This window comes from Heteronotia binoei, chromosome 15 (genome assembly GCF_032191835.1).
Source record: "Heteronotia binoei isolate CCM8104 ecotype False Entrance Well chromosome 15, APGP_CSIRO_Hbin_v1, whole genome shotgun sequence".
Lineage (NCBI taxonomy): Eukaryota > Metazoa > Chordata > Lepidosauria > Squamata > Gekkonidae > Heteronotia > Heteronotia binoei.
In genome coordinates this window covers 12,004,002-12,076,090 of record NC_083237.1, presented here as the reverse complement: position 1 = coordinate 12,076,090, position 72,089 = coordinate 12,004,002, and the positions used below count along the sequence as shown (strand labels likewise).

The following is a 72,089-nucleotide window of genomic DNA, read 5'->3' as shown; positions in this document are numbered from 1 at the left end:
TAAAGGAAAACTCTTAGATATTTGCCTGAGGAAATCAGAGACTGGAGAGGTTGAATATGATTTGCTTGGGGGATGTCGAGCAAAATCAGTGGGTGGTGAGATAGGCAGAAAGACAGAGAAAATGACATTGGAATAAAGGGACCTATAGCTGGGATTACGGGGAAAGCTAGTTGTATCTGTATGTGGGAAGAGACATTTTTGAATCTGTGGAAATCAGAGAAACAAAAAATCTAATAATCTACATGAACAAAAAACAATATTCAAACAGTTTTGAAATATTAAACACTCACAATTCTTTGATGGAACTGGTGGAGAACAAGTGATATAACATCTCAGAATAAATAAATGTCTGTGAGAGCCACTGTATGTCATATTATCCAACCATTTTTCTAAAGTACACATTCTATCTACCTTTCAACTCTATACTTTCGGCCATTAAAATTTAGTTTCATGCTTGGTGGACTCACCAAGTGCTTTTTCTCCCCCCTAAAATGGCCACCGTGAGGAAACTTTATTTGAAATCAACTTTTCCTTAAAATCTTGTTTCCATGCAGTCTCCCTCTCTGACTCCGAAGAAGTCACTCAGGCACCAACCTCACAGACTCTCTGGGAGGGAGACCTCTTCACTATGACCTGCAGCTTCTCCTCTGCCTTTCGGACTTTCTTCTGGTACCACCAGCAGCCGGGAGCATCACCGACCCTTCTCTTCTCCGAAACCACCCCCAACGGCAATGTCACGGAGGGACGCTTCACAGTAGAGGGTTTTGAGAATGGAAAACGAAGACGTTTGTACCTCCCTGGCTCCCGGTTTCATGATTCTGGTGTCTACTTGTGTGGAGTTGATGCACAGTGAAACAGGAAGAGGGAGGGCCAGGACTATAACCCCAGCCCCTCTCCAGCTTCACGTGCTACACAGTAATATTGTTCTCTTCAAAAGGATGAGCAGGTTGATAGAAGTGATTGATCGAAACCTTTGACTGCCAGTGAAACTTGGACTCCTTGGTCCTTTTCACACTTACCAGTGGAAGCCGGAAGGGAGTCGGTATTGTGCCGCCTTGCAGTAATCCGAGACAGGGATGGGAGTTTTCAGACACATGTTTTTTTTTCCCGATGGGGTTCCGTGATTGAAGCGAGCCATTTCACACTGTTCCGCTCTTATCTCGCTTCCACCAGTGCCAGCTGTTTTTGCCTGCCTGCTCGCGATCTCCAGCTTATTTATTTTTTTTGGAACGTCGGGCAAAAATTGCTATAGCGCTATAGAGACGTATCACAACAGCAACACCATAGAGATGGCTAGGCTCTATTGAGATAAGTTACCAGGTTTCAGCGGCGGCAATATCTGGCATCTTAATGGAGCCCAGACATCCCTATGGTGATGCTGTTGTGATACGTCGCTATAGCGCTATAGCGATCTTAGCCGGACAGTCAAAAAAAAAAAAAGCCGGAGATCGGTGCGCCGGCGGGCGAAAAAGGGCGCGAAAACTCCTCCTGGGTTAGATACTGGACATTTTACACAGCATCCCATAGCGATTTCAACCCGGAAGAAGGGGTTGAAAAGTGGAAGAAGCTGCTCTTTGTTAGTAACGACTCAGGCATGCCTCACTACCGGGACAGCCGCGGGGCTGTGTGAAAAGGTGAGAGTATTCCGGTAGCAGCCAGTTACTGAATCGGGTCTGTCTGAAATGCCAGCAGAAACCCGTTACTGATCAGTAACTGACCGGAATACTTAGGCTGTGTGAAAAAGATCTTTGTCTTTACGTTAGTTTCTGGATCTTGCTGCTCTTCCAGATTGGAGCAGCTCCAAATCTATCCCAGATTCCAATTCAAGTGTGAATTAACAGTCCCACCTACCTCACAGGGTGTTTGTTGTGAGAAGGGGAAGGGGAAGAAGATTGTAAGATGCTCTGAGACTCCGAGTGCACGTGCAGTGGGATATAAATCCTCCTCCTCCTCCTCCTCTTTATTTATTTTTGTTATTTTGTATTCCGCCCTTTCCCGCAAGCGGGCTCAGGGCAGATAATAACACAAGTTAAAACAATTAAAAACTACAAGCTAAAACCATAAAATACAATAAAACAAATACTACATATATCACGGGCGGTGGTTTCCACTGGGAGCATTCTCTATATCAGTACAGCAATGGGCCCAGAGATGAAATAAGATAATATAGCATCATGACAGGCAGATGGAATTCTTCTCCTCCTCCTCCTCCTTCTTCCTGTATGCAACAAGCTAATATCAGTTCTATATCATATTAAATATTAAGGGGAGGGACGGTGGCTCAGTGGTAGAGCATCTGCTCGGTAAGCAAAAGGTCCCAAATTCCGTCCCCGGCATCTCCAACTAAAAAGGGTCCAGGCAAGTAGGTGTGAAAAACCACAGCTTGAGACCCTGGAGAGGCACTGCCAGTCTGAGTAGACAATACTGACTTTGATGGACCGAGGGTCTGATTCAGTAGAAGGCAGCTTCATATGTTCATATGACATTCTCCAGAGCATTCTGGGCATTAAGGGTTTGGTATGGTTCTCTCTAGTACAGTCCCCAGAACTTCCTAGAGAGAATGCGGAGTGTTAAACCAGGCTTTAGTTCATACACAACATATACATCTATGGCTGATCTTCTCCTCTATTGACTTGAAATGGTGCCACCAATTGTTTCAAGCTGCTTCTTGTGTATGGGTCATGGTGGCGGTGGTGTGATGGATTTTCTTACTCCTATTTTACTCATTTATCAAATTTGACCCTTGAGCTCACAGAAAACTTCCTTATACTGACTCCAACCCTTGGTCCATCAAGGTCCGTCCTGTCTACTTAGATTGGCAGCAGCTCTCCAAGGTCTCAGGCTGAAGTCTTTCACATCACCTACTATTTAATCTGTCAGATGGAGATGCTGGGGATCAAACCTGGGACCTTCAGCATGCCAAGCAGATGCTCGGCCACTGAACCACAGCCCCTTAAGTCGCTCTTCGCAGTGGAAAAATGCAAGAACTCTTTGCGTCCTATTGCTGAAGGGGAAATAATATATGAAGTTGCTCTCTACCATGAACAGTCATGGTTGCTTTTCTCCACTGGAGGGCACTAGATAGTCTCCCAGGGGTCTCCCAGCTTCTATGAAAATACTATTATAATATAATGCAGGGGTGGCCAACGGCAGAGCTCCAGATGTTTTTTGCCTACAACTCCCATCAGCCCCAGCCATTGGCCATGCTGGCTAGGGCTGATGGGAGTTGTAGGCAAAAAACATCTGGAGAGCTACTGTTGGCCACCCCTGATATAGTGGGTTCAAAGCACTGAGGAGACGCGGTAACAGTGAAAACAACTCTTTACTGGAGGCAGCATGGTAGGCGGCTGCACAAACAAAGCTGAATACTTGGCCATGGGGCCGTAACGACACACAACTCTGGATTCCCACGCTAGCAAGTTATTGGTCTATTCAAACTGGCCAGGGCCCTATGATTGGCACAGGGCAGCAGGTATCAAGATCCTGCTGCTCATTCTTCCAGGTTCCCCAAGCTCTGTTCTTCCAGCTCCAGTGAGCTAAATAGGAAAACCCAGATACTAGATACAATTCTACATACATAACAACTATCAAGACTTCATTTCTGACACAGCCGAGAACACACCAGCACAAACAAGTTGTTATATATGAGAAGGGATGACCTTTATTTCCTTTTGGGGCATTGGAGTCATTTAGTCTGTGTGTGAGTGAGTGAGTGAGTGTGTGAAATTCACCAAGTGGCAGAACCGGATCTATGGTTCTGCCAGCTGAAGAGCCAGTTTGGTGTAGTGGTTAAGTGTGTGGACTCTTATCTGGGAGAACCAGGTTTGATTCCCCACTCCTCCACTTGCACCTGCTAGCATGGCCTTGGGTCAGCCATAGCTCTGGCAGAGGTTGTCCTTGAAAGAACAGCTGCTGTGAGAGCCCTCTCAGCCCCACCAACCTCACAGGGTGTCTGTAGTGGGGGAAGAAGGTAAAGGAGATTGTGAGCCACTCTGAGACTCTTCGGAGTGGAGGGCGGGATATAAATCCAATATCTTCTTCTTCTTCATGCACATCAAAGTTCAAACCTCAAATTAACAACAACAAGGTCACATTTATGTCAGATCTGGCCCTCATAACAAATGAGTTCGACACCCCTGCTTTAGATCATTTCTTGGGCCTACTTTTCCTATGTAAGAAGAAGAAAGCATTGGATTTATATTCTGCCCTTCACTCAGAGTCTCAGAGTGGCTCACAATCTCCTTTACCTTTCTCCCTCACAACAGTCACCCTGTGAGGTGGGTGGGGCTGAGAGGACTCTCACAGCAGCTGCCCTTTCAAGGACAACCTCTGCCAGAGCTATGGCTGACTCAAGACCATTCCAGCAGGTGCAAGTGGAGGAATGGGGAATCAAACCCGGTTCTCCCAGATAAGAGTCTGCACACTTCACCACTACATCAAACTGGCTCTCCAAGTGAGACCGTCAGATGTACTCTTACTTCCTGTGTACAATTAAACCACTGAGCAGCAGTGATAGTAGTAACAGTAATAAGAAGTGGGACTCCAGTGAAACTAGAAGGTAAAAACTCCTGTCCTGTCCTTTTAACAAAAGTATAAAGAGAGGAAATGGGGTTGGAAGCTTTTTGGGGAAGTTCAATGACTCCTGATAGCTGCTTGCTGTTCAAATTGATATTAAAGAAACATCTAGAAAGAAAACTTTTGATTTCATTTCAGTCCATTGGCTACAGTCTCCATTATGCATGGGTTGGAGAAGACAGAGAAAGAAGTCCTTTTCTCCCTTTGTCACAATACAAGAACTTGTGGGCATTCAATGAAATTGCTGAGCAGTCAGGTTAAAATGGATAAAAGGAAGTCCTTCTCCAACCAAAGGGTGATTAACATGTGGAATTCACTGCCACATGTTGGCCTGAGCCAACATGCCTTCTCTTATGTTCTTATGTTCTTACAGTCTGATCTTCTGGGGCAAGAGAAAACAACTTCACACCATCCACTTTGCTTCCAGGATCTGATGAGTTGGGGCTACATCATATGGCCCCTGATCTCCATGGAAACCCTGTACCAATCAACAAACAGCAGAGTGGTTTCACCTCAGCATTTCCTGCCTGTGAACATGTAATGCTTCTGGGCATCAGGGACTCGGTGACTGCTGAGGCTCAGAAGTTCAGTTCCTCATCCTTGGTGAGCAGCAGAAAGAAGAACATCACGTCGGCCATGGAGCTGAGCATTCTCCTCTTCGTTCTTCACTTTCAGTGTAAGGTCTTTTAGGGAAACCTTCAGGGTGCCTTGGGACCAAATCTCTTTGCTTGAGGAATCGTCCAGGCAAATCAAATTGCCTGTTGCACCAAAGTGAAAGATGGATGGATGGATGGATATCTGAACCAGCAGATACAATAGGGAAGGAAAAGACCTTTTTGGATATGAAAAAGATATTAATCTGTAATTTCAGAGATATCCAGCAACACTGGTGTGCATATGGATGAAAGAGAGCCCTCTGCATAGAGGAACATCAAAAGAACACATGCACATATTCTGAACATTATGTAGAGTCCAGAGCGAATTAGAAAACTAAAAGTAAATGCCAACAGCTAACAGAATGAGGTGGGGAAGAAGGTGTCAAGGTATAGCCCGAATTTATTGGATCTCAGAAGCCAAGCAGGGTCAGTACTTGGATGGGAGACCACCAGGGAAGACTCTGCAGAGGAAGTCAATGGCAAACCACCTCTGCTTCACCCTTGCCTTGAAGCCTCTTGCTGGGATTACTGTAGGTTGGTTGAGACCTGACAAAACTTTCCACATGCACAATAGAATGAGGTACTAGTAAGGTCTGCCATGAATGAATGGATGAGCAAATATGTGTACATTTATCCATTCTTCCACAATACCCGTTCCATCCATCTTCCACACCCATCATGTGCACGGATAAGATTTTTTTTCATGCTTCCTAGTTATGCTATCACTGATACTTGCAGAGAATGGACCCTATGTGCAGTCTATTGCCTTGCCACACAACTGACCATTGCCACGTAAAGGGTGGGAGGGATGGTGTCTCAGTGGTAGAGCATCTGCTTGTTAAGCAGAAGGTCCCAGGTTCAGTCCCTGGCATCTCCAACTAAAAAGGGTCCAGGCAAGTAGGTGTGAAAAGCCTTAGCTTGAGACCCTGGAGAGCTGCTGCCAGTCTGAGTAGACAATACTGACTTTGATGGACTGAAGGTCTGATTCAGTATGAGGCAGCTTCATATGTTCATAAACCAAACTCTGACTTCCCTTTTCTCCATCTTCTTTCCAAGCAGTCTGGAGTTCCACGTCTCAGGTGGTCCAGACTCCGACATCGCAGCAGATCTGGGAAGGGGACCTCTTCACCATCACCTGCAGTAACACAATAGCTTTCCAGACTTTCTTTTGGTACCACCAGTTGCCTGGCTCAGCTCCATCCCTTCTGTTATCTATGCCTACCAAGGAGAACGTCACCAAGGGACGTTTCACAGCAGTGCGCTCGGCTGACGGGAAACAAAGCCTCGTGCATCTCTCCAGGTCTCAGCTTCATGACTCAGGCATCTACTTGTGTGCATCTGAAGCACGGTGATACAGGAAGGGGGAGGACCATGACCATAACCGTGGCCCATCTCAGACTCACTTGGCTTCCCTCACTCAGACTCACTTGGAGAGCCAGTTTGGTGTAGTGGTTAAGTGCGTGGACTCTTATCTGGGAGAACTCAGTTTGATTCCCCACTCCTCCACTTGCACCTGCTAGCATGGCCTTGGGTCAGCCATAGCTCTGGCAGAGGTTGTCTTTGAAAGGGCAGCTGCTGTGAGAGCCCTCTCCAGCCTCACCCATCTCACAGGGTGTCAGTTGTGGGCAGAGAAGAAATAGGAGATTGTAAGCCACTCTGAGACTCTGATTCAGAGAGAAGGGCAAGGTATAAATCGACGGTCTACACCAGTTTGGTGTAGTGGTTAAGTCTGCGGACTCTTATCTGGGAGAACCGAGTTTGATTCCCCACTTCTCCACTTGCACCTGCTGGAATGGCCTTGGGTCAGCCATAGCTCTTGCTAAGTGGTTAAGTGTGCAGATTCTTATCTGGGAGAACCGGTTTGATTCCACACTCCTCCAGTTACAGCTGCTGGGATGGCCTTGGGTCAGCCATAGCTCTGGCAGAGGTTGTCCTTGAAAGGGCAGCTGCTGTGAGAGCCCTCCCCAGCCCCACCCACCTCACAGGGTGTCTGCTGTGGGGGGGGACGAAGGTAAAGGAGATTGTGAGCTGCTCTGAGACTCTTCGGAGTGGAGGGCAGGATATAAATCCAATATCTTCATCTACCTCACAGGGTTTCTGTTGTAGGGGGGAGGAAGGTAAAGAAGATTGTGAGCCGCTCTGAGACTCTTCGGAGTGGAGGGCAGGATATAAATCCAATATCTTCATCTACCTCACAGGGTGTCTGTTGTAGGGGGGAGGAAGGTAAAGGAAATTGTGAGCCACTCTGAGACTCTTCGGAGTGGAGGGCAGGATATAAATCCAATATCTTCATCTACCTCACAGGGTGTCTGTTGTAGGGGGGAGGAAGGTAAAGGAGATTGTGAGCCACTCTGAGACTCTTCGGAGTGGCAGGCGGGATATAAATCCAATATCTTCTTCTTCTACTTGGCTTCCAATCAAAGCATCTAAAGCAGACAGGTGGAAATCTTCATCATGCCAGTGTGGCCACAGAGGAGAAAGTAATTTTTAAAAAGTATGATGGGAGCAGCGTTCCCTCTAAGTTGAGTTAGCATGAGCTAGCTCACAGATTTTTAGCCTCCCGCTCATATATTTTTGTCTTGGCTCAGGAAGGATGCCCCCAGAGCACACAAATCGATGCAGTCCCTCCCGACTTTAATGCCAGTAGCTCACAAAGCAGAATTTTTGCTCACAAGACTCTGCAGCTTAGAGGGAACACTGGATGGGAGTAAGGTTTGATGATGACAATTCTAGTTCCAGAAGCATTTTAAGGTAGATGCTTCCGGTGGTTTCAGGGGTGTGTGGCTTGTGCAAATGAGTTCTGGAAATGAGTTGCGCTAATTAGCTCCAGTGCTTCTTCTACGATATGAGCCCCGATGAACTCCTCCCAGTTCGGCCCCCATCCTGAACACATGAATGAACATGAAGCTGCCTTATAGTGAATCAGATCCTTGGTCCATCAAAGTCGGCATTGTCTACTCACACCACCTCCTGCCTGTTCCTTTAACGGAAGATCCCAGGGATTGGACCTGGGACCTTCTGCATCCAAAGCAGAGGCTCTTTCATTGAGCCCTGTCCCTTCCTGTTTTAGGAAGAAAGGGAACGATGATGCCTACCTCTATGCCACATTCAGGAGATGGTTTGGCATACCCACGTTGTGTCTTAAGCCCCAGGTCACACCAGGGCTTTTCTTGTAGCAGGAACTCCTTTGCGTATTAGGCGACACACCCCTGATGTAGCCAATCCTCCAAGAGCTGACAGGGCTTTTAGTACAGGGCCTACTGAAAGCTCCAGGAGGATTGGCTACATCACGGCACGGACTCTGGGGTGACGTCACATCACAATGTTTTCAAGGCAAACTTTTTACGGGGTAGTTTGTCATTGCCTTCCCCAGTCATCTACACTTTCCCCCCAGCAAGCTGGGTACTCATTTTACTGACCTTGGAAGGATGGAAGGCTGAGTCAACCTCGAGCCGGCTAACTGAACCCAGCTTCCTCTGGGTTCGAACTCAGGTTGTGAGCAGAGAGCTTGGACTGCAGTACTGCAACTTTACCACTCTGCACCACGGGGCTCTAGACTTTGGGTGTGTGGCCTAATATGCAAAGGAGTTCCTGCTACAAGAAAAGCCCTGAGTCATACATTAAATACAACTTACTTTGGGCTCTCCCCCAACCCAACTCAAGTCATCCAATCAGTCGGATCTCCTGAGATTCCCCTGGGTTTGGTCTCAGTTAAATCGTGTGTTCTCATTCCCACTAGAGGGCGGTAGAGTATATTTAGTTCTCAGAAGAAGACAACCCACCAGCTGTGGTTTTTGAGGACTGCGCTACTGACCGCAAAAGCTATGCTTTGGGGAGTGGAAACGAGTGGAGAATGTGATCATTTGGGGAAGGAGCTCCCTTTGCTTCTCTTGTGCATTTCGGAGCCACCTGCTAGGAGGAACGCACATCAGGTGAAGCATCATCCACATCCTTCAGAATGATCTCGACCCAGATTGCTCTGCGCAGGGACCTCCTGGGGTTGCTGTTCTTATGTAAGTGGAGCAATCATTAGCAGCGGTCATTTTGTAAAAAAATAGGTGGTGGAGGTCATTAGCATAACTCATTAGCATATGCTGCCCCCCCCAGCCAAAAGCAACTCAATCCAAGAAAGGAGAGCCCTGGGTGAGTGAGGCCTGCTTGGGATGGCTAGAGAGCCAGTCAGCCCAAGCAGACCTCACTCGCCTGGGGCTCTCCTGGGCCACCCACCCCGGTCAAAGAGCCAGCAAGCCACCCGCCACCCAAAATCACATAAGAAATGGAGAAAGGTTGGTGCAGGCTTCTCCAGGGGTTAATGAGGGCTGCTGGGGGCGTGGCAAAGCCCCTGGTGGCTGGCTGGCTGCCCGCTCTCCTAATCCAGGGATTGTTATGCAGCTGCACCTACTATTCAATGGACAAGGGAGGTGGGGAGGAAGAGGGGGGACCCTCAGAAAGGTTCAGGAGCTGTGCTCCTGTGAGCTCCTGCTGAATCTGAGGCCTGATCATTAGAAATAAACCCTTAGCGGTTATTATTAGAAAGAATGCCTGGGCAGTTTCACCCTGCTCCCATTGAAGCTCTCTCATTTTCTCAGTGATCCTTACAAGTTATGGCTACAACTATGAGTAGCAGCAGTAGTAGAGAAACGCGGAGGCAGGCACCAAGCGTCCTGATGTGTGCTCCCTGGAAATTAAATTATTGTAAGACATGGTGTGTCGTATATCCACTAAATCTGAAGATTGTCTCCCAGAAGCTCTAGTGGCAAGCTAGGCTTACTTTGGGGTGGGGGTGGGGGAGGGGCGAGAGTTCTAAGAGAGCTGTGACTGACCCAAGCTGACCCAGATGTCTGCATGCGGAGGAGGAGAGGGGAATCAAATCCGGTTCTCCAGATTTCAGTCCATCGCTCCTAACCCCTACAACTACGCTGTTCCTTAGAGAGAGAGAGAGTGGAATCAGTATATAGACAAAAAGATATTAGCAAGTGTGTCAGTTCTATCGTAACAACAATTAGAACCAAAATCGGTAAGAAGATTTGCTGGTTCCGGGGGGAGGGGCAGCCACGTTGGCCTGCAGCAAAAGAGACAGATTCGAGCCCAGCCGCACCTTAGAGACAGACAAGATTTTTTTGAGACAAGCGTTGAAGAGTCAAAGCGCCCTCCAATTGAGACTTATCGGTCTCTGGGGTACTGCTGTGCTGAAATCTAGGATTTGGTTTCTAATAAATATGACTTTTGATCACTCTAACTGACCCTTACCCAGATTTTAAGAAACCAGAGAGCAATTAGAAGAAGATATTGGATTTATATCCCACCCTCCACTCTGAAGAGTCTCAGAGCGGCTCACAATCTCCTTTCCCTTCCTCCCCCACAACAGACACCCTGTGAGGTAAATGAAGATATTGGATTTATATCCCGCCCTCCACTCCGGAGAGTCTCAGAGTGGCCCGCACTCTCCTTTACCTTCCTCCCTCACAACAGACACCCTGTGAGGTAGATGAAGATATTGGATTTATATCCCACCCTCCACTCTGAAGAGTCTCAGAGTGGCTCACAATCTCCTTTCCCTTCCTCCCCCACAACAGACACCCTGTGAGGTAGATGAAGATATTGGGTTTATGTCCCGCCCTCCACTCCGAAGAGTCTCAGAGCGGCTCACAATCTCCTTTACCTTCCTCCCCCACAACAGACACCCTGTGAGGTAGATGAAGATATTGGATTCATATCCCGCCCTCCACTCCGAAGAGTCTCAGAGCGGCTCACAATCTCCTTTCCCTTCCTCCCCCGCAACAGACACCCTGTGAGGTGGGTGGGGCTGGAGAGGGCTCTCACAGCAGCTGCCCTTTCAAGGACAACCTCTGCCAGAGCTCTGGCTGACCCAAGGCCATCCCAGCAGCTGCAAGTGGAGGAGTGGGGAATCAAACCTGGATCTCCCGGATAAGAGTCGGCGCACTTCACCACTACACCAAACTGGCTCTCCAGACTGCTTTTATTGCCCTGTAACACCTTCTCCAATTCTGGCATGCAGATGCTATCCAGACCAAATGTCCTTTCAATTTGTTAATTTCACTGTTTTGCTATTGGATTATAAGTCTGTACCATTTTGCATGCTTAACCACTGCCCACCAGCTGTATGAAACTCTGCTAACTGTCTGATGAAGTCTGCATGCATACGAAAGCTTACATTCGGAATAAAACTTGGTTGGTCTTAAAGGTGCTGCCGGACTCCAACTTCGTTCTAACCCTGACCCTTGCGTTACTGCCGCCCCAGTTGCTAGCGGTGCAGCTACTATGGTTCCCGTTACTAATTACTACTAACTGCTCTTAACGAAGGCACTGCAATAACGATGGATAATTCAAGACTGATCATCCATGGAATACAGGGCGAATGAATGCTGGAGGAGGAAAGAGGGAGAGAGGCAGATGGAAGAAGGGAGGGTGGATGAGGGATGGATGGATGGATGGATGGAGGCACGTGGACAAAATGAACCTTGTTTGGAGAAGGGAGTGCAAAGAGGCATGCAAGAGAGAGAAAGGTTGTGAAGAGAAATGGAAGTTTGGAAGAAGAGGTTGATATGGAGGTCAAAGTGCCAAGAAAGGTTGTGTCATAGTATTAAAGAGAACTGTTTTAAAATGATGTATAGATAAGAACATAAGAGAAGCCATGTTGGATCAGGCCAACGGCCCATCAAGTCCAACACTCTGTGTCACACAGTGGCAAAAAATTTTATATACACACATACACTGTGGCTAATAGCCACTGATGGACCTGTGCTCCATATTTTTATCTAAACCCTTCTTGAAGGTGGCTATACTTGTGGCCGCCACCACCTCCTGTGGCAGTGAATTCCACATGTTAATCACCCTTTGGGTGAAGAAGTGCTTCCTTTTATCCGTTTTAACCTGTCTGCTCAGCAATTTCATCGAATGCCCATGAGTTCTTGTATTGTGAGAAAGGGAGAAAAGTACTTCTTTCTCTACTTTCTCCATCCCATGCATAATCTTGTAAACCTCTATCATGTCACCCCGCAGTCGATGTTTCTCCAAGCTAAAGAGCCCCAAGCGTTTCAACCTTTCTTCATAGGGAAAGTGCTCCAGCCCTTTAATCATTCTAGTTGCCCTTCTCTGGACTTTCTCCAATGCTATAATATCCTTTTTGAGGTGCGGCGACCAGAACTGCACACAGTACTCCAAATGAGACCGCACCATCGATTTATACAGGGGCATTATGATACTGGCTGATTTGTTTTCAATTCCCTTCCTAATAATTCCCAGCATGGCGTTGGCCTTTTTTATTGCAAACGCACACTGTCTTGACATTTTCAGTGAGTTATCTACCACGACCCCAAGATCTCTCTCTTGGTCAGTCTCTGCCAGTTCACACCCCATCAACTTGTATTTGTAGCTGGGATTCTTGGCCCCAATGTGCATTACTTTGCACTTGGCCACATTGAACCGCATCTGCCACGTTGACGCCCACTCACCCAGCCTCAACAGATCCCTTTGGAGTTCCTCACAATCCTCTCTGGTTCTCACCACTCTGAACAATTTAGTGTCATCTGCAAACTTGGCCACTTCACTGCTCACTCCCAACTCTAAATCATTTATGAACAAGTTAAAGAGCATGGGATCCAGTACCGAGCCCTGCGGCACCCCACTGCTTACCGTCCTCCACTGCGAAGACTGCCCATTTATACTCACTCTCTGCTTCCTATTACTCAGCCAGTTTTTGATGCACAAGAGGACCTGTCCTTTTACTCCATGACTCTCAAGCTTTCTAAGGAGCCTTTGATGAGGAACTTTATCAAAAGCTTTCTGGAAGTCAAGGTAAACAACATCTATTGGGTCTCCTTTGTCCACATGTTTGTTCACCCCCTCAAAGAAATGTAACAGGTTAGTCCCTTACAGAACCCATGCTGAGTCTTCCTCAATAACCCGTGTTCATCAATGTGCCTACTCATTCTGTCCTTGATAATGGTTTCTACCAACTTTCCCGGTATTGAAGTCAGACTGACTGGCCTGTAATTTCCCGGGTCTCCTCTGGAACCTTTTTTAAAGATGGGGGTGACATTTGCTACCTTCCAGTCCTCAGGAACGGAGGCAGATTTCAATGAAAGATGGTATATGACTCCTAAGAAATTAGCAAAGATGAACAATAAGATGCCAGACAGATGTTAGAAATGTAAAAAACATGAAGGTTCTTTCTACCATATGTGGTGGACTTGTGGAAGAGCAAAAGAGTATTGGCAGACGATTCAGCAAGAAATTTCTAAGATCTTGGGATATGAATTTAAGAAAGTTGCAGAGACTTTTCTGTTGGGATTACCAATGGAAAAATCTCCAAAAGAAGATAGAACTATAATTTGGTACTTGCTTTCAGCTGCTAGGACATTACATGCGCAGTTGTGGAAGCAAGAAAAAAAATACCGGAGAAATGGGATTGGATTGTAAAAGTTATGACATGGAGTGAAACGGACAAATTAACAAGAACTTTAAGTGACTATAATTTAGAAGTTTTCAAGATTGAGTGGAAAAAGTTCAGAAGATATATTTAGAAAAGGAGTGGAAAATAAAAGGACATTGGACAATTTTTGAAAATGATTAAGTTTTAGAAAAAAAGAATATTAATTTTTGTTCTTATTAGTTAAGGGTACCTTTAAATATTAGTATTTTAAGTAAATAACACCGGCGGGGGTCAAGTAACGGGGGGAGGGGTGGGTAAAAAGTCATATATGGGATAGATAAGTTATTAATGGTGCAAGAAATATAATTTGTTACCATATGTTACCAAATAAAATTGTGTTTTTTTAAAAAAAAAGAAAAGAAAAAAAAGAAAGGTGCTGAAGGTGGTCACGATTTCGTTCCAGGCGGAGACGTCATTTCTCACTTGCCAGATCTCTCCCTCCCTTGGGGGGGGAACAGGAGAGATCTCATGTCATCACGGGCTGACTTCATACCAGAGGCTGTTCTGGTACAAGCAGAGAGCCGGTACACCCCCACACGCCATCATCTCTGGTCACTCTGTGACTGTGACGGAAGGACGGTTGACGATGGAGATTGACAAGACTAGGACGTCGACCAGCCTCACCATTTGTGAGGTCGAGGTGGAAGATGAAGCAGTCTATTACTGTGCTGTCAGTGACACAGTGGTGGGAAGTGCAAGGGCAACAGAACCAAAACATGTCTGAGTGACTTCGAAGAAGAAGAAGAAGACAGCAGATTTATACCCCACCCTTCTATCTGAATCAGAGACTCAGAGCAGCTCACAATCTCCTATATCTTCTTTCCCAACAAGAGACACTCTGTGACGTGGGTGGACTGAGAGGGCTCTCACAGTAGCTTCCCTTTCAAGGACAACCTCTGCCAGAGCTACGGCTGACCCAAGGCCATTCCAGCAGCTGCAAGTGGAGGAGTGGGGGAATCAAACCCAGTTCTCCCAGATAAGAGTCCACACACTTCACCACTGCACCAAGCTGGCTCTCTACTTGCGTGTCACAAGGCAAATTAAAATTATGTGCTAATATAATTTAAAACGGTTTCTCATTTCCCCTGTCCGTTTTTTTGTGGTGGTTGGAAGTGCCATCATAAGAACATAAGAACATAAGAGAAGCCATGTTGGATCAGGCCAACGGCCCATCAAGTCCAACACTCTGTGTCACACAGTGGCAAAAAATTTTATATACACACATACACTGTGGCTAATAGCCACTGATGGACCTGTGCTCCATATCTTTATCCAAACCCTTCTTGAAGGTGGCTATACTTGTGGCCGCCACCACCTCCTGTGGCAGTGAATTCCACATGTTAATCACCCTTTGGGTGAATATGCAGCGATCAGGTGTTCAAGGAAGAGACAAAGACAGAGGTGGTTAGCCATTGCCTGCCTCTGCATTGCAGAATAAGAACATAAGAGAAGCCATGTTGGATCAGGCCAGAGGCCCATCCAGTCCAACACTCTGTGTCACATAAGAACATAAGAGAAGCCATGTTGGATCAGGCCAGAGGCCCATCCAGTCCAACACTCTGTGTCACATAAGAACATAAGAGAGGCCCTGTTGGATCAGGCCAATGGCCCATCCAGTCCAACACACTGTGTCACATAAGAACATAAGAGAAGCCATGTTGGATCAGGCCAATGGCCCATCCAGTCCAACACTCTGTGTCACATAAGAACATAAGAGAAGCCATATTGGATCAGGCCAATGGCCCCTCCAGTCTAACACTCTGGGCGTTTTCGCACTCATGTTCAGCCGGCGCGACCCCCCTCTTCACCGCGCAGGATCTGCGCGGATTTCGCACTAAATGCCGCGGAGCAGCCGGAAGAGCCGGAAACTCCCGTCGCAAAAGCCGCGCAAACGGAAACTGCTTTTTGGCGGTTTGCGTTTGAGCGGCTTTTGTGCCGGGAGTTTTTGGCGCAAAAGGCTGCTCCGCGGCATTTAGTGCGAAATCCGCGCAGATCCTGCGCGGTGAAGAGGGGGGTCGCGCCTGCTGAAGGTGAGTGCGAAAACGCCCTCTGTGTCACACAGTGGCCAGTATATGTGTTTGTATATATATGTGTTTGTATATATATGTGTGTGTATGTAAATGTGTGTGTATGTATATGTGTGTGTGTGTATATGTGTGTGTGTGTATATATATATATATATTTCTATCCAGTCCCCTCTTGAAGCTGGCTATGCTTGCAGCCGCCACCACCTCCTGTGGCAGTGAATTCCACATGTTAATCACCCTTTGGGTGAAGAAGTACTTCCTTTTAAGCGTTTTAACCCAACTGCTCAGCAATTTCACTCTGAAGCTCTTTGAGGATTGGCTACATCAGGGGTGTGTGGCCTAATATGCAAAGGAGCCCCCGCTAGAATTCCAAGCTCTTGGAGGATTGGCTGCATCAGGGGTGTGTGGCCTAATATGCAAAGGAGCCCCTGCTAGAATTCCAAGCTCTTAGAGGATTGGCTACATCAGGGGTGTGTGGCCTAATATGCAAAGGAGCTCTTGCTAGAATTCCAAGCTCTTGGAGGATTGGCTGCATCAGGGGTGTGTGGCCTAATATGCAGAGGAGCCCCTGCTAGAATTCCAAGCTCTTGGAGGACTGGCTACATCAGGGGTGTGTGGCCTAATATGCAGAGGAGCCCCTGCTAGAATTCCAAGCTCTTGGAGGATTGGCTACATCAGGGGTGTGTGGCCTAATATGCAAAGGAGCCCCTGCTAGAATTCCAAGCTCTTGGAGGATTGGGTGCATCAGGGGTGTGTGGCCTAATATGCAATGGAGCTCCTGCTAGAATTCCAAGCTCTTGGAGGATTGCCTACATAAGGGGTGTGTGGCCTAATATGCAGAGGAGCCCCTGCTAGAATTCCAAGCTCTTGGAGGATTGGCTACAACAGGGGTGTGTGGCCTAATGTGCAAAGGAGCCCCTGCTAGAATTCCAAGCTCTTGGAGGATTGGCTACAACAGGGGTGTGTGGCCTAATATGCAAAGAAGCCCCTGCTAGAATTCCAAGCTCTTGGAGGATTGGGTGCATCAGGGGTGTGTGGCCTAATATGCAAAGAAGCCCCTGCTAGAATTCCAAGCTCTTTGAGGATTGGCTGCATCAGGGGTGTGTGGCCTAATATGCAAAGGAGCTCCTGCTAGAATTCCAAGCTCTTGGAGGATTGGCTACATCAGGGGTGTGTGGCCTAATATGCAAAGGAGCCCCTGCTAGAATTCCAAGCTCTTGGAGGACTGACTACATCAGGGGTGTGTGGCCTAATATGCAAAGGAGCCCCTGCTAGAATTCCAAGCTCTTGGAGGACTGACTACATCAGGGGTGTGTGGCCTAATATGCAAAGGAGCTCCTGCTAGAATTCCAAGCTCTTGGAGGACTGACTACATCAGGGGTGTGTGGCCTAATATGCAAAGGAGCCCCTGCTAGAATTCCAAGCTCTTGGAGGACTGGCTACATCAGGGGTGTGTGGCCTAATATGCAAAGGAGCTCCTCCTAGAATTCCAAGCTCTTGGAGGATTGGCTACATCAGGGGTGTGTGGCCTAATATGCAAAGGAGCCCCTGCTAGAATTCCAAGCTCTTGGAGGATTGGCTACATCAGGGGTGTGTGGCCTAATAGGCAAAGGATTTTCTGCTATTTAAAAAAGCCCTGGCCATTACATTTGCCACCATAGGGTTTTCAAGGTAAGAGATGGTCAGAAGTGGTTTACCGTTGCCAGCTTCGTGTAGTGGTTAAGTGTGTGGACTCTTATATGTGAGAACCAGGTTTGATTCCCCACTCCTCCATTTGCAGCTGCTGGGATGGCCTTAGGTCAGCCACAGCTCTTGCAAGAGTTATCCTTGAAAGGGCAGCTTCTGTGAGAGCCCTCTCAGTCCCACCCACCTCATAGGGATTCTATTGTTGGGGGAGAAGATATAGGAGATTGTAAGCTGCTCTGAGTCTCTGATTCATAGAGAAGGGCTCTCACAGGGCTCTCAAGGTGTATAAATCCACAGTCTTCTTCTCAGGACGCCCAATACTAGACCTAAAGCTCTTTGCGTCTGATTCTGCTCAGCAGCTATCAGCCACCAGGGGGAGATATCCTGTGATGCTCACTGTGATGATAGTTTACAGGGAGAACTTCACTGGTAACCACATCCTTCAATCTACCCTCCCCTGCTTGGAGTTTAAAGGCTTAAAAAAGGACTTCAAAAGGGGATGGAATCAACTTCAGTTCATCAGATCTTCTCATACAGCCCAGAAGCTGATCTGAACCAAATTCTCCTGTTTGTTTCTCCAATCCTTCTTGAGTCTCCGTCTGCTACAGCTGGGAAGACCATGCGCTTCTCTTACACCTTGGCTGTGTTCATCTTTACAGTCTTAAGTAAGTGAATGTTTCTGTTTCCCTCCTCACATATGTCTTGGATGTTCTCTGGTGGTCCAAGTAGCATGCTCTTAGTTTAGGTTCAGCTCTTAGTTTAGGAGATCAGATGCTCCTTTGTTACCACATGTTATTGATGATGCTGGTGATACTCTTCCCTTTGCGCAGCCGTGGAAAGCCAAGTTGGATCCCATTCAGGGGTCGCTTTGTAGAAACATAGGTGGAGCTTTTTTCCATCTTAGGTGGCCCGAGGCAGTTGGCTCCTTTCCTAGAGCGTCACGACTTGGCAACAGTGATACATGCAGCGGTCACCTTGAGATTGGATTACTGTAATGCCCTCTACATGGGGCTGCCCTTGTGCCGAACCCGGAAGCTGCAGCTGGTGCAGAATGTGGCGGCTAGGTTGTTATTAGGGCTCCCGAAGTGGGAGCACATATAGCCGGGGCTGCACGAGCTGCACTGGCTGCCAGTTGTATACCAGATTCGTTACAAAGTACTGGTCATTACCTTTAAAGCCCTATATGGCCAAGGACCTGCCTACCTTAAGGACCGTCTCTCCCCATATGTGCCCCAGAGAGTACTGAGATCAGGTGCACAAAATCGGTTGACAATCCCTGGGCCGAAGGAGGCCAAAGTGAAGAGCATGCGAGAAAGGGCCTTTTCAATCGCAGCTCCACACTGGTGGAACCAACTACCAGATGAAGTGCAGGCCTTGCGGAGTCTCGATCAATTCCGCAGGGCCTGCAAGACTACCCTTTTCCAAATGGCCTTCGCTTAATGTGGATTTAGTCTACTAATCCGGCCATCATAAACTACTGAGGAGAACATCTAGAATATAGCACTGCAAATGTTAGTTTCATTGTAAATCTGATGGGTTTAATTATAATGATACCATTTAGCAAATCATTTATATTGTACTGAGATAAGTTTCTATATTGTAATTTGTAATTTTTATATGTTGTGAGCCGCCCTGAGCCTGCTTCGGCGGGGAGGGCGGGATATAAATAAAATATATTATTATTATTATCCAGGGATTGTTATGCAGCTGCACCTACTATTCAGTGGACAAGCTGGGGAGGAGGAGGGGGAACCCTCAGAAAGGTTCAGGAGCTGCGCTCCTGTGAGCTCCTGCTGAATCCGAGGTCTGATCCCATTCACGAAAACGTTTCCAATGTTTTTATTTCTAGAAACAGACAGACTACAAACTGGCATATATGCCTATCCCGAGCATGTGAAATGTCTACCTTATTCTCTTTCTCTCTCTCAAAAAAAATCTTGTAGGTATTCTGGGAAGAGCTCAAAAGATCGACCAGCTAGAATCGGTTACAGTCCTGGAGAGAACACCCTACAATCTTAGCTGTAATCTCTCCTTCGTTACCAATGAAAAAGTCCTGTGGTATCGGCAGTTTTCTGGCCAAGGACCTCGGTATATTGCTGGGGTGTATTCAGGCTACACAGAAAAAAGTGCTGATCCCAAGAGCACGTTGCATTTCCCTAAAGAGAAGACGTCCGCCACGCTCTTCCTCCACCACGTCACCCCGGAGGACGCCGCTGTGTACTTCTGTGCTCTGAGTGTCGCACGGTGGATGAGGGAGGGACTCTTCCTGTGCAGTAACCCCACTCAAAGGCAGAGCGGGGGAGATGCTGAGGCAGCCTGAAGTGGAGAGGGCAGACACCAACTGCAACAGGGCTTTTTTGGAACAGGAATGTACAGGCAGGCCTGGCTTGGGAGTAGGCCGCGTAGGTGGCTGCCTAGGGCTCACTGTGACCTAAGGCGCTCCCTCTCCACACGCTAGCTGGCACAGTTCTGTCTGTTTCCCCCGCCTAAGACTCCGGTGGAGAGAAAAAAGGTGGTTTGGTCTTGTTCCTGGGCTGCCTCCTCTGCAGAAAACAACAAAAAAATGCAAGCTAGTGACCAATTTACTAAGAAGTATATAGAAACCAGTCCAAATGTCCAAAACATGTACATTCAAGTTCCAAAGTAGTGCAGTGACAAGCCAATCGATTTAACATAAGAACATAAGAGAAGCCATGTTGGATCAGGCCAATGGCCCATCCAGTCCAACACTTTGTGTCACATAAGAACATAAGAGAAGCCATGTTGGATCAGGCCAATGGCCCATCCAGTCCAACAATCTGTGTCACATAAGAACATAAAAGAAGCCATGTTGGATCAGGCCAATGGCCCATCCAGTCCAACACTCTGTGTCACATAAGAACATAAGAGAAGCCATGTTGGATCAGGCCAATGGCCCATCCAGTCCAACACTCTGTGTCACACAGTGACCAAAATTTTTATATATATATATATATATACATATATATATATATATATATATATATATATATATATATATATATATATATATATATATATATATATATATATATATATATATATATATATATACACACACACACACACACACACACACACACTGTGGCTAATAGCCACTGATGGACCTCTGATCCATATTTTTATCTAACCCCCTCTTGAAACTGGCTATGCTTGTAGCTGCCACCACCTCCTGTGGCGGTGAATTCCACATGTTAATCACCCTTTGAGTGAAGAAGTACTTCTTTTTATCCGTTCTAACCCGACTGCTCAGCAATTTCATCGAATGTCCATGAGTTCTTGTATTGTGAGAAAGGGAGAAAAGGACTTCTTTCTCTACCTTCTCCATCCCATGCATAATCTTGTAAACCTCTATCATGACACCCCACAATCAGGGATTTGTTTCTTTAACGACTTGTTTCTTTCCAGTCTTCATCAGACCTGGGGCCACTAACAAAAGAAAATATTATACAAAAATATCAGAAGGACATTCAGACACCACCAACCCTCTTCCAGTGAAAAAATATTGATTTAATTATATAGATTCTTTACACAATTTTCAAAAAAGGGACGCGGAGCGTCTCCAGCAGCAATGTCACATCGGCTACAGCTCAGTATGTGGCTTCTTGTGCACCCTAATGGTGCAACTAACATGTTTAAAAAGGCAAACATCTCATTTACAGCTGCCATTGCACAAACCTCTTAAAGGTATAGTAACATGTTTCTAATTCAACATGCTAAAAGACACAAACGCCACAAACTATATCACAGCAGATGCAACATACAAAATATTCCATACAAAGAATGCCACATCCCATAATTTATACAAAAATATGTTATCACTCAGGTAAATTATGCACAGCACTCATAATATTACAAAGAAGACCATTCATAAAAAACATGTCAAATCGTTGGTCATATTCAGTCCATATGGAGATATGCAATTCAACTGGTGTATCCAGTATGCCTCTTTTCGCAGCAGGATCTTGGGCACGTCTTCATCTCTATCTGTTTGTTCATATTCGTATAAGGCGAAAAAACAAAAATCTTCACAATCATGATTCCTTTGCATAAAATGGCTGACCATAGGAGCTTCAATCACATGGTTCCTAAGTCTGTTGCTGTGTTCCAGAATACGTACTCTAAGGGCTCCGCCCTTTCCCATACAGGTGCTGCAGGAAGGTTGAGGGGGGGGGGCATTTGAGAGGAGCCCTCCTTGCTAATGGGCCGATATGGACTTTGCCAGGGTCTCTCTAGGTTGAGGAGGCCTCGGCAAAGTTGGGTGTGTGTGTGTGAAAGTGACGTCATTGTGACGTCCAGCACACACGAATCGGGGGTGGCACGGGAGGGGCGGCGGATCACGGTTCAGCCTAGGGGTGCCGTTACCCCTAGCACCGGGCCTGTGTACAGAAACAGTTCCAGCTGGCATGCAAATGAGTTCCTGCTGGGAACAATGGTGATGATAGGGGTGTGGTCTAATATGCAGATGAGTCCCTGCTGGGCTTTTTCTACAAAAAAAGCCCCGGACTGTAATATCTAAGACTGCCCTTGATGGGCTATTACAGAGGTGGCCCAAGACTGGGCCCTACCGGCTTCGATGCAGCTGGCGCGACATGTAATCTTTTGAAGCCCGTGTGGGAGAAGGCTTTGCTCCTTTATCTTCTCTCCCCCCACAACAGACACCCTGTGAGGTTGGTGGGGCTGAGAGAGCTCTCCTAGCAGCTGCCTTTCAAGGATAACCTCCGCGATAGCTATGGCTGACCCAAGGCCATTCCCGCAGCTGCAAGTGGAGGAGTGGGGAATTAAACCCAGTTGTCCCAGATAAGAGTCCGCACGCTTAACCGCTGCACCGAACTGGCTCCCATGGGAAACAATTTCTTGTCCCTAAGGACAAGAAGTACACTTGGGAATGCTTGGGAATTTCTAAAATTTAACAAATATAGCTGAGCCTAGGGTTGCCAAGTCCAATTCAAGAAATATCTGGGGACTTTGGGAGTGGGGATTGGCAGTCTTAGTTGAGCCTCCAACTTTTCTTTGTTTTAGAAGGTGAGGGCTACATTTCCCATTGAGCTGTGAGACTTCGATGTGTCTTAGAAAAGAGCATTGAAGGCCTCAGGGGAAGAAGGGGAGATGTCCTCCCCACTTCTTGTCTGGCGTTCAGCAGTCCCCACCCCCACTAGGAGCAGCAGCAGGCTTAGTGAGAGGTGAGAGGAAGGGGGAAAGCGAATGGGAGAGGTAGGGTTGCCAAGTCCAATTCAAGAAATATTTGGGGACTTTGGGGGTGGAGCCAAGATCAAGGCTGTGACAAGCATAATTGAACTCCAAAGGGAGTTCTGGCCATCACATTTAAAGGGACGGCACACCTTTTCAATTCCTTCCTTCCATAGGAAATAATGGATAAGGGCACCTTCTTTTGGGGCTCATAGAATTGGATCTCCTGGTCCAATCTTTTTGAAACTTGGAGGATATTTTGTGGAGAGGCACTAGATGCTATACTGAAAATTTGGTGCCTCTTTCCCAAAAAACAGCCCCCTCCAGAGCCCCAGTTACCTGCGGATCAATTCTCCATGATTTTCTATGGGAATAAATCTCCATAGGGAATAATAAAGTTCCCAGCAGACATTTACCTCTCCTCCCCCCGCTTTCAGATGACCCTGAAGCGGGGGGAGGGCCTCAAAACCGGGGGATCCCCTGCCCCCACCTGGGGATTGGCAACCCTAGGGAGAGGATATGGAAAAGGTGGAAGGGAGGAGGAGGAGACATTGCTGAATGAATGAATAAATGAATGAATGTTTCAAAAATGTGCACGAAGAAATAGAAACAAGGACCGTTTTCGCACACAGCTCACCTCGCAGTCACAATCCTGTTCCCTCTGCAGCATCTGTTGCATTTCCCACCATCTGCGCTGAAGTTACAGGAAGTGCCGAGGCTTTTGCGTAGCAAACGTAAACCGCTAAAACCCAGTTTACGTTTGCTACGCAAAAGCTGCGTCTTTTCCTGTAACTCCGGCGCAGATGGTGGGAAATCCGACAGACGCTGTGGAGGGAATAGGATTGTGACTGTGAGGTGAGCTGTGTGTGAAAACGGTTAAGGACACAAAACACAATTTTATATATATATATATATATAAACGTAAAATATGCTTAAAGCATTAACACTTGTTGGTCTTAAAGGTGCTTCCTTTGTATTTCTCCCATGGGGGTCCAGGGGACTAGGAGGGGGGAGGAGCCTCAGCCAATGGAGAAAATTGAGGTTTTGCTCTGCTGCTCCTGTGTGATTGAGCAAGTCTTGCAAAGCAAGTTGAGATGAAGGAAGCGAGAGAGAGGGAGAAGGAAGCAGACAAGAGCCAGTTGCTCGGGGGCCTGATAGGAGCCCCCAGGCTGCACATTTGACACCTCTGAACTAGACTGTCTAGGAAATATTGGATCAGGCTTTGGCTCTCAAGGGCACAAAAGTGATGGGGCTGTGTCTCAGGGGTTGAGCATCTGCTTGGCATGTAGAAAGTCCCAGGTTCAATCCCCGGCATCTCGAGCTAAAAGGATCTGAATGTGAGTGAAAGACCTCAACATAAGAACCTGGAGAGTGGGTAGACACTACTGACCTTGATGGGCCAAGGGTCTGATTCAGTAGAACAGGGATGTCAAACATGCAGCCTAGGGGCTGAATCAGGCCTCCGGAGGGCTCCTATCAGGCCCCCGAGCCACTGGCTCTTGTTTGCTTCCTTCTCCCTCTCTCTTGCTTCCTTCTGCATCTCGGCTTGCTTTACAAGGCTGGCTCAATCGCACAGGAGCTACTGAGAAAAACCTCAATTTTCTCCATTGGTTGAGGCTCCTCCCCCCTCCTGGTCCCCTGGGGAGAGAAGGAAAGAGCCAGAGCTTCCTTTGCCCAGTTCCCTGGATCCCATGGGAGAAATACAAAGGAAGCACCTTTAAGACCATCAAGTGCTAATGTTTTAAGCATGTTTTATTATAAGTTTTCTAACCCCCCCCCCCCAACTTTAGTCATGTTTGTCTGTGTCCTTTAAAAAGTTTATATCTCTGCTACCTAGCCTTAAATAGGTACACACATGGCCCGGCCTGACATGGCCTAGCCCGGTCCAACAAGGTCTCATTTAGGCAGATCGGGCCCCCATGAGATCAACACCCCTGCAGTAGAAGGTGGTTTCATGTGTGTTCATGTAAGCTCTAGTCCTCCACCTACCGCATTTGATGCCTACCCTCCAGTTCCTCTTCCTCCACACTCCCTTTTAAGTACATTTCAGCTGCAGAGAACAGCAGAATCCTGACACAGCCCCTCTCTCTCTCTCTCTCTTGCTCTCCACCCTCCCCTCACCCCCAAAGCGAACTTCTATCATGAGAAGGGAAGATTCCAGCTTGGGATTTTCTAGAGATCCAGTTCTAGACTCTGCAAAGATGACCATCGTCCTCGTCTCATTCATTATGATGCTGTCCTCTTTAGGTAGGTAGAATTTCCCTCCCATACTATTTGGACCTGTGCATTCAGAGATACTTCGCCGTATTTGTTTGGATATATCTTGGACTCATGGGCACTCCGGAGGGCAGGCTGCATGCTTTGGTTTTCCGTCGGTGTCTGGAACCCAGGAACTGGACTGGGCTGAAATCTTGGGTCCTGTTGATGGAATCACTGCAGGAAACCTACACAGAGCTCCAACCTGATGTGCACGCTCTCTTTTCTGCATCCGTTCCAAAAGTGATTTCTGGTGCTTTATGTTGCAGGAGACCATCAGTACGTTCATTCTGAATGGCCTCTTGTTTGGTAATATGAACTAGAGATTGTGGACCACAGAGGGGTTCCCTTTGTTAGCTCATGAAGTACTCTTATACTGAGTCAGGCCCTCGGTCCATCAAAGTCAGTGTTGTCTGCTCAGACTGGTAGCTGCTCTCCAGGGTCTCAGGCTGAGGTCTTTCACACCACCCACTGCCTGATCCTTTTAAATGGAGATGCCGGGGATTGGACCTGGGACCTTCTGCATGCCAAGCAGAGGCTCTACCATTGAGCCACAGCGCCCCCCGCCATTACACCCTGGTAGCCCAGATGCTAATTACCCCCTTCCAAATCCTGGTGGACACACCATCTTTTTTAATAGGGAGAATTTGTGTGTCTTTTCCAGCTGCAACTACACATAATACAAGAAAGCGGCAACCCAGTTACCAGTTGGAGTCCATCTGATGGTGTGATCTCAGGCCACAAGTTTAAGAAAGGAAAAAGGAGGATTGAGAAAGGATGTTGAGGCTGGCTTTGGGGATGAGTCTGACAATATCCAAGTGATTCAAGACAGGGCCTTCTCAGTAGTGGCACCAACATTGCGTATATTCTCAGGGATATTCATCGTCCCACCTTCTGTCAGTGGGTAAAGGCTTTTTTTGCTTTTGTTCCACTTTTTCTGGGATTCTCTCGATGACCTCTCTTTCCTTCCCCATGTTTTAACTGCTGGGTCTGTGTTTTTATAGATGTATTTTATGATGGTTTTCGAATGTTCTACCTTGACTTGTTGGGCACCAACTGAATCATTTGCCTTGATTGGGCACGAAGACAGAATATAAATTCTGTAAATCAATACTAAATATTTCAGCCTTTGAGCATCCTGAGCCCGCCTCGGCGGGGAGGGCGGGATACAAATAAAATTTTATTATTATTATTATTATCCTTTCACTCCACAGATTCTCCATTCATTTTTCCCTTCTCCTATTGGCTTTTCCAGGGCTCCCAAGCCAAGCTCAGATTGTTCAAGAACCTTTGGTGGTCGCGTCTGAAGGGAGAGAACTGAACCTCTCTTGTAGCCACCCCTCTGCTTCTGATGAAACCATTTTTTGGTACCGGCAGTTCCCCAACCAGGGTCCTCGCAGCATAGTCTGGTCATTCAGCAAGACAACAGAGAGTATGGATCCTCCGGGGGTCTTACACATAGCTAGCGATCGAAAGAGCAGCGTCTTCTCCTTCAGCAAAGTGACTTGGGCGGATTCTGTGGTCTATATTTGTGCTCTGGGTGACACAGCGCTGCATCCTGGTGTCAGAGCTAGGCAAGAAGTCTTTCTTGCTCTGAAGAGAAGTGACAGAGAGAAGGAAAGAGAGTGCTGTTTTCCAATGGAAGGAAAGACCTCCAAGTTTAGTTTGTAAAATTGTTTAGATAAATAACCACCAGGCGCATAAAACAAAGGGAAACCTTTCTTTCTCTGAACAGAAGAGATGGGGAGAAATAGCATCCCACAATTATCCAAGAAAAGGACAGTTTCTGAAATCTTTAGATCATCCAAGTCTTTTTTGTAGCAGGAGCTCCTTTGCATATTAGGCCTATAATGTACTGAGTGACGAGACGTGTTGAAGGCAACATGCTTTATTGACGAGTACATCACAAGGCAAGGCAACGTGGGCCAGGTCCCGATTATATACATACCCCGGAACAACCCTCGGTCTTGCCAGGAACAATCCTGGCCAGTTAAACTTCCCGCCACAGATCTTGATTGGCAGAGCGTATTTGCGGAGCTACATCCGGGGACCAGTGGACTTCCACTGGTCACCTCCGTAGCGTCCGCTGTGCTGTAATTTCGGGACTGAAATGCAACATACAACACTCCTCCCCCCCAGTTCAAGACACAAAGTCTTTCAAGTAGGCTGGCGCCCTGCATTCCCGGGTTGACCTCCTCGGGTTATTTGGGGAGTTGGAGCGGCCGCCGTGGCTGGCGGGGCGGCTGGTTCCTTGTGGTGGGGTGACGCCGGAAAAGGGCTGTCTGTCACCTGTTGCTGTTCCAGAATCTCCTCTCTGGGGGGGTGTGTGCTCCCTTCGCTGTGGTGGTCTTCTGCCCGCATAGTCGGTATGGCCGGCATAGGCTGGGCAGCTTCCGGGGGTGTTGCTGTTAGTACATCCCCGCTTCCCGCTCCCCCGATCGCTGTTGGTTCTTCCGACAATGCGCAACAATGCGCTGTTGGTTCTTCTGGCAGCTGGTCAATATGCCTCCTTAGGATCTGGCCCCCCTCCGACGAGACCTCGTAGGAGCGGGACCCGGTGACCCGCAGTACCCGGGTGGCTAACCACTCCGGCCCACTTGCAAAGTTCTTTGCATATACCGGATCCCCTGGAAAGAATCCGCTAGCGGCTTCTCTGGTTTCGGGGGAACTGCGGAGGTCCGTAGCCCGGTCAGGATGCAACCTTTCTAGCCTCGTGATCAACTTCCTCCCCATTAGTAACTCGGCAGGGCTTAACCCAGTGACGGGGTTGGGGGTGATTCTGTTATCAAATTGGAAGGCTGCCAGGTGGTAATCCCAATCTCCCTGTACAATGCGACCCAGGGCCTCTTTAGTGGTGCGCACCATGCGCTCTGCTTGGCCGTTGGTGGCTGGATGGAAAGGGGCGGACCGAATGTGCTGGATGAGGTACCGATTCAAGAACTCCTGGAATTCCCGGGAGGTGAAAGCGGTCCCATTGTCCATGACGAGGGTCTCGGGAATCCCATGAGTGCAAAAGACTGAGAGTGCTACATCCGGGGACCAGTGGACTTCCACTGGTCACCTCCGTAGCGTCCGCTGTGCTGTAATTTCGGGACTGAAATGCAAGACACAACAAGGCCACATACCCCTGATGTGGCCAATCCTTCAAGAGTTTACAGGGCTCTTAGTACAGGGCCTACTGTAAGCTACAGGAGGATTGGCTACATCAGGAGTGTGTGGCCTAATATGCAAAGGAGTTCCTGCTACAAAAAAGCCCTGAAATCACCAAACAGTTTGGCATAGTGGTTAAGAGCCGCGGATTCTAATCTGGTGAACCAGGTTCCACACTCCTCCACATGCACCTGTTGGTGTGACCCTGGGCCAGCCACAAGTTCTCTCAGAGTTGTTCTCTCAAGAGCAGTCCTCTCAGAGCTCGCTCAGCCCCACCTGCCTCACAGGGTGTCTGTTGTAGGGAAAGGAGGGGAAAGGAGATTGTACACCTCTCGGAGACTCCAAATGAAGGGTGGGGTATAAACCAATATCCTCCTCCTCTTTTGAGAGCTGCAAAAAGCCTCACAGAGATCTAATTCACTTTCTCTTTCCTTTCCTCTCTTCTTAAAAATAAACATAATAATAAGAAGACTGCAGATTTATACCCCGCCCTTCTCTCTGAACTCAGAGCGGCTTACAATCTCCTATATCTTCTCCTCCCACAACAGACACCCTGTGAGGTGGGTGGGGCTGGAGAGGGCTCTCACAGCAGCTGCCCTTTCAAGGACAACCTCTGCCAGAGCTATGGCTGACCCAAGGCCATTCCAGCAGCTGCAAGTGGAGGAGTGAGGAATCAAACCCGGTTCTCCCAGATAAGAGTCTGCATACTTAACCACTAACACCAAACTGGCTCTCCAGTTTGGAAATATTGGAACTTCCATCTTTTTCTTTTTGGTTTCTATACATACATCCAGGACTTTTATTTGTAGAAAAAGCCCAGCAGGGATTTATTTGCATATTGTAGGGTGGCCAGACCGTCCCGGCCGCCCGGGAATGTCCCGGTTCTGGCCCCCTATTCCTGCCTCCCGGGCTGCCTATACCGGGACCATTTAGAGGTCCCGGTTTAGCCAGCCCCGGAGGCGGTGGGCCGCGGGCGCCGGCGGGGAAGGCGGCGAGTGAGGGAGGGAGCATCCCTGCGCGTGCGCAGGGCCCCTGCGCACGCGCAGGGATGCTCCCTCCCTCACTCGCCGCCTTCCTCGCCCGCGCGCGGGGCCCGGCGGCGGTGGCGGAGGCCGCGGAGAGGCCGCGGAGCAGCCGGCGTTGGTCCCGGGGTGTGGATCCCCCAGTGGGGTGGTCTCGCGACTCCCTCCGCCAGTGTGGATCCCCCAGTGGGGTGGTCTCGCGACTCCCTCTGCCGGCTGTTTCTGATAGCCCTGCGCCCCCTCTTTCATTTGATATGTGTCCCGTGCGGGTGCCACCCTCCCACCGGGAGATGCCGCAAAATGAGCCCCCTTGAGGCTTATGGCAGCAGGGCTCGGGGGAAGCAAGCTAGACTGCTGTTCTTTTGAGGGGTTATAGAGTGTTTCGAGCCCATCCCTGTGGCATCGGTCCCATCGTTGTGGGACCCAGGGGGCCGGCGCAGCGGCACGCCGAAGCAGCCTGTCACTAATAACACAGGTCGAGATGCAGGACAGGAACCCGGAAGTGACCGACAGGCTGTGATGAAGGTGTGACCGAAAGTGATGAAGATGGCGCAGATAGAGCCAACAGAGCAAACAGGACAAAATAAATAGGCTGCATTATGCAGCACAGTTGAGAAAGTGCCTTATCCCATATACTGATGAAGTATATACAGGATTTGAGAACAAAATTGTTTCCGGCGGTGATATTTGGGGGATTTTTGGGGACGTCACAGGAAGTGCTGTGAAGTCACTTCCTGTTTCCGGCAGTGGCATTTGGGGGAAATGATGTCATTTGGGGGAAGTGATGTCACAGGAAGTGATGTCACTTCCCGTTTCCGGCAGGTGACGCGGGGAAATGATGTCACGGGAAGTGGTGTCACTTCCTGTTTCCGGCGGTGGCATGACATCGCCAGAAGTGACGTCACTTCCTGTTTCCGGCGGCGCGCGCTTCGCGCACCCCTACCTCCCCCCCCCCAAGGTGTCCCTGGCTGGCCTTCAGACATTATGGTCACCCTAATATTAGGTCACACCCCCTGATATCACTATTGTTCCACATAGGGCTTTTTGGTAGGAAAAGCCCACCAGTGCCTCAATTGCATATTAGACCACACACCCTGACATCAAGCCAACCAGAACTATATTCCTGTGCGTTCCTGCCAGAGCTATGGCTGACCCAAGGCCATTCCAGCAGCTGCAAGTGGAGGAGTGGGGAATCAAACTCGGTTCTCCCAGATAAGAGTCCGCACACTTAACCACTACACCAAACTGGCTTTCCAGCAGAAGAATAAAATACCCCCCTCCCCCCAATAAAGGCAACTGCGGTTATCCAACGATGAGGGACAGGCATCTGTCAGACTCACAGAGGATGTGGAGATAGGGTTCCAACTGCTTTGTGTTATGAACCATAGTACTGGGACTGTGATCCTGACAGAAGCCCCAATGAGCCCAGTTTCAAAGGAAACCCTGCAAGAGAGACTATTGGCCTAGCCCACCTCACAGGGTTGTTGTGAGGATAAAATGGGGGAAGAGAATGATGTCAGGTGCTTCAGTTCCCCAGTGGGGAGAAGGGCCGGGTATAACAGAAGTAAATGAGTAAAGACCTGTAAATCCCTGTTTTTGCATTACCGACCTTTTCTGGGAGAACAAAGCAAGAGTCAAGTAGCACCTTGAAGACCAACCGAGCTTTACTCAAAAGGTATAGATAATAAGCTTTGTTATTATGCTGAATAAAACTCGGTTGGTCTTCAGGGCACTGCTCGACTCTTGCTTTATTCTACTGCTTCAGACCACCTGGATGCATCAACCTCTTCTGGTGTTAAGAGGCATTTGGGGTTTATTGCACAGTGCATACTGATGTCCACTAGAGGGCAGTGCTGATGTGACAGTCATTCCTCACCTCTTTTCCACTTTCCTTTTACAGAACAGACTATCTCTTGAGTAAGTCACACTACAGATAATTATATATATTTTTTTTAAAAATAAACCCCTCTTCTTTTTGTCCTCATTGCTGTCCACAGCTGGGCTACCTGCTCCCAGTTTGAGAGCCAATTTGGTGTAGCGGTTAAGTGTGCAGACTCTTATCTGGGAGAACCGGGCTTGATTCCCCACTCCTCCACTTACACCTGCTGGAATGGCCTTGGGTCAGTCATAGCTGTTATAGGAGTTGTCCTTGAAAGGGCAGCTGCTGTGAGTGCCCTTGCAGGCTCACCCACCTCACAGGTTGTCTGTTGTGGGGGAGGAAGGTAAAGGAGATTGTGAGCTGCTCTGAGACTCTGAGATTCAGAGTATAGGCAGAATATAAATCCAATATCATCATTGCCATTGCCATCGTCATCATCATCATCTTCATCTTCTTCTTCTTCCCAACCTACGATGCATGAAATGCTTCAGGGATGGTTGTTGAAAGTTGTCTTCCATTGATTTAATGTTGCCAGCTCCGCACCTCAAAAAGGATATTATAGCACTGGAAAAAGTCCAGAAAAGAGCAACTAGAATGATTAAAGGGTTGGAACACTTTCCCTATGAAGAAAGGTTAAAATGCATGGGGCTCTTTAGTTTGGAGAAACGTCAACTGCGGGGTGACATGAGAGAGATTTACAAGATTATGCACGGGATGGAGAAGGTAGAGAAAGAAGTCCTTTTCTCCCTTTCTCACAATACAAGAACTCGTGGGCATTCAATGAAATTGCTGAGCAGTCAGGTTAAAATGGATAAAAGGAAGTACTTCTTCACCCAAAGGGAGATTGACATGTGGAATTCACTGCCACAGGAGGTGGTGGTGGCTACAAGCATAGCCAGCTTCAAGAGGGGATTGGATAAAAATATGGAGCAGAGGTCCATCAGTGGCTATTAGCCACGGTGTGTGTGTATATATATATATATATATATATATATATATATATATATATATATATATATATATATATATATATATATATATATATGTGTGTGTGTGTGTGTGTGTGTGTGTGTGTGTGTGTGTGTGTGTGTGCGTGTGTATATATGTGTGTGTGTGTGTATATGTGTTCTCAGTTTGGTGTAGTGGTTAAGTGTGTGGTCTCTTATCTGGGAGAACCGAGTTTGATTCCCCCACTCCTCCACTTGCACCTGCTGGAATGGTCTTGGGTCAGCCATAGCTCTAGCAGAGGTTGTCCTTGAAAGGGCAGCTTCTGAGAGAGGTCTCTCAGCCCCACCCACCTCACAGGGTGTCTTTTGTGGGGGAGGAAGGGAAAGGAGATTGTGAGCCACTCTGAGACTCTGAAATTCGACGTGGAGGGCAGGATATAAATCCAATGTCTTCTTCTTCTTATTGTTACTACATTGTAATATATAATGAAATAATTATGCAACTCACAGCCCAGTTACTCACAGGCCACGAACTGGTCCTGGTCCAAAGTCCGGGGGTTGGGGACCCCTGGATTAGATGACCCTGGAGGCCTCTTCTGACTCTATGGTTCTAGGATTCAATTCCAATTGCAGATATTTCTGGAGATTTGGGAAGACTGAGCTTGGTACAGAAAAAAAAAAATGTTCTCTACAAAGTTCCCTGTTGCCAGCATCCCTTTCACAGAGCAGAAGAGAGGGGGAATTATTTTCATTAAGACATCTAAAGACTTAGATAGGTCCAAATGCCCGTTGTGTAACTCAGGGGTGACTTCAATTGCCCTGCTATTGCTTAGCCGACTTACTAGTGGCAACAGGGTGCCGAGCAGAAATCCCTTGAGTAACGCAATTTAGGAAATGATATCAAGAGTAACACATGCCTGGAACTCAGTGGGATGGTGCAGAGAGCGGCTGAAGGAACCCTATTGCTGTACCCAAATCACTCACCACGCTCAATGCTCAGCTGAGCTCTAGACGTGCATTCTACACCCCATGTCCTTTTCTCAGGGGCTGCTGTTCTCCTGCAATGAATATAATATGCAAAATGGAGTGACGGTATACAAAACCATACAAAGTAACAGCAACCGACACTAGGCTTGTTGAAGAGTAAAATAATGCAATGTCGCATTGTGTGTAAGTTCTGCTCACTCGGTCCTAGACGGAGACCCTGGGTTCTTTATTACTCCGTTTCAATGTTATTTCTTCAGCGGTACAAGCTATAAACCGAACGATATCATCATTACAATACCGTATTTACTCATCATACGTGATTTTCATAAAAAAATTAATTAATGTTTTTTAGGCTGACCCTCAATCAATTTATATGGGACGCGATGCAATCTTATTCAATCAAAGCATCAATCTATACAAGGAAATGAAATATTGATTGCGATTATTCATTATTTATGTGATGCATGTACTTAATAAAATAAAATTACCTTTCAAGATCTATTTCCAACTTCTTTAGATAGTATTCATTTCCAATTTCTTTATAATTCATGTACTAGAATGAAATAATCATCATAGAATCATAGAGCTGGAGGGGACCTCCAGGGTCACCTAGTCCAACCCCCTGCACAATGCAGGAAACTCACAAACACCTCCCCCTAAATTCACAGGATCTTCATTGCTGCCAGATGGCCATCTAGCTTCTGTAATAAAGAGATAAGTCATACAACCCATATCATTCAAAAACTTTCACATTATACATGAATATATTATTAACCAAATGATGCTTACCAAATTATTTTATGTACGGACTCAAACCTCATGTATCATCAAACACGTCTTAGAATAACCCTATGCTACCTAATTAATATACTGTGGCCATTTCCAGGTGATTTTATTTTATTTTATGATTTTATTTGTACCACCAAAGAAATAATATTGAAACGGAGTAATAAAGGACCCAGGGTCTCCATCTGGGACCGAGTGGGCAGAACTTACAGACAACGTGACATTGCATTATTTTACTCTTCAACAAGGCTAGCGTCGGGTGTTGTTACTTTGTGTGCTGTTCTCCTGCCCCACATCTCGTCTATTTCATGCCAGTGATCATGTGACATCCCTGAGCCTCAGGAAACCAGTTGCTGTGACGACTCAGATGCTCACTTTCTCATCGTTGGTTTCGAGTCGCAGAAGGAGAGCCACCACGTCAAGGCATGGCCTCAATGTTCCTTCTCTTCCTTCTTCATTTCTACTGTAAGTCCTTTCTGGGGACAATTCTGGGGACCTTTAACTGAATCATTTGGGCCAAGGAAGGGTGGGGAGGGGGAGAAACCAAATCTGATAGTTGGCTATCGAAACGGTGCCCAGGTTCGATTTCACTGCATAGTCTCCGTGAATGAATGTGTAGATGTTATATCAGACTGGGTCAGTGGACAGACAGTGTATGGGAAAGAACAGCACATGTCTACAACTGAGGAAGGGAGCTTTTTCCTCTCAATAGCCCATATGTTACAATTCTTGTTGGATCCTAAGATGCTCCTGAACTCAAATCTAACATGTTTGTATAGTTTCCGGTGGATAGCCATGTTGGTCTTCAGTAGTAGTAGAAGAAGAGGTTAGATTGGGGAGGGATGGTGGCTCAGTGGTAGAGCATCTGCTTGGTAAGCAGAAGGTCCCAGGTTCAATCCCCAGCATCTCCAACTAAAAGGGTCCAGGCAAATAGGTGTGAAAAACCTCAGCTTGAGACCCTGGAGAGCCGCTTCCAGTCTGAGTAGACAATACTGACTTTGATGGACCGAGGGTCTGATTCAGTATAAGGCAGCTTCATATGTTCATATATGTTCATATTTATACCCTGCCCTTCACTTGGAGTCTCAGAGCAGCTTACAATCTCCTTTCCCTTCCCTTCCCCACTGCAGACACCCTGTGAGGTGGGTAGGGCTGAGAGAGCTCTCCAGGCACTGCTGAGAGCCAGTTTGGTGTGGTGGTGAAGTGTGCAGACTCTTATCTGGGAGAACAGGGTTTGATTCCCCACTCCTCCACCTGCACCTGCTGGAATGGCCTTGGATCAGCCATGGCTCTCGTAGAGTTGTCCTTGAAAGGGCAGCTTCTGGGGAGAGCTCTCTCAGCCCCACCTACCTCTCATGTACAATTATTGCAGACAGAATTTTCTTTTGGGCCAGTTACCAAATCCAACAATACTCATATGGAATTTGTATCTTGTTTTCCTGCAGTCTGGCGCTCGGAGTCCCAAGTCACTCAGACGCCTTTATTTGGGAACATCTGGGAAGGGGACTCGTTCACCATCACCTGTGACTTCTCCACTGGCTACGGGAATTTCTTTTGGTATCTCCAGCTGCCTGGATCGGCTCCCTCCCTTAAGCTGAAGATAACGTCCAAGGAGAATGTCACCTCGGGGCGCTTCCTAGCGGAGCGTTTGGAGAATGGGAAGCGAAGTCTCCTGCACCTCTCTGACTCTCAGCTTCATGACTCAGGCATCTACTGGTGCGCAGTTGACGCACAGTGATGCAGGAAGAAGGAACACCATGATCATAACCTCAAGCCTTTTCAGCCCTGGTGTGCTCCTGACTCAGCAATGCCGTTCTCCTGAATCAAGTCACCACTATAATATAGTGGGTCCAATGCATGGTTGAGGCAAGGTGGTAGTAAATCATCAGCCAGTTTGGTGTGGAGAGCCAGTTTGGTGTAGTGGTTAAGAGTGCGGACTCTTATCTGGGAGAACCCGGTTCGATTCCCCACTCCTCCACTTGCACCTGCTGGCATGGCCTTGGGTCAGCCATAGCTCTGGCAGAGGTTGTCTTTGAAAGGGCAGCTGCTGTGAGAGCCCTCTCCAGCCCCACCCACCTCACAGGGTGTCTGTTGTGGGGGAGGAAGGTAGAGGAGATTGTGAGCCACTCTGAGACTCTTCGGAGTGGAGGGCGGGATATAAATCCAATCTCTTCATCAACCTCACAGGGTGTCTGTTGTGGGGGAGGAGGGGAAAGGAGATTTGGAGCCGCTCTGAGACTCTTCGGAGTGGAGGGCGGGATATAAATCCAATCTCTTCATCTACCTCACAGGGTGTCTGTTGTGGGGGAGGAAGGGAAAGGAGATTGTGAGCCGCTCTGAGACTCTTCAGAGTGGAGGGTGGGATATAAATCCAATATCTTCATCTACCTCACAGGGTGTCTGTTGTGGGGGAGAAAGGTAAAGGAGATTGTGAGCCGCTCTGAGACTCTTCAGAGAGGAAGGCAAGATATAAATCCAATATCTTCATCTACCTCACAGGGTGTCTGTTGTAGGGGAGGAAGGGAAAGGAGATTGTGAGCCACTCTGAGACTCTTCAGAGTGTAGGGCAGGATATAAATCCAATATCTTCTTCAACTTTTTCTACAACAGTAAGAGTGGTAAAGCTGCAGTATTGCACTCCTAAGCTCTGCTCACTACCTGAGTTCGATCCCAGTGGAAGCTGGATTCAGGTAGCCAGCTCGAGGTTGACTCAGCCTTCTATCCTTCCGAGGTTGGTCAAATGAGTACCTACCTTGCTGGGGGGAAAGTGTAGATGACTGGGGAAGGCAATGGCAAACCACCCTGTAAAAACCCTTCCAACTCTATGATTCTAGGTAGAGAGAGGTAGTTGTGAGCTTACAGGGCTCTTCTTACAGGGCCTACTGTAAGCTCTTGGAGGACTGGCTACATCAGGGGCGTGTGGTCTAACATGCAAAGGAATTCCTGCTACAAAGAAAGCCCTGATTGATTGTAAGCAGATTTTCTCGTTTCATACATTAAAACCCAGTTGCAAAGTGCAATGGAAGTGAGTTGAAAGTGCATTGTTCAGCGTGTGTGAAAGTGTAATGAAAACCAAGCATGACAGTGAGATGAAGCAAACTATTGAAAATTAATATAAAACCTATGAAAGTTGGGATCACGTCTTTTAATTCGATGAGCTGTGATTTCTGGCGGCTATGTGGCTTTTGGCCACAAGGTGACGATGTTGAGCATGTTCGACTTCATCTTCTCCGAAGTCAAATTGCAAACCCTAATATTTCTAAAACTCCCAGGGCTGCTAACCTAACCACATCCTTTGGTCTACCACCCTTCGGCTTGGAACGTCAAGATCTTAAGAAAACACAAATTTCAATACCTTTTCTCACATATCAGATTGAGCAGCAGAAAGCTCTGAAGCTGAACCAAATACCCTCAGGTTATTTTCTTTTAGGTCTGTCCCTCCTTGAAGAAGAAAGAAGATGTCTCTCCCTTGGGCATTGTCCATATCAATCATGGCATTTTTAAGTAAGTAGTGATCAATTGACTGTCCTCTGAATCTTGATTAATTTTCCCCTCATGTCTCTCCTGACTGATTTGGGAAGGGGTCAGGCCTCATTTTGAGCAGAAGCTCACAGGAGCAGAGCTCTGGAACCTCTAAATTTTGTTGTGCTCTTTCTTTCTTACCTCCCCCCCCCTTCATTGTGGAGCTTCATTGTTCAACCTCACTGTGAGAATTTTGCTGAACTTTAAGATTTGGCAAACTTTCTATTCCCCCCCCACAAAAAAATGGGGAAATAACCGAAACCTATCAATCTTCCTCATGCCACTGTGACCACGTAGAAGAAAGTAATTTAAAAAGTACAATGGGGGTAAGGTTTTATGATGACAATTCTAATTCTTGAAGCATTTTAATGTAGATGCTGAGCTGATATAATTTAGTACACCTTCTGGGGATGTCGGGTGTGTGTGGCATACGCAAATGAGTTGTGCTAATGAGCTCCGGTACCTCTTTTTCTACAAAATGACCCCTTGGAGGGCCATTTTGACTGCCATAGGAGTGGGAAAGCTCAGAAAGGCACTTTAACTATCAGTAGACATTATATCCACGGAGATCTCTTGTTGGTCTCCAACTTATGTCCTTCCCCAAAAAACAACAACAGAAGACCTGAAAAACTAAAATGTTATATACCGGGTTCGTTACAAAGTGCTGGTCATTACCTTTAAAGCCCTATATGGTCGAGGACCTGTCTACCTTAGGGACCGTCTCTCCCCATACGAACCCCAGAGAGCACTGAGGTCAGCTGGAAAAAACTTGTTGACCACCCCCGGACCAAGAGAGGTGAAATTGCAATGCACCCGCAATCGGGTCTTCTCCTCTGTAGCCCCGAACCTATGGAACCAACTTCCAGAGGAAATGCGGGCCCTGCGGGACTTGGAACAGTTCCACAGGGCCTGCAAGACCTTCCTCTTCCGACTGGCTTTCGCTGACGAAGAAAGAAATTGCTATTGATTACTGCCATCATTAAAGAACAAATAGCATTAGCACTTTTATTAATTTAATTAATTAATTTTAAATGTATTAGAATTTTAATGTTAAATGTAATTTTGTTTTCTGTATAATGGAAACTTGAATGATGATGTTAGCCGCCCTGAGCCTGCTCCGGCGGGGAGGGCGGGATATAAATAAAATTATCTATCTGTCTGTCTGTCTGTCTGTCTGTCTGTCTGTCTGTCTGTCTGTCTGTCTGTCTGTCTGTCTGTCTATCTATCTATCTATCTATCTATCTATCTATCTATCTATCTATCTATCTATCTATCTATCTATCTATCTATCTATCTATCTATCTAAATTACCACAGATATTGAAAGAAAATGCTGAAGTAAATGTGTGGAATAAATACTTCTTCTTCGAAGTTATTCATGAGTAGGTAGATGCCTCAGAGTAGATATGGGGTTGACCATCCAGTTCTCCACCTATCCCTCTGATATCAACTCTTCTGCCATTTTCTTCTCCACAGAACATACCACTGGGCTGTCAGTGGAACAATCGCAAGGCCCTGTGACTGTCACTCAAGGCAACCCGATACTTCTCGAATGTAGCTATGACAAGCTTCCTCCCCCCCCCATTTAAACACCCCACCGTGGTGTTTAAATGGGGGGGGGAGCATGGCAGCTCTCTTTGCTGTCTCTCTGCCTGGCGGGGAGACGGCAAAGGTGGGGGATCTTCCTCCCCCCCCCCCATTTAAACACCTCGCCATGGTGTTTAAATTGGGGGGGAGCACGGCAACTCTCTTTGTTGTCTCTCTGCCTGGCGGGGAGATGGCAGAGAGATGGCAAAAGTGGGTGATCTGCCTCCCCCCCCATTTAGGAAAGGTCCCCTGTGCAAGCACCAGTCGTTTTCAACTCTGGGGTGATGCTGGCAACAGCAGTGATTGCATACCCAGCTACATCATTCGGGTTAGTGTGGCAGGATACTCTCCCATGATCGACTCGAGGTGGGGTGCACAGCCTCACCAGTGTTTCTATGCCAACTACTCCCCACCCAGGAAGTGCAGCAAAAAGGGTCAGTCAAAGGCTGAGCATGCTCAGTAGCGTCTTTAAAGACTCCTGGGGAATAAGAAGGCCCATTTGCTTCTCCAATGTAGCAACAGCTTAAGATGCCACTTACAGAGCATCTGAAGGTGCCGCTACATTGGAGCAGCAGATGTGCCCTCTTATTTCCCAGGCGTCTTTAAAGACAATGCAGCGATGTCCGTCAGGGTTTGCTAAACTGAGATTCAGCTGCTTCTATCAAGCTGAGACAGTCGCCACAAATTTACCACACAACACATCATTTTGGATCTGCATGGAATTGTTGTCATTTGTCAGACCAGTGTTGAGCCCTAGAGGGTGCTCTAGAGCCTTCCCAGCTCTGCTGAAGAGCATCATTCGAGGGATGAGGCTTTGGGGGAGGGGCAGAAGCGAACCAGAGAGATCCCACTTTTGACTTGCAGATTAGAATGACAGGCGGCACACAGAAGTGCAGAATCTGTTAAGCCTGGGAAGGAGCAACTTTGGTTAGTCTTCCAGAAGTGTCTGCTAGAAGGAATACATATCATTTGGAGCATCCGTGCCCTTCAGCATGGTCTCACGTACCTGGCTTGCAGCGTGGACACATCTCTTTGGACTATTTTTCCTGTGTAAGTGGGGGGGAGGGGGATCCCTAGAAATATGGTTGTCCATAAAAAAAAAAAGTTAGGCAGTTACACTCCCTTACACACTGTCTTATTTCTCTCTTCTCGTCTGTCTCCATTTTGGCTGTCTGTCTGCCTGCCTGATGATGAACGGGTTGTTGAATTGCAGGTGGATTGCTGTGTTGGTTGATCTAACTGTTGGTCTGTCTGCTGATCGATCTGTCTGTCTCTCTTTCTGTGTCTGTCTATCAGTCCATTGGTCTGTTGATGTGGCTCTCTGTTCTTCTATCCGTCGATCTGTCTCTCTCTGTCTGTCTCTCTCTCTTTGTGACTAATGTACTCATAACGATTAATTAAACTTAATTTTAATAAACCAACATGACAATTAAAGTAAAAGGTTAATAAACAGAGAAGGGGAAATAAAGAGCGTGTGTGAGTGTGCGTGTGTGGTGGAAATAAACCAAGAACACTGTTAGGTAGGCAAGAGGGGTGAACTGTTAAGAACATAAGAGAAGCCATGTTGGCCATCCAGTCCAACACTCTGTGTCACACAGTGGCCAATGTATATATAGCCACCACCACCTTTTTCTAAGAGTGTTTTTCTAAGAGAGTGAGATGAATGAAGAAAAGGGTGCTTTTTCCAGGGGATGGAAGGGTAAACGCGCTGAAAGACTACAAGAAAAAAAAAAATAACAAAAGGGTGCTGATTCATTCCAGGTCGTGAAATCCATGGGAATGTTTCTCAGCCTCCTGAAGTCCGCATCTTGCTGGGTGCAACGGGCCAGATTCCCTGCAGCCACAGCTTTTCCTCATATGACGGAATCTTCTGGTACAAACAGAGGCAGGGTGCACCTCCTCAAGTAGTAATCAATGGTTATTCTACTAAGAAAGATGGAAAGTTCACGATGGAGGTGGAGAAGGCCAGCCTATCTACAAATTTCTCCATCAGCGTAGTGGAGATGGAAGATGCCGCCATGTACTACTGTGCTGTGAGAGACACAGTGGTGGGAAATGGTAGGGGACCAGGGCAGAAACTGGCAGGGGGAGTGGCTTAAAACCTGTGAGCTATAGGGTCATTCTCTACTGGAGATTCGTTTCAGGGACACCACCATGCCTCTCGCACAGATGATGAACAGGTTGTTGAGTTTCAGGTGGGTAGCCCTGTTGGCCCCCAGAAGAAGAGCAAGATTCAAGTCCAGTGGCAAGAAGTAGTTGTAGTGCTGGAGGAGGAGGAATGGATTGGATTTATACCAACCCTTCACTCAGAACATCTTTCAACCTCCTTTCCCTTCCCCTTGCCATGACAGAGGGAGATGGGGCTGACAGAGCTCTTTTGAGAACTACTCTTGAGAGAACAGCTCCTTCAAGAACTGTGACTGACCCAAGAGTACTAAGCAGGTACATGTGGAGGAGTGGGGAATCAAACCCAGTTCTCCCAGATTGGAGTCCACACACTTAACTACTACACCCAACCGGCTGTACACCAAAGGCCAATGAGACTTTCAGGATCTAAGCTTGTGAAAGTCAAAGTTCCCTTCTTCAAACTGTTAATGAAATCCTTGTTTATGCACTTAATCGGCTTTTGCCTTCCTTGCTCCTCTAAATATTAGTAGGAAGAAGAAGAAGTTATTGGATTTATATCCCGCCCTCCACTCCGAAGAGTCTCAGAGCGGCTCACAATATCCTTTACCTTCTTCCCCCACAACAAACACCCTGTGAGGTGGGTGGGGCTGGAGAGGGCTCTCACAGCAGCTGCCCTTTCAAGGACAACCTCTGCCAGAGCTATGGCTGACCCAAGGCCATTCCAGCAGGTGCAAGTGGAGGAGTGGGGAATCAAACCCAGTTCTCCCAGATAAGAGTCCGCACACTTAACCACTACACCAAACTCATTTCCATAAGATCAGACAGTAAGATTTCTGTAGACCTGAAATTTCATCCTAATATATGAATCTCAGAGAAAAATCAATAACTTGAGATTTTGAGAAAGACATATCCGAGCTGAGTTATAAGAAATAAAAATTATCTGGTGCGAATGGTTTTTTTGAGCATGTGGAGACTGAAAAAAACAACACTGGGGGTGGGGGGGTTACATTGTTTAATTCTGTGATGTCTTTCTTATCCCTGCCATGAGGTTTTCATCACTAGGTGGAGATATTGCCTAAATGTGTCTCACATTTGGTCAAATGTCAGTGTGATTTTTCCAAAGCAGGCGTTCATACAGAGCTGCTAACCACATCCTGTGGTTTATCGTCTCTGGTTTTGTTTTAGTTGTATGCAAAGAGGAAGGCCTCAACTGTACATGACTCCTTCAATGGGTTAACAGCACACAGCTCAGAAGTGGATGAGAACTCAGCTTCTGCAGGAGTAGCAGCAAAACCAGCCAGCTGTCCCTGACTAAACCAGGAAGATGTTTCCCCTTTGGACCCTGGCTGTGGTAATCATGGTAGTCCTAAGTAAGTCATGATTGATTTCAGTCTCAATTTTGTCTTGGTGTCTTTTTAGCTCCATGGGTATGACGAGTACTCAAGACCCTCTAATCTTCATGTTTGTTTTTCTTCTTAATTAACTGCGATCAAGTTGTTGCCAATTTATGGAGACCCCTCATGAGGTTCTCAATGCAAAAAAAATGAGCCTCAGCAGTTTGCCATTGCCTTTATCTGCAGCACAACCTTCGTCTTCCTTGGTTGTCTTCCATCCAAGCACTAACCATGGCTGATCTGGTTTAGCTTTCAACCTCTAATGATCTCGGGCTATCCTGATCTATTCTGGCTGCTGATTTTTCTTCTATCCCTGCAGAAATAGTGTAGGCATCGCCACTCAAGAGATTTCAAAGGATCTTTGAGATTCTGACGTGAAGTTTGTGAGCCAGCGTTGAAGCCAGGCAGGTAGTAGGACAATTGAAACCCTAGCATATTTTTTACTCTAGATTAGTTTTAATTTGTGTTCTAAGAGAGCAATCCTCAGATTTCTACTCTGAATCCTACTCGTCTGTTAGTGGGGCTCATTCCCAGGAAAGTGTTCTTAGAATAACATCTCAAAAGCAAGAAAGACAAGGGATAGAAACTAATCTGAATGAACAGGTATGTTTTATTAAAGGCTGCAGTCAGACACACTAAATAATGCACTTTCAATCCACTTCTAGTGCACTTTCCAACAGGATTTTGCCAATTCACACAGTAAAATCCAGTTGGAAAGTGCATTGAAAGTGCATTATTAAATGCGTGTGATCACAGCCAAAGGCTCATCTAGTGCCATGTATGAAAATCTCTGGGACATCAAAGTAGGAGTCAAGTGCACCTTTAAGACCAACAAAGTTTTATTCAGAACAAAAGCTTACGTTCTGAATAAAACCTTGTTGGTCTTAAAGGTGCTCTTCACTCCTACGTTGTTCTACTGCCTCAGACCAACACGGCTGCCCACCTGGATCAATTTCCGAAACATCATTTAGGGTGACTGACTGCAACGGAATTCCTCCACCTTTGATAGCCCTTAAAGTATGCTGCTTGTAATTTCAATCACAATGTCTTCTGGAGGCTGCCTTCTATGTGCTGTCAGAGTAGGAGGAAGCGAGTAAGGGTCAAGGAAGAAAAGAAAGATCCCAAATGGAAAACTGTACAAAATAAATTAGCCCAGATTTTTTTCAAGATCTCACACTTTTCACGAGAGAATTCGTGAACTATAACAGCTGCAGAGAAGAGCTGAGGGTCTATTGATCAGTCTACCCATCTGAGGTCATCTTTTCTGCCATTTTCTTCTCTACAGTGGGGGCTGATGGGCAGTCAGTTAACCAATCTGAAGGTCCCATCATGGTCGCTCGAGGCAAGCCAATATTCCTTGACTGTAGCTATCAATCATCTCTCCCAGTTTATCCGTTCTGGTACGTTCAGCATCCTGGTCAACCTCCCAAACTCTTTCTGAAGGATTTGAGCAACGATGACACAGAAGGAGCACGCCAAGGCTTCAACGCTGACCACAATAAAAACCTGAAAACCTTCAATATGAGGAAATCCATTAGCCGGTTGAGTGATTCTGCTGTCTACTTCTGTGCCGTGAGTGACACAGTGAGGCTGGCCGGAAGAGAGGCAGAACAAAAACACGCACAGAGAAGATTGAGGAATAGGATCGTTTCATTCACAATGTATTGAAGGACTTGGGGGCAATCCTTGGGTCAGGTAAATTCCTATACATGGTTGCCTGGAATCAAACTGTACTGGTTTCATTGTGACTTCCTTCTGAGTAAAGATGCATAGGATTGTGGATGACACAGTTCACACTCAAATCTGGATTTCACTCGGTCTCCATTGCTGCCTTTAGAACTAGAGGTATCCATACTTTGAAAGTCCAACAGAAGTTAGAAGCCAGAGTTAAACTAAACGATGGGCAGAAATGCCTTTAGGGGAAATTCTCTGAATTTCACTCAGTGAGCAATGGCCACAGTATCACATCAAGGGGTTTAAAAAGGCAGCGGAGAGCAAGAAATCATCCCCTCTTAAGTTTCCAGCATGCTGTGTACATTATAGGTACACAATAAAAATACACCATGCTACTATGAGAATTGCTGCTATAAAACCCCACTATTTATGAATTCCTGCTTTCTGGATCACCTGGAATTGCCTATGGTGGAAACATGGAGTTGGATTTCATATTTCTGACCCAGCAAAACTATTTTGATGTTCTTCCTACCTTCACAGAGATTGAATATTGCTCACACCTTCCACATCCTGTAGGTCATCAGGAATCTTTGAAATGCCTATCTTAGTCCCTTTTACATTTTTGATGTTGTTGTAGGTATTCTGGGAAGAGCTCAGAAGATCGACCAGCCTGGATCAGCCACAGCCTTGGAGAGAACATCATACAATCTTAGCTGTAATCTCTCCTTGGTTACCACTGAAAAAGTCCTGTGGTATCGACAGTTTTCTGGCCAAGCCCCTCAATATATTGCTGGTGCATTCCCAGGAAAGACTGCAGAAAGTGCTGATCCAAAGAGCACGTTGCATGTTCCTAAAGACAAGAAGTCTTCCATGCTCGTCCTCCACCACATCACCCTGGCAGATGCTGCTGTGTACTTCTGTGCTCTGAGTGACACACAGTGGATAAGGGAGGGACTCTTCCTGTGCATTAACCCACTCAAAGGCAGAGCAGGGGAGGAGCTGAGGCAGCCTGCCATGGAGAAGAAGAAGAAGACCATACATTTACACCCCACCCTTCTCTCTGAATCAGAGTCTCAGAGTGGTTTACAATCTCTATCTTCTTCCCCCAGAACAGACACCCTGTGAGGTAGGTGAGGCTCACAGCAGCTGCCCTTTCAAGGACAACTTTAGTCCCCCACAACAGACAACCTGTAAGGTGGGTGGGGCTGAGAGCACTCTCCCAGAAGCTGCCCTTTCAAGGACAACTCTTGCGAGAGCTATGGCTGACCCAAGGCCATTCCAGCAGCTACAAGTGGAGGAGTGGGGAATCAAACCTGGGTCTCCCAGATAAAAGTCTGTGCATTAACCACTCCACCAAACTGGCAACACACAACGTGCGAACCATAGCATGTTGTTCAACAGCTGATGCAGTGCAGGGGCTACAGTTGACTATTTCAGCCTAGGATGTCCCTGTTTCACATCCTAAATGTTGGTTAGCTTTAGGGAAGTCTGTGTGGTATAATGTTGGACTGTCTTGGGTGAGTCCAGGGCTTAAGCTCCCCCTCATCATGCAGTTTTGTGGACAACCATGAGGTAAATATCCCTCAGCTTTATCTGCCTCACAGGCTTTGTTGTGAGGCTAAAATGGAGGAGAGACCCACAAATGGCCAATTTACCTTCCTGGTAGAAGGCACGGGATTAAATATGGAAAAGATGGGTACATTAGTCACTAAACCTCTAGTCTGAATCATATACCTATAATATGAGCATGATAATACTGACATTATAAGGATGACAGAAATGAACACAGCAGGTCATGATCACCATCTTCAAGTACATGAAAGGCTGTCCTATAGAGGATGGTGCAGAATTCTTTTCTATAGCCCCAGAAGGTTGGGCCAGAACCAGTGGGTTGAAATTACATCAGAAGAGTTTCTGGCTCAACATTAAGAAGAACTTCCTGACCGTTAGAGAAGTTCCTCAGTGGAACAGGCTTCCTTGGGAGGTGGTGGGCTCTTCTTCCTTGGAGGCTTTGAGACAGAGGCTGGATGGCCATCTGATAGCAATGTGGATTCTGTGCATTTAAGGAGAGGTATTTGTGAATTTCCGGCATTATGCAGGGGGTTGGACTAGATGACCCTGGAGGTCCTTTCCAACTCTATGATTCTAGATGCTGTTGGAGGGAAAGTGTATTTGCATCAAGCTTTTAAATAAATAGCAGGCTTGAAAAACCAGCTGAATATGTAACAGTGGCAAGATTAATTAATTAATTATATAAACAGAAAACCACGGAAAGAATTTCAGCAGAAATTGCACGTCTGCTACTCATATTGTGGGAATAGTTACATTTCTTGATTTTTTGAATTGACGCATAATGTGTGTTGATTTCTAATTTGCTAAAAGACATGTTCCCACATGCGTCCTAGGTGCTTTTAAACTAACACCTGCTGCTGGCTGTATTGAACAATCAGAGATCAACCAAGAATACAAGGAGGGGCATGCAATGTCTGTCTTTCCCACAAGGAGCTGCCATAAGGTTTCACAGGAAGTTAAGGCCACACAATTCAGGGTAGGTAAGAACATTTCCTGCGCTGGCTTTGTCCTAATAAAACGGGCTGCGAGTTGATGTAAATGTTGCCTCTTCTGCACAACATAGGTGACAATGGAGTCCAGTAGCACCTTTTAGACCAACCATGTTTTATTCAAGGTATAAGCTTTTTGTGTACATGCACATTTCTTCATATACAATGAAATGGGAGAAAAAATATTCAAACTTTTAGAACGGTTGAGGAAAAAAATAGCATATGACATGATGTAGACATTTTGAGACAAAGCAGGGACAACAAGACAAGTGCACAAGGTCAATAGCTGCATGGATCCCATTAAAGGGAAACAACAGTTGAAGCAATAAATATGTCAAAATAAGAGATCAGTGTGTAAGAGAATCTTTTCTAATCACGGTCCGTAGTTACAGCTGCTGCTCTTTTTCATAGACCCAGACAGGCTCCTCCCCTTTGCCTTTGGTTGGGAAAAAACACCTGCTCCAAAATACCAAGGGAACCTAATAAAACCATTCTCTATTCATATAAAATGGTTAATTATCTCTTTTATTGGCTTTGGACATATTAGTACCATAAAGGGTAGACCAAGTTATGTAGCCAATGAGGGCAGAGCACATTTATTATTTTTTGTATAGAAACTTTTTACATGGATGTATGCAGGGGGTTTTTTGAGCAGGATCGCACAGGAATATAGTTCTGGTTGGCTTGGTGTCAGGGGGTGTGGTCAAATATGCAAATGAGGCACTGGTGGGCTTTTCCTACCAAAAAGCCCTATGTGGAACAATAGCGATATCACGGGGTGTGACCTAATATGCAAATAAGTCCCTGCTGGGCTTTTTCTACAAAAGAAGTCTTGGATGTATGTATAGAAACCAAAAAGAAAAAGATGGAAGTTCCAATACTTCCAAACTGGAGAGCCAGTTTGGTATTAGTGGTTAAGTATGCAGACTCTTATCTGGGAGAACCGGATTTGATTCCCCACTCCTCCACTTGAACCTGCTAGCATGGCCTTGGGTCAGACATAGCTCTGGCAGAGGTTGTCCTTGAAAGGGCAGCTGCTGTGAGAGCCCTCTCCAGCCCCACCCACCTCACAGGGTGTCTGTTGTGGGGGTGGAAGGTAAAGGAGATTGTGAGCCGATCTGAGACTCTTCGGAGTGGAGGGTGGGATATAAATCCAAAATCATCTTCTTCTTCTTCAAATTAGATATTTAGAAAATGGAACATCGACAGTATCCCTCCTGGACAGAAAACACAGAAAGAATACATAACGAACTACAGTGGGAGTCTTCATTTCTTCCTCCTTATGAGCAGCTCCCTGTTATTCAGTTCAGGCTTCAGCAGAATAATGTAGCACTTGGGGGAAAAAATACAGACCAGTAACCCTGCACTGGAAGTCATGATGGAGAAGATCTCCACGGCCACCATGTATTTCCCTTTGGTGCTCAGGTAGGTGGGGAAAAAAGACACCCAGACACTGCAAAAGATCAGCATGCTGAAGGTGATGAACTTGGCTTCGTTGAAGCTGTCTGGCAACTTCCTGGCAAAGAAAGCCGCAGTCAAGCTGATGAGAGACAGAAGTCCCATGTAGCCTAGGACAATGTCGAACATGAGGACAGACCCTTCATTACATTCAAAAATGATTTCCTCATCCATTGAGTCAGTGTCATAATTTGGAAAAGGAGGAGACGTCCCTAGCCACACAAGACAAATACCTGCTTGAACGAAGGAGCCAGAAAGCACAATCGCGTTGGCCATTCTTTTCCCCACCCACTTCCTCATGCTGGACCCTGGTTTGGTGGCCATGAAAGCTACAATCACAGTGATGGTTTTGGCCAAGACACAAGAAACAGCCACGGTGAAGATGATGCCAAAAGCAGATTGCTGGAGGAGGCAGGTCACCTTGCTTGGCTGTCCTAGGAAAAGCATAGAGCAGAGGAAGCAGAGCAAGAGGGACACCAGGAGAGCATAGGTGATCTCTCTGTTGTTGGCCTTGACAATGGGGGTATCTTTGTGCTTTAAAAAAATGGCGAGAACCAAAGCTGTGATCAGGAAAAAAGACATAGCAATAGAAGTCAAAGTGAATCCTAAAGGTTCTTCATAAGACAGAAAATGTAGCATCTTAGGCAGACATCGATCTTGGTTATTGCTTGGATAATCATCTTCTGGACACTTGACACAATCGTCCATGTCTGAAAAAAAAGAATAAGACTGCAGATTTATATCTCACCCTTCTCTATGAATCAGAGAGCGGCTTACAATCTCCTTTATCTTCCTCCCCCACAACAGACACCCTGTGAGGTAGGTGGGGCTGAGAGAGCTCTCCCAGAAGCTGCCCTTTTAAGGACAGCTCTGTGAGAGCTATGATTGACCCAAGACCATTCCAGCAGCTGCAAGTGGAGGAGTAGGGAATCAAACCCAGATAAGTGTCCGTGCACTTAACCACTACACCAAACTGGCTGATTACTTTCACTGCACCAAAGAGAAACAAGGGCTGATTACAGACAGGCATTTGGGGCTAGATTGGAGGCGTTCCACATCCGACTGGCCCAAAAAGAGCTGTCCCGATGCCTCCACATGCTCCCTGGGGAGGTGGCCCCATCCTGTCCTGCAGGCAGCTTCACGCGTTCACATAGGGAGGTGCCTCAAAAGCCAGACCGCTCTTTCCCCCTCACAAGTTAAGCGCTCAAGCGCTCATGCGCTCAAACACTCCTGGAAGTTTTTAAGGGGAAAAAATCCCAAAGTGGTTTGGGACAGCTTGGTCGTTTCATAGCCCAGGCAAGATGCTTCGCTTAGGCCCTTCTGCTTCCAGATGGCAAGGAGGCCACTGGCGTTCAGCTCAAATATTTGCTACCACTTCGGAAGTGGAAACTGTTGGAGCCACACTGTGGATGCCGGAGGATGGGGCGAGTACGGGATGTGGGCAGGAGGCAGATATTTGTGCGTGGAAGGATCTTTTTCTGGTCAATTTCTAAGCCATCTCTGAGTCGGCCCAAATTGTGCTCTGTAAGCAGCCAAGGAGTACCAAAGAGTTAAAACACATATCATGCAGGACTTGTCCCAAATCACTGAGAAACTGAGTGCCCTTTCGTTGCCGCCCATTTAGGTCCATTAAACTGATTTCAGTCCATTTGGTAGAAAGGGAGGGTCTCCAACCTGTAGACCGCAAGGTACTAATAGTTCTTTGGCTGCCAAAGAATAACTCATGTGGCTCCTAGAAGGCTTAGAAAAAGACTGCAAGAGAGCATGCATTTGCAACACTCATAGGCCAGGGAAGTCACCCAACCTGGTAGGGCTCTCTGCAGGAAGGGAGTTTCATTCTAGAGAGCTGTTAGTTCCTTTCCTGCAAGCGGCCAAAGTGAGAGTGAATAGCAATGGGAATGGGAACTCTTTCCTCAAGTGGGAAAGAGCAAGAAGTTAGATCCTGTTGGCTGAAGATCTGTGCCAGAACCAGATCCTGTTGGCTGAAGATCTGAGCCAGAACCAGATCCTGTTGGCTGAAGATCTGAAATCTCGGAAAAGCAGAGATGTCAGAGGCTTGCAATATATATAGAATGCTTAGGAGTGAGAGGCGGGAGCTTCCAGTTTTTCTTCTTGGGAGTTAGTGGTTTGCCCACTTTGTGATGGTAATTGTCAGGGGTGGAATTCTAAGCAGAAGCTCCTTTGCATATTAGGCCACACGTCCCTGATGCAGCCAACCTTCCAAGAGCTTACAGGGCTCTTTTCTGTAAGCTCTTGGAGGATTGGCTACATCAGCGGTGTGTGACCTAATATGCAAAGGAACTCCTGCTGGAATTCCACCCCTGGTACTTGTTCCTTTCCCATTATCTCGAGCTTGCTGTGGCCCAAATTGTGATCACTGATCATCTGAAATGTGAGAGTTGCACTGTTTTTGCCTACCCTTCTGACTTGACACCTTCCCTTTGGGACACTGGGAACAATCGTAACAGCAAAACTTCTTACTTTCTATTTTCTTCTTCTGAGAACCAGCCTGGCAGTGTGCGTTACACTCAGAAAGAGGTGGAATCTTTCAAAAAAGATCAGAGATCAAGACAGGAGCAATGAAACATCTTATCACTCAAGTGTTGTTCCAAGAAAGATGGGAACCATTGGTATCTACAAATACAGGTGTGTACAGAAAACTTCAAGCAGGGTTGGGGTGCTACCTATTAATTTGCTGCAATAAACTTTTACAATCGATCATTTGTCTAAGAACATACTGCAGAGTCCTCCAAATGATTGCTCAACACAGGGACTTCTATGAAAGGATTGTCAGTGGGTTGTGAGATGTGAAACCACAAAGACGTTCTCGGTAGGGGTGTGCAAAAAAAAAAAATACGGAATTACACGGATTCGGAAATACACGGGGCCAAAAAGATATGGAATATCATGTATTCCCTATTACAGTACTCGGAATAGCCGCATATACGGTAGATGCACGGCTATTTCCGAATATACGGCCCCATTATACCCTTTGGCCATTGAAATCAATGGCAAAATAGGGTATATTGGAAGCCGCCTGGAGGGGAGGGGGTTTGAGGGAGAGCCCCCAAATTTGTAGGAGACCTTCAAGGGACGCTCCCCTACAAACCCTCCAAGTCCCAAAAAGATTGGGCCAGGGGGTCCCATTCCAGATGCACCCAAAGAGGGTGCCCCCATCCCACCATTATACCCTATGGGCCATTGAAATCAATGGCAACATAGGGCATAATTAGGGGCTACTGGAGGTCAGGGAGTTTGAGGGAGAACCCGAAAAACTGCAGGAAACCCGCAGGGAACTCTCCCCTATAAAACCCCCAAGACCCAAAAAGATTGGGCCAGGGGGTCCCTGTCCTTGGGCTCCCCAAAAGGCCCATTGCCACCAATGATGCTGAAAGTCCAATTAGCCACTTCCTCCACTATAATTGCTGTGGGGAAGGTAGCTCTGGCCAGAGGGGGGTTTGAGGGAGAGGCCCCAAAACTGCAGAGCAGCTTCAGGGGACTCCCCAGCATGAAACCCCCCTGGCCTCAAAAGACTGCACCCATCAGTGGGCACCCCAAAAGGAACACTGCTCCCAATGGTGAGAAAAAACCAATTAGAGCCACTTCCTCACTGTAATTGTCGTGGGAAAAGTGGCTCTGGGGAGCAGAAGGTTTTGAGGAGAGCCCCCCAGACTGCTGTGCAGCTTCAGGGCACTGTCCCACACAAAACCAACAAGGCCAAAAAATAATTGGATCAGGGGGTCCAATTCCTGGGGCACCCAAAGCCGAACCTAACTTCACACCAGATAATCTCTATAGGACCCAAATGCACTACATCCCTCTATCTACTTTATGAACCCTGCAGGCCTGGAACCAATATAAACCCAGTTGCCAATGTCACTGCCACACAAAACACAATCTACTCAAGGTCTGCCCTGCATACCTGGCTGCAGGAAACCCAGATGCCAGCTCTCCAGCCCTGCCCCAAACAACATGGGGAGAGCTGTCCAAGCACAACAAGCCTGCTGGTTCTGGGTCTCTCACCCAGGTGCCAGCTTCCCTACCACAGAACACACAATCTACAGATGCCAGCTCTCCAGCCCTGCCCCAAACAACACGGGGAGAACTGGCCAAGCACAACAAGCCTGCTGGTTCTGGGTGTCTCACCCAGGTGCCAGCTCCCCCCCCCCCAAAAAAAAACAAAAAATCAGAACCAGGAAAAGGGACAACAGGAGAAGGCCAAGAAACTCAACTGTTAAAAAAGTGGCCTTTTAAACAATGAAAATTAGGCCAAACAGCACCCCCCCCCCCAAGAACCAGAACCAGAAGAGAAAAGGAACAACAGCAGCACAACACAAGAGCTACAAATCAAACACAGAATCCTTTTAAAACAGTAAAAAACTTAACTTTTAACAATACAAGAACTTTCCCAACCCCTCCTCCCCCCAAAAAAACTTTACTCTAACCCCAAGAAATCCAAGACACCCAAATCAAGAAAAGTAAAAGGACACTGCACTTTTAAAAGTCCTCTCACTAAAGTAAGATACGGGCAAATTGGCAAACCCCCCACCCCATGCCCCCATCCCCAGCAGAACCCCCTAACCCCAAATAAGCTACCCAGTACTCACCCACCCAAATCTGGATAAGTAAAGGGACTCTGAGTCTTAAAAAGTCCTTTTACTAACTAACTAAAATAAAAACAAGAACCCCAAGACTGCCTTACCTTAGACGTCTTCTCTTCTCAAGGCAGGTCAGGAAAGGCTGAGAGAGAGCAGCAGCAGCTGAGGCCACAGGCCAGCGCAGCACAATCTCTCTCTCATACCAACACAAAACACAACAGCAATGGAATGGAGTCCAGCCAGGCAGACTCTGACCCTACACAGAGCAGTTTCATAAAATAGCACTGCTCTGTGACTGGTCAGAGAACACTGTTTACTTGGATACCCAAGTACAAAAGAACAAGTACAAAAGAACAAGTACAAAAGAACAAAAGAACAACAATGTAGCTGATGGCTGAGGGATTAGCCCAGCCATCAGCAGCACAAAAGCCTTTCAAAGTATGCATTTGCAATGCATTTTGCAAATGCATGCTTTGGATTGGCTGCTGGGGCTCCTCTTCCCCTCCGTCCCTGATCCCAGGGAGCTATGGGAGAGGCGGGAAAAGGCTTCCAAAGGCAGGAAAGGAAGCAAGCAGCTCCCCTGAGGCTGCAGAAACTGCTTTCCCGCCTTTTCCATTGACTTCCGTACACTTCCGAATATCTATACGGAAGTATACAGGGAGCCATATATGGCTCCCGTTCAATGGTCTGAAAATGGAATCGGAAGTATACGGTGCCGTATACTTCCGAATCGGGGTGATTCGGTGGTCTATGCGGTTCGGCCGAACCGAATGCACATCCCTAGTTCTTGGTCTTTCCCTGGCATTTCCGTCACAGTTTCATAATTTCATAATAATTTAAATAAGTGAATGTGAAATATTTCACAGAGCTTCACAGGTATTTATTAAATTGTTTTCTAAGTTTGCGGGAACAGATATACTCAGCACTCCTGTTAGTTTCACCATGGGTGCTTTGACACAAGAGATTTGGCCTGACCTAGCCACGCCTCCCATTTGGGTTAAATGTGCATGATCACACAAGCACATGTGCCCTCTGAGCTGCACCTGTTCTCACCCCATCTCTAGACAGCTCCTATCTGGATAAAAAAGCCACCTGAATTTTCCTGGTAGTCTCCCCCTGAATCGCATTTAGGTCGCATATTCGCTGGCCATCTGAATGTCCAAGTGCGACCAGAGCTGGCACTTCCATTAACCAATATTTGCCAATTGCCTCAGCCGCTGTCCTTTGCAGGGCACATTGTTTCTGGGCACTGAGCGCTCAGAGGAACTCTTCCAGCTCCCTCAGCACCGAGAAACAAACGGCACTTTCAGTCCTGGGTGAACTCGGAGAGTGCCCAGGACTGAAAGCGCGAGTTGTTCCTTCAGCTTTGAGGGATTGGAGGATTTTCCTCCATTCCCTCAAAGCCGAAAGAGCTGCGTTTCCCTCCCCTCGCATCTTCTGAGGGCACAGGGGAAGGGAAAGGCTACTGTTCCTTCAGCTTTGAGGGATCAGAGGATTTTCCTCCATTCCCTCAAAGTCAAAAGAGCCGCATTCCCCTCCCCTTGCATCCTCTGAGGACACAGGGGAAGGGAAAGACTGCTGTTCATTTGGCTTTGAGGGATCAGAGGATTTTCCTCCATTCCCCCAAAGCCAAAATAGCCGTGTTTCCCTCCCCTCGCATCCTCTGAGGGCGCAGGGGAAGGGAAAGGCGATGTGTTCCTTCGGCTTTGAGGGATCAGAGGATTTTCCTCCATTCCCTCAAAGCCAAAAGAGCCGCGTTTCCCTCCCCTCGCATCCTCTGAGGGCGCAGGGGAAGGGAAAGGCTTCTGTTCCTTCGGCTTTGAGGGATCAGAGGATTTTCCTCCATTCCCTCAAAGCCAAAAGAGCCGCGTTTCCCTCCCCTCGCATCCTCTGAGGGTGTAGGGAAGGGAAAGGCGATGTGTTCCTTTGGCTTTGAGGGATCAGAGGATTTTCCTCCATTCCCTCAAAGCCAAAAGAGCCGCGTTTCCCTCCCCTCGCATCCTCTGAGGGTGTAGGGAAGGGAAAGGCGATGTGTTCCTTTGGCTTTGAGGGATCAGAGGATTTCCCCCTGATCCCTCAGAGCTGAAAAAGTGGCACTGAGTGCCCAGCGCCCAGCATGATGATTTCACAGTGATGCCATCATGGTGCGCACGCACAAGATGCACATGCAAGTTTTAACTTGGGGGTCGCATGTTGGGGTTCTGCCTTGGGCAGCAGAACTTCACACGCCAAGCCTGGGTGCGACTCGTAAGTGGAAGAGCAGTGTGATCATGCCAAGCCTTTTCCGTCACATTCAGCGTTCCCCCCCCCTCTCCAACCCTGCTTCGAGTAGTGCTTGTGAGCTTCTCTGCTTGAGCGCACACACTGAAGAGTTTTATTTAAAACCCTTTTCGTGATGGGTGCATGGTTGAGGTGCACTAGTAATCTGAATGGGCAACAATGGACCATTGCTGGGATCCTGCCACTTCAATAGCTAGTGTCTGATCCCTCTGAAACTGTTGTGCATGCAGACTAAGGTTGTGTATAAGCAAAAGATGTTCCAGCCTGGCTCATTGGAGCCTGCATAACTGAGCTTGGGGACTCAGGAACATTGGGCAGTAGGATCTAAATTCCTGCTGCCCTGCTCCAATCACGGGCCCCTGCTGGTTTGAATGATCCAATGGCGTCCTAGCACGGGAACCTTTACGTGTATATAGTTGGCCCTGTTCTTCAGTCTTAGAATTCAGCTTTTGCCATACTGTATCTAATAAAGGAGCTATGGTCACTACAACAGTGTCTCTTCCTCGCATGGATCCCACTATATTATAGAACAGACCAAACTCAAGTGAGTTTTTTTGCGATGAGATAATATCGCGTCAATTTCCCGGTGTGATAGCATCCTTTAAGCACTGATAAGTGAGAAACTTCAGGTTGTGCTGCAAAGGAAATTCTGGTGCCAAAATCTCTAAACCAAAAGAAGATGATGATATTGGATTTATATCCCACCCTATACTCTGAATCAGAGTCTCAGAGAGGTCACAAATCTCCTTAACCTCCCCCCCCCCTCACAACAGATACCCCGTGAGGTAGGTGGGGCTCTCTTACAGTAGCTGCCCTTTCAAGGACAACTCCTATGAAACCTATGGCTAACCCAAGGCCATTCCAGCAGCTGCAAGTGGAGGAGTGGGGAATCAAACCCGGTTCTCCCAGATAAGAATGTACGCACCTAACCACTACAACATGTCAAGCACGGTAAAATTCCACTGGTAATTTATTGTTTTAGGGTCCTCCATAAAGCTGGCCTGTGAAATATCATGGATGACCAAGGTCTATTAACTCTGTTATTCTTTTCCCCTCCCCCTTCTTGCTTTATTGCTTGCAAAGTAGAAGTAGAGGGAAACGAAACTAACTTGAGAAAGAGTAATCAGCACCTTCCCATACATTCCTGTTAGGGAGTGTGGCACATCTGGGGAAAGCAAGGACGGAGTCCTGATAACACTATGAGAATGTAGACATTTATGATAGTTTATGTGTGAGAGCGCATCCCTCGCCCCCACCTTTTGGCATCCTTTTGAAGTATGCCTTAAAAGTATTGTATCAATGTATCTTTAGCATCACTCTCAAGAATCTGTTACACAGAAAGTATTGGTCTATCAATAAACATAGTTTTGTATCAAACCTGACTTGTCATTGAAACCGCATGCTTGACACACCAAACTGGTCTCCTGGGATGTCCAGACATCTATACCTGATCAAAATCTGCTTGCCATACAATTAAATCTTCATGAATGATTAATTCTTTTCCTCCCAGAGTTATGGGATCCAGCCTTCCAATATGCACACTCACGGAAGACTTGTTTGGGAATGTGACCATGTTCATGAGATCAAATCCTTTCTCTACTTCCCTATGGCTGTTAAAAGATACTTTTTCTTCTGCTGAGTTGTTAAACGCATTGCCTTGAAGAAACTGGTGGAGCTGGTTGAAAAAGAAAATAAATGTGTGTTTAAGCATCAAAGTGTTTTCATTTGTCATTGAGAGATTCTGAAACCCTTTTCCTTGCTGACATATCTTATTTGCTTCCTTCCACATCCAAAGGAAGATGTGTTCTTCAGCTTTTTTTGAGGGGGAGAAAGACAGGATATCTTATGCTCGCAAGTTTTTTTGTAACAGCAACTCCTTTTTGTTTAGCAGGAACTCCTTTGCATATTAGGCCACACCTTCTGATGTGCCCAATCATCCAAGAGTTTACAGGGCTCTTAGTATAGGGTGTACTGTAAGCTCTAGGAGGATTGGCTCCAACATGGGGGTGTGGCCTAATTTGCAAATGAGTTCTTTCTAAATAAAAACAACAAAAAAGCCCTACTCACAATGTAATCACCAGTACCTCTAATTAAGGGATCAGGTAGTAGCTAGAAGGTAATGTGAAAGACCCCGGAGAGCAGATGGCAGTTATTTAGACAAGTGGTCTGCAGCCTTTTTAGTCACCAGGGACCAGTTTTGCTGCCACTGCCGCCACCACGGCCCTCCCTAGGGTTGCCAAGTCCAATTCAAGAAATATCTGGGGACTTTGGGGGTGGAGCCAGGGGCAAGGGTATGACAAACAGAATTGAACTCCAAAGGGAGTTCTGACCATCACACATAAAAGGCACCGCACATCTTTTAAATGCCTTCCTTCCATAGGCAATAATGAAGGGTAGGGGCACCTTGTTTTAGGGCTCATAGAATTGAACTCCCTGGTCCAAACTTTTTGAAACTTGGGGGGTATTTTGGGGAGAGGCACTGAATGCTATGCTGAAAATGTTCTGCCTTTACCTCAAAAAACAGCCCCTTCAGAGCCCCAGATACCCACGAATCAATTCTCCATTATTTTTTATAGGAATAAGTCTCCATACGGAATAACAGAGTTCCCAGCAGACATTTCCCTCCATTCCCCCTGCTTTCTGATGACCGTGAATCGGGGGGGGGGGGGGCTCCAATCTGAGGGATCCTCTGCCCCCACCTGGAGATTGGCAATCGTAACCCACCACTCTCCCTCCCCCGCTAGCAGAGGCACCTGGAGGCTTAGAGACAGCCCTACCTGCTTCAGCAGGGCCCCGGATGATTCAATGGTTTGAAAAGCAGGCTGAAGGAGGAAGAGTTTCACCCTCACTTCTGGAAGTGAGGGGGGGGGGAGAAGCCTCCTTCAGCGCTCTTCAAATAACAGAATCAGCCCGGTTCCTGCTGAAGTGGTAGAGCTGAGCCTCATCTCCCCTCTGATCACGTGGGGAGGGGGGGGCACAATGAGGCTCGGCTCTACTGGGCTGATTCTATGTTATTTGAAGCGGGCTGAAGGAGGCTTCTTCCCACCACTCACTTCTAACCTGCTCTTCAAACAACTGAATCAGCCGGGGGCCCTGCCAAAGCGAGTAGGGCTGTCTCCAAGCCTCCTGGCTCCTCAGCTCATGGGGGAGGGGGGCAGAACAAGGCGTGGCACTGGGGAAGGGAGGGAAGGGGAGTGGAGGTGGAGGGCCATGGTGCCTCATATATGGGGGACAGAGCGGAGTGCCGCTTTACGGCACTGTGAAGGGCAAGTGGGATGGTAGCAGTGGGGGGGGGGTGCATCCCAGTTGCCAACAGGCCACAGCCTGGTAGTAGGCCACAACCTGGGGATTGGGGACCCCTGATTTAGCAACCAGGAAAAAACAAAGACAATACTCTCCATGTACAAAATAATATCCAAATATAATTATAGTGATTTCTACACAATATTACATTATAGTGACAGCAATATAAATTCAAAGTAACAAAAATACCAATCCTAAGCACACAACTTCGCTACTGTTCATAAGATGATGCAATATTCATTCAATACAATCCAACGAAGTTACCAAAACCAGTCCGTTCTCATTTTGGAACTGATGATTCTTCTTCTGGGACTGTCCTTGTTTATTTAGATGCAGTAGTCTGGTGGTGCCTAAATTCATTACAATCCACTGTTTTCCCAGGCTTTATTTAAAGAAAATTATTTAATTTTCCTACTCAGAAGGTTGCTGCCGTTTTCTGTCTGTCAGCATTTTGTCACGGACAGATGGAAAATGGCAGCGGCGTTCTGCAGAGAAATTATTAAAATAAGCAAGGATGGTCCCAGAAGAAGGATAATCAGATCTGAAACAAGAACGGACTGGTTTTGGTATCATCGTTGGACTGTATTGAATGAATATTGCATCATCTTATGGAGAGTAGCGAAGTTGTGTGCTTAGGATTGGTATCTTTATCTCTGTGAATTTATATTGCTGTCACTATAATGTAATATTGTGTAGAAATCACTAGAATTATATTTGGATATTGTTTTGTACATGCAGAGAATTTTCTTTGTCATTTCCTGGTTGTAAAACCTTCGTGGTCCCGGAATTTGTTGAAGTCATTTCGACAAGACTGATCTGGTCAAAGCAGTGGCCTCACTCGGTTCATATGCGTTTACAGGTTTCAAATAAAGAAGGTAAGACAAATCACAACACACTGACTATGGGCATTGTACACATGTGTTGTGGGTTCCACGTGTTGCTCATGATGGAATAAGTTGGATGTTGTGGCAATCCGTTCACTAAAATAAAAATATATAGGGAAGACTAAAATAAAAACATATAGGGAAGACTAAAATAAAAACATATAGAGAAGACTAAAATAAAAACATATAGGGAAGACTAAAATAAAAACATATGGGGAAGACTAAAAGAAAAACATATAGGGAAGACTAAATGTATAGTTAAGAAGAGGAATAAGAAGAATTGCAGATTTAGGGAAGACTAAAATAAAAACATATAAGGAAGACATTACCTGCCAAGGTTGAAGTTCTTGAAAGTCAGACCTTTCCCCACTCTTTCTAGTTCTAAGGTTAAATCTAGAGGAGTGTGCTCTATGCAAAGCATGGGCCACAGCATAGACAGCGTTGTAGATGCTGTAACTGTGGCCACTCATGTCCATGTCAAAAACTTCCCTATGAAGGCTTTCCAACTTCTCCTCTCCTGTACAAGAACCATCGATTTCTGGGGACTCCTCTCTATTGACAAATGTACAGACAAATGCTTGCTCCCAGAAGAACTTCAGAAAATGATTTTCTTCTGCCCCAGAAGGTTTGTGGTCTTGAAGAAATGTACGGAAACCCGGAAGTTCATGCGAGTGAATGGTAAAAGAGATTGCCCCGTGGAAGAAGTGAAAATCAAAGGATCTTTGCAACGCTGTTAAGGCAAAATCAATCTGGGCTGTTAAAATCCACACCTTGCCACATGTATAGTTATATTGAAATGTTTGGAAAAAAAAATACGTGTTCAGGATCATCACTGTCCTTGTATCTCCGTAGAGTATAATTGTACTGATTTTTCGGTCTGGGAGATAGATATCTCTTTTTGTAATTAGAGCAACAATATCAGCTATGTCATTCATATCTGCTTTTGTTGCCATTTTTTTACTGAAAGCCAAACAGATTCCTTTCCTGGACAGCAACAGCTCCAAGGTTTGCAAGAAATGTTCTCCACTGTCATCATCCATGGCCCAGAGTCCCACCCACGTCCATCCAAAATGGAGAAGCAGCTGAAGAATCCCAGGATATTGACGAGCTTCATTAGGCACCATGCGGTAAAAGTAGAACTCTTTCCCATCACTGTCCTCTGAGGCAAATGATCCATAGGTGAGCTATGGAAGGAAAAGTACGGTTATTATATAAAAAAGAGCTCCGTGGCGTAGAGAGGTAAGGCTGCAGGACTGCGGCTGGAGTCCTCTGCTCATGACCTGAGTTTGATCCCAGCAGAAGCTGGGTCAGGAAGCCGGGTTGAGGTTGATTCAGCCTTCCATCCTTACGAGGTCGGTCAAATGAGTCCCCAGCTTGCTGTGGGGAAAGTGTCAAAGACTGGGGAAGGCAATGGCAAACCACCCCGTAAAAAGTCTGCCATGAAAACATTGTGAAAGCAGCGTCACCCCAGAGTCGAAAAAGACTGGTGCTTGCACAGGGGACTACCTGACCTTTACCTTTATTATATCAAAAGGTCAGGAAGAATTTTCTTAGGGTTTTACCTAGTGATTCATGGTATATTTGCTGATATGATGGTTGATATGGAAGAAGAGTTGAAGTCTAGGGTGTAGATTTGTATAGCAGAAAGTGTCAACGTTCCCTCTAAGCTGCAGAGTCTTGTGAGTAAAAATTCCACTTTGTGAACTACTGGCATTAAAGCTGTGAGCTCCTGGCATTAACGTTGTGAGCTACTGTATACGTTATTATGCTCTGGGGTCATACTTCTTGAGGTAAGACAAAAATGTGTGAGCTGGATGCTAAAAATCTGTGAGCTAGCTCACGCTAACTCAGCTTAGAGGGAACACTGGTCAGTGTTCTATTTGAACAGGCCTCCCAGTACTGTAAGAAACCCATGGTGCAGAGTTTTAAAGCTGCAGTACTGCAGTCCTAAGCTTTGCTCACACCCTGAGTTCGATCACCGGTGGAAGCTGGGTTTTCAGGTAGCCGGCTCGAGGTTGACTCAGCCTTCCATCCTTCCAAGGTCAGCAAAATGAGTACCCAGCTTGCTGGGGGGAAAGTGTATATGACTGGGGAAGGCAATGGCAAATCACCCCGTAAAAAGTCTGTCGTGAAAACGTTGTGAAAGCAACGTCACCCCTGAGTCGGAAACAACTGGTGCTTGCACAGGGGACCTTTCCTTTTTCCTTCCTTAAGACCCCTCACAATTTCAAGTGAATTTAACCAAAGAGTGCAATTTTACCCTTAAACTTTGTTCTTGTTGTTGTTGCAGGTATATCTATTTCAACAGATTCCTATCAGGGGAAAACGTTCCCAGACACGAGTATTAAAAAAGAAAGGAAAAGAAACAGAACTCAGGCTTCATTCACCTAAAGAGTGATTAACACGTGGAATTCACTGCCACAGGAGATGGTGGCAGCTACAAACTGGGATGGCTTCAACAGGGGATTGGATAAATATATGGAGCAGAGGTCCATTAGTGGCTATTAGCCACAGCACAGCTTGCTGGGGGGAAAGTGTAGATGACTGGGGAAGGTAATGGCAAACCACTCCGTAAAAAAGTCTGCCATGAAAACGTCATGATGTGACATCACCTCAGAGTCGGAAACGACTGGTGCTTGCACAGGGGTCCACCTTTACCTTTTTATCATGGGAACTCTCTGTCTGGGTCAGTGATGCTCTGTAGTCTTGGTGCTTGGACGAGGGGTGCACAGTGGGAGGGCTTCTAGTGTCCTGGCTTCACTGGTGTACCTCCTGATGGCACCTGGGTTTCGACCACTGTGTAACACAGTGTTGGACCAGATGAGCTATTGGACTGATCCCACATGGCTTCTCTTATGTACTTACTTATTTGATTTTAATATTGTTACAGTGACTGACTTTTTAAAAAAGCATTCTGCTGATGACACTGCATCTGACATCCTTCCTTTGTGCCACATTGCTTGTTTCCCATCACAAAGTCAGGAAAGAGGGACCTTTTTTTAGGGTCACTGAGGAATGTTGAAATGGCAGCATAGCTAATGTTGTCTATCCATTAAAGAACTCTCAAATTTCAAGAAAACTGAGCCTTAGGGTACAATTCTACATAGGGCTTTTTTTGTAGCAGCAACTCCTTTGCATCTTAGGCCACATACCCCTGATGTAGCCAATCCTACTGAAGCTTACAGGCCCTGGACTAAGAGCCCTATAAGCTCTTGGAGGATTGGCTACATCAGGGGTGTGTGGCCTAAGATGCAAAGGAATTCCTGGTACAAAAAAAGCCCTGATTCTACAGATCTTGCATAAGTTTTCCCCAGCAGTTGCCCCATGCAGAAACAAGAAGTGCTCCACCTCCACAAAGGAGAGGCAGGGAAGGAGACTGGTGGCTCTCTGCACCTTGTCTGCAAAACTGTTTGGCTAGGATCACTTTGTGCTTCTCCCTTGCGCAGATCTTGTAAGGCAGGAGAAATGGCATTGCCCAAGAAATGAGTCAAATCAAAGAAAAACAAAAATATACTTTAATATTGGTAAATACCACATGCACAAGAGAGACAGAGACAGAGAGAGACAGAGGGAGATAGAGAGAGAGCCACTGTTTGTGGGAGGATGTGTGCAATTCCCAATAACCAAGGATTTGTCTTCTTATTCTGGGAAACCAATGTAAAGACCCAAACCAATGATTTCCATGTCGATATTCAGCTTGGGAATTTTGCCATGCACATCCCTAGTATAAATGTACATTGAATCACAGAAGCACAAAAGGAGTTAAAGAAACATACCAGACTGATTGCTTCTCATACTCTGATGGGTGAAATCTTGTCAGAAAGTTTCTGTATTAGTTCCCCCCCCCCCACACCCTTCGGCCATTTTCAGACTGTCACTTTTTCAGAATGGGGAGCCAGAAAAATGTCTCTTACTCGTGCTATGTATAATCCAAAATAACACGTTGTGAAGGTACTATGCATCAGGCGGAAAAGTGCTACAGGGAAATTAGGTTTGCCAAGGTCCAAGCGGGCCTAGAGTTCTCCAGGAATTGCAGATGATCTCCATATGGCAAAACTTAACACCCCTGGAGGAAATGGCAGCTTTAGAGGGTGGGCTCTATGGAAGGACATCCTAAGTGATTCCCTTCAGCTCTCCAGTTGGTGAAGAGCCAGTTTGGTGTAGTGGTTAAGTGTGCGGAGGACCGGGTTTGATTCCCCACTTCTCTACCTGCAGCTGCAGCTGCTGGAATGGCCTTGGGTCAGCCACAGTTCTCGCAGAGTTGTCCTTGAAAGGGCAGCTTCTGGGAGAGCTCTCTCAGTCCCGCCCACCTCACGGTGTGTCTGTTGTGGGAGAAGAAGATAAGCCTCTCTGAGACTCTGATTAAGAGAGAAGGGTGGGGTATACATCTATGGTCTTCCTTCTCCTCCTTCTGCTCCTCCAAACTGTGCTTTCACCCAGCTTTGTCTCCAGGAATTTTTCACACTGAAGTTAACAACCCTAGGTGAACCTGTCTTTCCCTCTAAAAACTATGGAAGTTCCGAATGAATATAGGAAAGAATTACAATTGGTGTCAGAATTATAATACAGAAAATTAATACAAAACTACAGAGTCTATAGATGAGACTTCTGGGAAATTGTAATGGGGAAAAGCCCTTTTAAAAAGCTTCTTTTTAGACTACTCTCTAGTTACCTCTCTCCCTCCTTGTGGACCATAACAGTGCGCACAGAATAGAGCTAGATGTTCTGTCAATCTCCCCGTCCGAAAACCCTTGTTCCCCCACATGTGTATCCCACCTGTGGAATCTTGAAGAGATCCAAGAGGTTTGCCATGTACAATGAGCTCTCACGCTGAATACTCCCAATGACAGCGATGAGGTTTTTCTGGAGGTCACATTTGTAGTTAGGGACAAAATGGCGTGATTTGAAGAGCAGCTCCAGTGTGGTCTGATAGGTGAACCTCTCATCATGGTGGTTGTCATAAATGTGGAACCCAAGAGTGAGATTGGGCAAGATGCTGGGGTTCTCGTTGATCTCTTTTACAGCAAAGACCAAGGCCAGGATGTGCTGGTAGAACTTCATAATCCTTCTGCATACAAAGATAAATCCCTGTCTTCTACTGATATAGCTTTCATGATCCATCAGGAAGGGCACTGCTATTTGCGATGTGCTTCAACATCATTTGGACTTCCTTGCATTATCACCCAACTAAATGTCCTCAGAAAGTTCATGCTACTGTCATTGCTTGCTCTTCAAAATCTACAGACCACTTATCCCTTGAGGCATGCTCTCTCTCTCTCTCTCCTCAATTTCCTTTCCTTCCAAAGTTACACATTTCAAACATGTTCAAGGAAAATGCACAGACTGTTCACTAATTCTCTTAAACTATCCTAAGCAAAACAGGTTTTGCTAAGATACAATTAGTGAATTAAAAGAACCTAAAGCTTTCTTCAACTTACACTCAACCCAGAATTTCTTGCATTTCATGGCCCCTTGATCTTGCTTTTATTTTTTTTTTTCCATTCCTACTTCCTCAATAGACTGCCTAGTAAGGAATGCAGTCCCTGGAATATAATGAGAGCCACAGCTATTGTCAAGCATGCATATTTCTGTGTGCCATGATGGTCCATAAGACAAAGAGCAGAACACCAACCTCTCCTGCTCCCTCCTCTTTTACAACCTAAGAGCAAGTAATAAATCCATCTGGCCCAAGGATGTTTAGGTTAGCCTTGCTGGTAACAGTGAGATGTGCCTCTCCCCCAGATTCACACAGCCAGGTCTTATCTGCTCTCAGAGAAAGTGTGAGAAAGGGAGATGTTTTTAATAGCCTACATTCCTTAGTAATAAAAGAGATACTACATAGTAACCTTTGAACCCGTGACTCAAATTGCATCTGTATGTTATCCTTTGAAGCTATCCTATAAAGCAACTATGTAAGTCTGCATACGTCATTACTTCCAAGGATTCTGTCCTTGGTAAAGCTATGGAGTTTCTACAATAAAGCAACTTTTGATTCAATAACAAAAGACTGATTATTGAGAAATATCGAAGCTTGACACCTATGTTAGAATCAATGTTCCCTCTAAGCTGTAGAGTCTTCTGAGCAAAAATTCCACTTTGTGAGCTACTGGCATTAAAGTTATGAGCTACTGCATGAATCAGTGTGCTCTGGGGTGATCCTTCCTGAGCTAAGACAAAACTGTGTCAGCTGGAGACTAAATATCTGTGAGCTCGCTCACGCTACCTCAGCTTAGAGGAAACACTGGTTAGAATAACGTTTTCTTAATTGCAAAGATGCCACTTCTTGTTGTTGCAGCAGAATAACATGGCTACACCCCTGGAAGCTTGGGGGTCCTTTCTTAGAGCTGATCTGTGCCTAACAGACTTGACGCAGGGGTTGGGGTGGGGAAATCACTTACTCAGAACCCTGAAGCAACGGCCACGATGGGAGTTCTTTAAAATTTGTTGCATGGTGGTTATAAATGATGTGAGAAACAATCCCTCCGATGATGAAGTCCCCGGGTTGACGCCACTCAGGTAGGAGAGGGAGAGGATTGTTGGCAGGGCTCCTCCTCGTACCGTCCAGCTGGTCCGTCGCTGGAGGCTGCAGGAGCAGCAGCAGCAGCAACATACCAAACTTCACAATCCTGTGAAGCTCCTTGTTAGGCACAGACTCTTCCGGGGCACTCTGCATCACCTGCCTTCTTGAAGTGACAAATGCTTCTGTCACTTGCTAAAGGAAAAGCCTTCTTTTTTTTTGTTGACTTGGTTGCAAATGCATGTCTTCAATGCCAACACGGTTTGCAATTTCTCTCTGAAGAAATCGGCCCCCAGAATGCAAAGCGTGAAAGATGGACTGGACAGAGCTCTGCCTACTCTTATCCCCCTGCTTTCAATATTCAGGCTGGTTTTCGGTATATACACAAAACTACTTGCAAACTTGTTTACTGAGGTGTTTCTAAGACCTTCAGCAAAGCCACCAGAGCTCTGGCCAACTGAGGAAAAAAAATTACAATGGTTTGGATAATTCCTAAGGGGGATAATTAACTCTATCAGAGTCACTTTGAATGGCACCATGATTAACAAACATGGCCTCTTTTTGTCCATTGGTGACCCTAGATCACCTCTGCTCCTTTGTGGGACATCAAGCAGAAGTTGTTCAAGTGGTTTATCACCAAGATGCGGAGCACATTTATTGCTATTTTTATAGAAACTTTTTACATGGATGTATGCAGGGCTTTTTTTGAGCATGAATGCACCGGAACATAGTTCTGGTTGGCTTGGTGTCAGGGTGTGTGGTCTAATATGCAAATGAGGCAATGGTGGGCTTTTCCTACCCAAAAGCCCTATGTGGAACAATAGTCATTTCAGGGAGTATGACTTAATATGCAATAAGTCCCTGCTGGGCTTTTTCTCCCCCCCCCCCCCAAAAAAAGTCCTGGATGTATTTATAGAAACCAAAATGAAAAAGATGGAAGTTCCAATATTTCCAAATTAGATCTTTAGAAAATGGAACATTGACAGTTTAACATTTACAGCACATCTTTGTATTCTATCTCAATCTCTAAGCCTCCAGAAGCAGCTATGAAGGATGAGGGCCAGTGTCTCGCGGCTGCGATCAAGTCGTGAACTAGAAGAAGGGTTGTTAACTTGTCCTCTGGAACTCAATCAGACTCTTCAAAAGCCCATTATTTCCTCTTCTCTCCGTGTCCGTGACTATCATAGTCAAGGAAGTCTCCCCTCTATGAGGAATGAATGTTTGCATGCCATTATTAGCTCCTTAGATATTTAGATATTAGCCCATATATTTTAAATAGCAAAGCTATTTATTTGATCAACAGCACATGATTAACTGTTTTAACCAGGAGTAGTTAAAGAACGGGGAAAAGGAGTATCCTGGTTACTACCAACCAGTCAGCTTGACGTCTATACCTGGAAAAGTTTTAGAACAAATAATCAAATAGTCAGTCCTGGAACATTCATACAAGGACAGCTCCTGCTAAAGTAAGGAATCCCTTGGAATCTGCCAGATAAAATGGCTGAGTGAAGAACGCTAAAACTGACCAAGGAAAGGCTCTGCACAAGCTTGGAGCTAGGAGTTGACAGAGGTATACAGCTGGGAAGCTTGGATTCGGAACAATCCCTAAATTTAAGGGAGAGCAGGTTCTGTTGGCAAGGCTATAGAGAATTTGAACCCAATAGACTAGAGTTTATTTTTAAAAAAAATTCTGAGACTTAGAAAACATGGTTAAAGATTCTAAGGATAAATTCAGGGAATTTATTTTGGCTTTGATGCAAGACAGCCAGCTAGAATTGACAGATTCAGATAGTTGTAGATACAGCTAAGATGGTCAGCTAAGATGGTCAGAGTTGAAGTGGAGTCAAAACCCAAAAATTAATGGTGTGAATCATGCCTTAGTATGGGGGCACCATTGAGGTGTACTGCTTGTGGTCGGACCTTCTAGGCTTTGCTTGCTTGTGGAGCCAGTTTGGGGCTGGGTTGCTCACCCATTGAATCGCAGGGGAGGTGTCTGTTGAGACCCCTGGCCCTGACCAGGCCGCAGTTCTGGTTAGCCCTTGCTATATTCATTTGCCTGCTAACATCATTTGGCATCTGAAATTACTCCAGTTTCCAATAATTAGGATAGATGGACTCACATTCTAGCGGTATCTAAGTTAAATAAAGTGGTCCTTAGTTTTATCCAACTTCTTTGCCTCTGTTCCGACTTGGAGGGCAATTTGGTGTTCCAACTTTGTGTCCATTCCGACTTGGTCCTGGCCCCACTGATGGACCTCCTGATGGCACCTGAGGGTTTTTTTGCCACTGTGTGACACAGAGTGTTGGACTGGATGGGCCATTGGCCTGATCCAACATAGCTTCTTCTGATCTTCTGTTCAGCTGCAAGACAACACTTCCAGCTGGACTTAAGAGAAACCTAGGTTGCCTGTCTAAGTGGCAATGATAATTTCTCCATGCCTACAGCCCCTCTGCACATCACATTTAATACAATTGCACTTGCTATTTTCATTCACCTGCTATATTCATTTGCCTGCTAACATCCTTTGGCATCTGAAATTACTCCAGTTTCCAATAATTAGGATAGATGGACTCACATTCTAGCGGTATCTGAAGAAGTAGGAAGTGACTCAGAAGAGCTCATAGTCTGCCGCAAATTTTGTTAGTCTTTAAGGTGTTACTGGACTCCATGCTTCCTACTGCTGCACAGCTTTACACAGGCAATGCAGGCTGGAGTGGTGGATTATCTTCTTCCCGGAGTACTCTATCTCTGTGGGCACCCTCCAGCTTCCATCTCTGTGGGTGCCGCCAGGGCACAGCTGAACCGACGGCTGGGAGCTCCACAACCACGAGGCCCTGTACAGGGCTCGAGTGGCGTGTGGAGGCTTGGTGCGTTGGGCTGTAGGGGGCTGCATTGCGAAAGGGCTTAACCTGGACGGTTAGGGAGGATACGGGGGAGGTCTTATCCCCCCCAGCCCCAGGTCGCCTGAGCTGTTCTGGGTCCACCAGGCCCTTAGACGACACTGCCGCACTTTAATGAACTGTGTTTGGGACCGCATTCTATGAACATTTATGAGCACCTGCACTTTAAGAATGGCACTTTAATATCTATCACTCCTAACTTATAACTTTAACCTCCATTCTCCACCGATATGAATGTTTTATATTTCTGGCCACTAAATTGATTGGAATTTGGTATTAGTTATTTAATTGGAATATTATTTAATTGTTTAGCGTTGAAGATCTATATATTTTTTAGCAAATTAATTGTTGGGTAGATTGAAATTGGGGGGGGGGGTTATCTATTAACATGCTACTGATGAAATTAAATATTTTGGTTAATCAATTAGAGGGGAGTTTTTAGGGTTGGGATTTTTGAATTAAATTAACTATTGATTAAATTAGCAGTGAGCCAGCCAATTTGGGGATATGAAGTGGGGGGTGGGGGGTTGAAGTTTTTAAGATCTTATAGGAGGTGGGGGAGGTTTTCTTTGTGCTAGCGAAGGCCACACCGGACACAGGTGTGGATGCCCGACCTGGGGATTCCAGTACTCCTGGGGAGGGGAAGGTATGACGGTGGGAGCAGACAGAATTATAAAGGAAGGAGGCGGAGACAAAACAGTGCTCAGCCCCCTTCCAGCCTGCATTCCATCCTGATGGTGACAGATAGTGGGGCTAAGAGGAATACCCCACCTCCGTCATTGGTGTTATGTAATGCCAGGTCCATAAAAAACAAGACCTCGATCCTTAGGGACTTCCTGCTTAAGCAGGATATGGACCTGGCTTGAGTGACCGAGACCTGGGTGCAAGATGGGGAGACAGTAGCTCTCTCCCAGATGACTCCCCCGGGTTACTTAGTCTTTCACCAATCACAGACTAGCGGGCGGGGGGGAGGGGTGGTGCTATTCATACGGGAGGATTACTCCTTCCTGGCTCTCCCGGCCCCAACGATCAATGGTATAGAATGTGCCGGTCTGGCGTGGGATGTTGGGGAGGGGTAGGCAATTTGGCTGGTGTACCGTCTACCTAACACACTGGCCAGTGCCTTACCATCCCTGATGGAGGCCTTGGCAGGCTGGGTGTTGGAATACCCAAGGCTTGTGATCCTGGGTGATTTCAGGCTGGGCGTTGGAATACCCAAGGCTTGTGATCCTGGGTGATTTCAATGTCCATGCCGATGATGCAGCCTCCAGTCAGGTGATGGGCCTAGTGTCTTCCATGGCGACACTGGGACTCTCCCAATTTGTAACAACTCCCACTCGCCAGGCAGGACACATGTTAGATTTGATCTTTGCATCTGGGGTTCTGGTACATGGTATTACTGCTGAGGTGGTGCCATGGTCAGACCATTTTGCCCTCAAGGCTTGTGTGAATGCGCCACCCCAACCCTGTATGGGCAGAGAGCCTATTTTGGCTCGCCCTTGGATCTGATGGACCCTGAGTGGTTCCAAATAGATTTGCGGGATCCCTGGCAATTCCCTTGATGACCTGGTTGAGGCTTGGCATGGCCGACTATCCAGGGCCATCAATGAGATCGCACCTTGATGTCCTCTACGCCCTCGTATTAAGCTGGCTCCATGGTACACCTCGGAGCTACGACAGCTGAAACAAGGGCTCAGACGAACATCTCATAGAACATCTTATAGAACATCTCAGAGAACATCTTATAGAACGTTTATGAGGTCCTATGAGATGGCAGTTAAAGCCACAAAGAAGGACCACTTTGCGGCGAAGATTGTGTCTGCAAATTTGCGCCCGGCACAATTATTTAGGATAATTGGGAACCTTACAACACTGCCTCAAGGCAGACCAAATGTGAGGGAATTAGAGATTGGCTGTGAGGCTTTTGCAAAATTTTTTGCAGAAAAAATCACGTCGCTCTGCCAGGACCTTCCCACCACATTGAATACAGTACAAGAACTCGAGGCTCCGTGCCTGTCTTCTGGTTCATTTCTGGATGACTTTGACACACTTAGCCTGGGGGAAGTTGACGGAATTCTCGCTACTGTATGCCCAACAACTTGTGATCTGGACCCATGCCCCTCTTGGCTGATTAAATCTTGCCAGAGGGAACTTAGATGTCCTATACGGGACATTGTAAATAGATCCCTCTCAGAGGGGCATTTTCCAGCACCTCTTAAAGAGGCTATGGTTCGTCCTCTCTTGAAAAAGAGTACAGCAGATCCGGCCAAATTGGCAAATTATCGACCGGTCTCAAATTTACCATTTTTGGGTAAAATTATCAAGAGGGCAGTAGAGTTACAGTTATACGGTTTTCTGGATGACACTTCCATCTTAGATCCTCACCAGTCCGGCTTTCGCCCGGTCATGGGACGGAGAAAGTGCTGGTCGCCTTGGTAGATGATCTCCAGCAGCATCTGGATCGAGGTGGCATGGCGGTGCTGATGTTGTTAGATCTGTTGGCTGCGTTCGACATGGTCGACCATCAGTTACTGACCCGCTGGCTCGCCAACGCAGGGATCAGGGGGTCGGCCTTACAGTGGCTTTCCTCCTTCCTTGATGGACAGGGACAGAGGGTGGCAATTGGGGGAGAACTGTCCCAGAGGCATTCACTAGATTGTGGTGTGCCACAAAGGGCAGTCCTCTCTCCAATGTTATTTAACATCTACATGCACCCCCTTGCCCAGATTGCCCGGAGGTATGGGCTTGAGTGTCATCAATATGCAGATGACACCCAGCTCTATCTGCTAGTGGACGGCCTGACTGCATCCCAAAAAATCTGGACCTAGCATTGCAAGCCATGGCAGGTTGGCTCAGGCTGAGTAGGTTGAAGCTGAATCCAACGAAGGTGGAGGTCCTTTGCTTGGGTCGTGGTGCCCTAGGAAGAGAAATTCCCCTCTCAGTTTTTGATGGTGTGTCACTGTAAGCGGCGCACAGGGTCAAAAGCTTGGGGGTTCTACTGGACCCTTCATTGTCAATGGAGGCCCAGATAGCAGCCACTGCCAAATCCGTGTTTTTCCATCTTAGACGGGCGAGGCAGTTGGCCCCCTTCCTGGAGCGTCATGACTTAGCAACAGTGATCCATGCAACGGTGACCTCGAGACTGGATTACTGTAATGCCATTTACATGGGGCTGCACTGTGCCAAACCTGGAAGCTGCAGCTGGTGCAGAACGTGGCGACTAGGCTGTTAGTAGATCCTTAGAATCTTTAACCATGCTTTCGGAGTCTGAGGCATTTTGAAAAATGAAATCTAGTCTATTGGGTTCAGAGTTGCAAAGTCTCCATAGCCTTGCCAACAGAACCGGCTCTCCCATAAATTTAGGGATTGTTCCAAATCCAAGTTTCCCAGCTGTATACCTCTATCAGCTCCTAGCTCCAAGCTTGCGCAGAGCCTTTTCCTTGGCCAGATTTAACATTCTTCCCTCAGCCATTTTACCTGGCAGATTCCAAGGGATTCCTTATTCTAGCAGGTGCTCTGCTTGTACGAAGGACTGTGTTGAAACTGTCTCCCATGTTGTTCTTCAGTGCTCTTTTTATCTGGCATGATCTTTTTATATCCCATATTAGCCCCACTCTTAGAGACTTCTGATGATTTTAAGGTTCTTCTTT

At 46.6% G+C, this 72,089-nt stretch overlaps 1 protein-coding gene across 1 annotated transcript; it reads right to left on the bottom strand.

Moving 5' to 3' along the window:
* Positions 1-47,764: 47,764 nt before the first annotated feature.
* On the bottom strand, positions 47,765-64,082 carry LOC132583041 (vomeronasal type-2 receptor 26-like). The gene is made up of 5 exons (XM_060254707.1): positions 63,798-64,082; positions 59,351-60,205; positions 56,381-56,509; positions 50,375-50,501; positions 47,765-48,666 (listed from the first exon to the last, which is right to left on the bottom strand). The coding sequence occupies exons 1-5, from the start codon at positions 64,080-64,082 to the stop codon at positions 47,765-47,767; spliced, it is 2,298 nt and encodes a 765-aa protein (XP_060110690.1).
* Between the last annotated feature and the right edge of the window lie 8,007 nt (positions 64,083-72,089).

Coding starts and splice junctions, on each gene's coding strand:
- LOC132583041 (XM_060254707.1), bottom strand. CDS start 64,082: ATGAAGTTCTACCAGCACATCCTGGCCTTGGTCTTTGCTGTAAAAGAG. Junction 56,510..59,350: donor AAGAACTTCAACCTTGGCAG/GTAATGTCTTCC, acceptor TTTTTCAACCAG/CTCCACCAGTTTCTTCAAGG. Junction 48,667..50,374: donor GAAGGTGTCAAGTCAGAAGG/GTAGGCAAAAAC, acceptor CTTTTTTTTCAG/ACATGGACGATTGTGTCAAG.